This window comes from Pinus tabuliformis, chromosome 6 (genome assembly GCF_031772625.1).
Source record: "Pinus tabuliformis cultivar Carrire ecotype Pingquan chromosome 6, CPIR1, whole genome shotgun sequence".
Taxonomy (NCBI): domain Eukaryota; kingdom Viridiplantae; phylum Streptophyta; class Pinopsida; order Pinales; family Pinaceae; genus Pinus; species Pinus tabuliformis.
The window spans coordinates 405,835,225-405,907,313 of NC_142292.1; the positions used below are offsets into that span (position 1 = coordinate 405,835,225).

The 72,089-nt window shown below is 40.2% G+C and overlaps 3 pseudogenes; all 3 read left to right on the top strand.

Annotated features, from left to right (window-relative positions):
• Positions 1-13,314: 13,314 nt before the first annotated feature.
• LOC149259025 (protein PPLZ12 pseudogene) lies at positions 13,315-18,801 on the top strand (annotated as a pseudogene).
• A 3,582-nt stretch (positions 18,802-22,383) lies between these two features.
• On the top strand, positions 22,384-23,090 carry LOC149259026 (hypersensitive-induced response protein 4 pseudogene; annotated as a pseudogene).
• Positions 23,091-25,524: 2,434 nt separating this feature from the next.
• Positions 25,525-27,374, top strand: LOC149259027 (hypersensitive-induced response protein 4-like; annotated as a pseudogene).
• The last annotated feature ends 44,715 nt before the right edge of the window (positions 27,375-72,089 follow it).

The following is a 72,089-nucleotide window of genomic DNA, read 5'->3' on the forward strand; positions in this document are numbered from 1 at the left end:
TGATGTGAGCATGTTCGAATTTTTAGTCCGTAGATGGCTTCACTGGAAGCATGCTTTTACTTAGAAAATAAAACATCTTTTAAGTTAATGTAGAATAGATTAGAAAAATAAAAATGAGATCTCATTAGAAGTCATTAGAAGTCGTTATCATTAGAAGTTTTTAGTTTTGTTTTCAAAAAAATAAATCATCATGAATAAATTCAGTGGCACATCTTTGCATTTCTATGTCTTGTTTCTGTATCACGGGTGAGCCAGGAGCCTGATTATTGGAAAGATTTGCCTTTCGGGAGTATAAATGCCCCCGTGACATTACAGAAAGAGTGTAGATAATGCAAGGTTTTGTCGTAGATCTTAATTGTGTTTTATCCATCCATGCTAACCTGCATAAATAAAAATAAATCAAGAGATTAGTATGCTCTCTTCCCGCGCTTCGTGCGATCTGGAAGATCAGAAAATCTATTGATTTATTCCAATAAAAATACTCTTGCTGGAGAACTAATCTGCAATGCGACAATAAAGAATTTTGTGAATGAGAAAAAGATCATCTTCAAAACGCAACCCCTTAAAAATGTCAGTTTTGAAAAGCAATTTGTGATCTAACCAGGGCAAATCTAGACAAATGAAGACATGGGTTTTTTCCATAATAGAATGAATTATATAACCCAGAATCGTTTGCTTAAATTCCTAACGGTCTAAGAGGAAATCGTGGTTCTTCGGGACCCTATTTTGGTAACTACATGAAGAAAAAACGATTTTTACAATTAATATGCAGAGGAATTCAAAGTTACATAAAAGCCTGATTTTTCATTGATTCTAGAGGATTTTGTGTGTTTTTTAGGATATTGAAAAAAAAAAAAAAAATCCATTTGTGTTAATTTATTTTTAGAAATTTTCTATATTAGTTTTTAATTAATTTCTTTATTTTTAAAAAATGAATTTTTTTAATTTTGTTATTAAAAAAAAAAAATCATTCTTTTGTTTTTTTTATTTAAAAAAATAAATAAATAAAAATTCACAAAATTCATGCAGGTCTGAAAATAAAAAAATGGAACACTTGGAAACAAATTTTGAGGATCGATTTATCAAACATTTGGAGGATTCTATAAATGATGATTATCTTGTTTCAATAGCTTCAAGTTGGCATAACATATTTCTGTTGAATGCTTTTATATCACATACTAATATGCAGACCACAACAGATCTTTCTAATGCCAATCTTTTTGCCGAGCATATTTCATCTGACCCAAACAGGGAGTATTACTTTTCATGGTTATTTTAAGAATGGATTGATTTTAATATCATGATTAAGTCAATTTCAACACTTTGATTGTCCTTAATATGTTTTATTTGGTATGAAATTTTTGTGTAAGAATCATGAAGGAAATGGCCATTTCTTCTTGAACACACTTATGTTTTCTTTCTGCCAAGTTTTTTTTACAGGTTATAGGATAATCAAGTGATCATAAGGAGATTACATTGTGACGACAATTGGTCTTCCAAAGACTACGATTCATGAAAAATTCTAAAGACAAATCCAACTCCACGACCACCACCTTTCACCTCCCTTTTTGAAGCAGATTTTGAATTCCACCAATTGTAAATCATAAAGCATGACATTTCCATATCCATTTTTCACAGCAACTGTTCATCTTCATACACCATGCATTTCCTTACATCCATTTTTGGACGCTCGAAGGAGCTAATTCTTCACTGCACATATCATGACATTTTCCACTACACAACGATCCTTTTGTGTCATGATTACTTCCTTTTGAATAAAACTCATTCCCTTTCCATGATTACATTGCCTTGTTTTCCTCGCCACGCTGATCCACATTGCTTGTCCATGAGTTCTTTCCATTTATAGTCCTACCAAATCTTTTTGTACAAACTCGCGTTGACTGATGTGGGATTCCTTAAGGCCCACCTTTCAACAAGTCTTGCCCCATCGACATCAGCACCTTATCTGGGAAATAGACTAGAGTTCCTTTTGAGTACCTAGAGGCTTGCATGCCTTAATGGCAAGTTCTCTCACTGACGATCATGGGAATACATCAATGTCCCTTGATCTTCAGATCTTGCAAGTGGCTCGACCTCAACACATCCATTCGCACTTCGCAAGATGTACTCGGGTACCTTGGCACTCATTGACATCAATGGTGAGTTGCCTCGCATTGGTTAATGGCATACATCAATGGCCGGTAATCCAATGATTTCTATTCATGCTCGACATCGACACATTCTTTCGCATGATTAGAATTGTACCAAGAAGTTTAGTAGCAGGTGAAGACTATACACTTTTTCACAACCCCCTCAGCAGTTACAGCAGCATGAATTCTGATCTATGAGAGTACCACAGTTCCAGTTTCAGCATTTATCTTTTCCATGATTCAGCATCAACAATTCAGATTCCTTCATTTCCCAGGATCTAGTAACAACAACATCAGTCACATTTTCCTGATCCAGCAACAGCAATAGCAGCTACATTCCTCCTGCATAGCTCATCATTCTTGGGTAAGTAGAGGTATGTTGTTTTCTAATCTTTAATCATGCAATTCCTTATATGCTAACTTGAATATTTTGGAAAATTCCCTCACCATGTTACATTTCCTTTCATGAGCCATGTCAAGTTGCATGAGGACATGCAACCAATTCAGTTGGGGGGGGGGAGAACTATATTCACTTCCATGATTCCATTTATTCACCACACTACATATTCACTTCCATGATTCCATTTCTTCACCACTATCACTCCATTTTTTCTCATTTACCATTAACCAACATTTATTTTCCAATGATACTTTGTTGCACTTTGCTTCATACGTAATATTGGCATGCTTCATTAATATTACAAAAGGGCTTTCTTATGCACATTGATAGCTTATGATTTCCAGTGAGTGTTTACATTATTATTGAAGAAAAGAGAACAGAAGACAAAATGAATGTTGTTAACACAAGAACCAACATTCTTTGTATTCATGGTTGTCACACAAGAACCAACCATAAGAAAATGTAAGTTGTTACTCATGTCTTTCACATATCCTGGAAACATTCATTATTAAAGACATCATCATGTAAAGCCAATGTTGTTCAAGATGCCAAACGTTCTTAAAGAGACCCATGCATGGTTGCATGAGGAAATGCAACAAGTTCAGTTGGGGAGGATGTTGGGACTCATAAATGTCATATTTTCATCCACCTTTTTCTTCATTATTCCTTACATTTCATCATCCCATTAACCTTTTATCATATCATTTTCATAAATACAATTGGGTTTCACCTTCTTATTTTCCATTTTATTCATTTTTGTATTACAAGTGAATTTATGATTAAATATTAGAAAATATACATATTTTTTATATATCTCAAGAATATGTGAGTTTTGTGATGTGTAGGAAATATGTGAAGAATTAATTCCAAGAGACTTATCCATATCTCCTCCACTATATTAAGGAGATAATTATGCAAGCTTATTCCTAAGGAGAAAATCATGGAGAATTTGGTTGGCATATCTTATCCTATTCCTAAGGAGAAAATCATGGAGGATTTGGTTGGCATAGCTTATCCAATTCCTAAGGAGAAGATCATGGAGGATTTGGTTGGCATATCTTATCCAAGATATGTGAGAGATTTATGGAGGATTCGAAGGGATCATATTTTGTAATAATGGGAAAGTAGTTAAAAATGGTTGCGAGATTTGTGGGATCATATTTTGTAATAATGGGAAAGTAGTTAAAAATGGTTGCGAGATTTATGGAACTAAAGAGAGATTAGTGGATGATCATTATGAGTTTGTTACTCATCCCATTGTATAAATAAGAGTACAATATCCTCCATTTGTAATCTTATAATTTTGGAGTATGTAATCTTAGAAGCTTAGAGTTGTAATCTTAGAGTTGGTTTGTAATGAAGATTTTGAAATAAAGGATCATACTTCAATTTTGCTTCTACATCTGAGTCTCCATTGAAGTGGTGTGTTGGTGGAGTTATGGAGGGCCCCCATGGCCTCACTTGCATGCTTATTTGTTTATAATTTATTTTATGTTTTTGTTTGACTTTAGCTTTCAAGTTTTGTTAAATGTTCTAATATTGGAAGAATCTTATTTGAAGGTGTTCTTGTAAGAGGACCGTAAGATTTCAAACAATTATTAGATCTAGGTTTATTTTATTTCAGCTTTTAATTTCTTATTAGATGTTCTAATGTTGGAAGAGATCTTGTAGAATATGTTCTTGTAAGAGAATCATAGATCTCAAACAATTGTTAGATCTAAGTTTGATTAGTTATTGAAAGAGATCTTAATGAATATGTTCTTGTAAGGGGACTTTAAGATCTTGGACAAATTAGGAATCTTTCTAGATCTATATATTTTAGATAAGCACTTCTAAGTTTACCTTCCCGTGTTGACATTAAATTAAACTCTAATTTTCATATGCATTTCAGACCACACAAGGACACATATCTCAAAAATTGGAACAAAATCGAAAAAAAAAATCAGGACCCTCCCACTATACATTATGTGGTCCATCTGGCGTAGTAGAAATGCACTTATTTTTTATCAGAAAAGAGCAGTGGTTCGAAATGAAGTTAACAAGACACTAGAATATTACAATGAAATTGGTCTGATGAAGAAGAACAAAGGATATAGAATAGGTAATTACATAAACTTATGGAGCAATTATCCGGTGGGCTTCTTTGATGGAGCATGCAATAGGAGGGAGTGTGGACGTGGAGCAGTCATAGTCATTGATCCAGGTAAGTTCTATCATTTCTAGTGGGAAGGTGGGCAAGGTACAAACAACAAGGTATATACCATTGCATTATGGGGTGTTCTTATAGCGACAAAATGGCTGAGGCTGGAGAGTATACAAGTTTTTGGAGATGCTAAAGGCATCATAGAATGGATCAGTGTTAAAATTGGCAACTAGGGCCAAATTCCACCTTGGGACAACTCATTTGATGGAGATGATGATTGCATTAGATTCTTATTTTTGAAAGGTCCAAGATTGATATAAATATAATCTCATTCAGACAAGCAGAAGTGTGATTTTGAATTTATGCCCACACATGTGCAAATTGTTCAGGTCGACTTCATCATTATGTAGGCTCAGGAAGCCCAATGGATGTATCTCTTCACCCACAATGAATTGTATAAATGCAAGAGACCTCACACCTCATTTGGCACATTCATCACTCACACATTCTTCTCTCTCTTCATCAGATTGGTTCATACATCTATTGGGCAGCCTCACACGTGTGGTAAGGAGGACAAATTTTCTGGGCAGAATTACAGGCAGAAATTTCGGACTTCAGAGACAAGTTTGACCAATGTTGACAGAGGAGTTGCTGACCAAGTTTGACTATGTTTTGAGGGTCAAAAGTTTGATTTTTCTAGGCCACATTTTTGGGCACAAAAACCGAGAAATTATGGGTTGTTTGACTTGCGTTGACTTCAGGGTTGGCTGTTGTTTGACTGTAGAAAATTACAACAATTTTATCTCTCCTTTGATTGAGTTTTACCGAGTTGTTTTGGGCTGAATTCTTCCTCCTGATTAGGTCGGTTTGACCGAGGAAGACTTAGTTGCTTTGGGGATGATTTTTTGTTGTTTTGACCAACGTTAACTTTATGGTTAGGGATGAAGTTTGGCTGCAGTTGACTGTAGAAATTTAGAAGGTTGTTTTGAATTTGTATTGGGCAAGTCAATTTGACCTTTGTACTCTCTCTCTTTTCTGGAATTTTGATTTAATAATAAGAAGAATTGATCAAAGGGTTTTCCCCACATTGGGGTTTTTCCCTAGCATCTGCCAAATCTGGTGTCCTCTTGTCTTGGCTTGTCTTCTACACTTTGTTTCATGTTCTATCGACTTTTACTGTCAATGTGATTTTGTGATTTCTATTGGATTGTTAAGGAACATTGAAGTAAATTGTGCTAAGCATAGAACATATCTTTGTTAATTAAAATTAACATGGTATTAGAGCCCAGGTGAACACAAAGCCCAAACAGGAGTGAGAAAAGCAATCACTAAGGAAAGATGTTGAAAAAGAATATTGGTCTAGCTGTAATGACGACTATATCATACTTCAAATTCAAGGACAAGCTCAAGGACAAATCCGACTATCATGCATGGAATATGACTTTGGATTTGACTTCGGAAGAGAATGATGATATGGACTATGTAAAGGGAAGAGTGATGGAGCCTCCTTCAAATGCACCTTGTGCTGCAAAAACAAAATACAAGAAAGGTGAGGTCAAAGCTAAGAAAATCATTTTAGACTCCATTCAAAAGCATTTGGTTGCCCATATTTTTGATTTGGAAACATCTAAGGAGATGTATGATAATCTGGTTGGGATGTTCAAAGTAAACAATGCAATCAAGTTCTCTTTCTCAAGAACACGTTGAAAGACATCAAGATGGATAGAGGAGAGTCCATTCAATCCTACTTCATGAGGATTACCGAAATCAAGAATTATCTTCTATCTAGTGGAGAAGTTGTTTGTGACAATGAGCTCACTCTTATTGCACTTAGAGGTCATACAAGAGCATGGGATGTGTTTAACACCACCATCCTCGAAAATGACAGGATTCCGGGTTTTGATGAATTATTGGCTAGATGCACTTAAGAAGAAATAAGGATGATGGAAAGAGATAAGCCCTCAAATGGAAATGATACTACTGCTTTCTCCGCTCATGCTAAAAGGAAGAACAATTTTGGACCAAGGAGACAAGGCCAAGGAGACAAGTCGGGATTGAAAGAAGGAAAAAAAGGAAGATACTACAATTGCAACTAGTTTGGCCATTGTGCTAGAGACTGTCCTCAAAAGAAGGATACTCTAAAGGATGATGACAAAAACAACCACAACAACTACAAATGCAATGGAAATCAAAGAAACAACAAGTTCAACAATAAAGGAAAGAGGAATGCTCCCGTTGCTCGATATGGAAGTGGTTGTCGTCCCAAAAGATCAAGAAATTCCAGGTATGAGGAAAGTAATGTTGTAGAAAAACAAAACAAACTTTATCTTATTTCTGCTTTATCTACTGCGTCTCCTCCAGATACATTGGATCATCGATTGATTAATAGTGGAGCCTCAAGGCACTTAACTGGGTACAAAGAGGCCCTCTCAAATTTGATTGAAAATAAGACTAACTTGCAAATCATACTTGGAGATAATGCCACCTATGTAGGTTTTAACCCTGTACAAAAATTACCTGCATACAAATTCTAAAACACAGAAAATAAACAATGTGAGAGCATAACACATAAAACACATATACACAGAGATTTCCCCTGGATCCCAAAACCAGGACTACTAGCTTGATTTTTCATAATGTTCCTTTCAATGTTACAATACACATTTATACATGTCGAAGCATCCAATACCATGGACTGAAAACCATTACATCCAAAACCATGGACTGAAAACCATCACATCCAAAACCATGTGCGAAAATCATGCACAAAAGCATAGGTAGGTCCGCCCAAACTAATATAGGGTCCAAAAACCAAAATTTTCTGGGGCGCTGCCCTAGACCCCATAGAGGGTGGTTACCTGCACCCCTCAAACCCCCTCTAACCCCCCCGCTATGCAATCGACGCAACGAAGGGGGGGCTCTGCCCCCCCTCTAACCCCCCGGTTAACTACATGGGCTAGTTGTGGAAAGAATATAACACAAGCCAACATTCTCCCACTTGTTGTTTTCTTTCCACAGGGATCCACAAGAGAGCTTAGTCATTTATCTAGCCCTGCAACACCCATTGTTTCTCTACACCAAGAGGACTTCTCAGAGCTCACAGATTTTGTCAATGCATCTGCAGTATTCTTCAAAGTGTCCACCTTTACCAGCAACACCTTTTTGTCTTCTATCATATCCCTCACAAAGTGATATTGAACATCAATGTGCTTTGTCTTTGAATGATATGCAAGGTTCTTTGCCAAGAAAATTGCACTTTGGTTGTCACAGTCTATCCTTATAGCTCCCTGTACTAACCCCATACTTGAACACAATATTTGCAACCAAACTGCTTCCTTGCTTGCATGAGTGGCTGCCATGTATTTTGCCTTTGTATTTGATAATGCCACTACAGATTGTTTCTTACTCATCCAACTCGCTGCACATCCAAATAGGTTAAACACATACCCACTTGTAGATCTTCTCTGATCTAGATCTATATCCCAGTCTGCATCAACAAAGCCATGAATATCCAACACTCTGTCCAATCCTGGTCTTCCTTGGTAGCACAAACCATAATCACTAGTGCCATGCAAATACCGAAAAACTCGCTTCACTACTGTCTAGTGCTCCTTCCCTGGTTTTGACATAAACCTGCTCAATACTCCCACTACATGTGCAATGTCTGGTCTAGTATAGACCATTGCATACATCAGGCTACCGGCTACACTTGCATATGGAACATGAGACATGTCCTCTTCCTCTTCTTATGTCTTTGGACATTGTTCAGCAGATAACCTCACACCTACAAGAATAGGAACCTTCACCAGTTTGTTATCCTGCATATTAAACCTTTGCATTATTGTCTCGACATACTTCCTCTGGTTTAACCAGAGCTTCCTCTTTTCCTGATCTCTTTTAATTTCCATGCCCAAAATATAGTTTACAGCACCAAGATCTTTCATGTAGAATTTGGAGGACAATTGGGTCTTCAAATCCTGGATAATTTCTTTGTCATTTCCAACTAGCAACATATCATCCACATACAAGACCAGATAAATAACACGGTCACCAATTAATTTAAAATACACACAGTGATCTTCTTTGCTTCTAGTGAAGCCAAGTCCCCATATAAATGTATCAAATTTTTGATACCACATCCTTGGTGACTGTTTTAACCCATACAGAGACTTCTTTAACTAGAATACCATTTATTCCTTACCCTTCACCACAAAACCTTCAGGTTGCTTCATGTAGATCTCCTCTTCCAGATCCACGTGAAGAAATGTTGTCTTCACATCCATCTATTCTACCTCAAAATCAGAAGCAACAACAACAGATAAAAGTACTCTAATAGAAGCTACCTTGGCAACAGGAGAAAAAATATCACCAAAATCAATTCGTGGCCCCTGGGAATAACTTTTTGCTACCAATTGAGCTTTGTATTTCTCCACCTTTCCTTCTACATTTGACTTCTTATTGAACACTCATTTGTTGCCAATGGGTTTCCTTTCACAGGCAACTCCACCAGATTCCAAGCCTCATTTTTGTGCAAAGATGCCATTTCATCAACCATGGCCTCTTTCCAGAGTTTGCAATCCTCTGAATCTACTGCTTCCTTCACATTTTTTGGATCATCATCAGTAACAGATAAAGCAAAATTTGAACAGAAAGCAGATGGACTATACCTTTCCGGCTGCCTTATTTCTCAAACTAATCTTCTCACACCTGGAGTTTGTGGCTCTTCATCTTTTGATTCCTCCTCTGCTATAGAGTTTGATTCTTCCTCCTTAAGCTCAAACCCTATCTTCTCAGGTTCCTTTGGTTGGACTTCATGTTTAATAACATATCTCACCTCTTTGAACACCACATCTCGGTTGTACATAACCTTCCTTGTTACTGGGTAACAAAGCTTATAACCCTTTAAACCATCCTTATACCCAATAAAAATTCACTTTTCAGATTTATTATCCAACTTGGTTCTTTTCTCCTTTGGAACATGTACATATGCATCACATCCAAATACCCTCAGATGTGAAAGAGAGGGTTTCTTACCAGTCCATACCTCTTGTGGAGTCTTATCCTCCAACTCTGATGAAGGTGATCTGTTGACCAGGTAACATGTTGTCTCCACCGCCTCTGCCCAGAATTTTTGTCCTAACTCGGCACCACTGAGCATGCTTCTTGCCCTTTCCATAAACGTCTTGTTCATTCTTTCTGCAACTCCATTTTTCTCAGGTGTGTAGTCTTTTGTCATGCTATACCACACTTCTCATAGAATTCTTCAAATTCCTTACTGTGAAACTCTCCATTGTTATCTGTCCTCAACACCTATATCTTCTTCTCTGTCTGGTTTTCCACTAGAGCCTTAAATTCTTTAAACCTGTCAAAGACTTCAAATTTTTTCTTAAGGAAATATATCCATGTATTCCTTGAGAAGTCATCTATAAATGATACAGTACACAGACTTACCCAGTGATGGAACCTTCACAGGTCCAAACACATCACTGTGCACAAGCTCTAATATTTGTTTCACCCTCTTACCACCAGAGGGGAAACTCACCCGATTCTGCTTCCCATATACAAAATTTTCACAGAAATCAAAATCCAAAGAGTTATTACTCATACCTTCTACCATACCTTTACAATGAAGTATTCGAAGGCCCTTCTCTCCAATATGTCCAAGCCTTTTATGCCATAGCATGGTCTTCTCTCCAGAGACCACTAGATTTTCTGCTCTACTTTCAGGAACCACAGAACTGTTGCACCCATCAACAACAGTGCTACCTTGCAGCTTGTACAGAGTTCCAATCTGAACTCCCCACATCAATACCAGTGCTCCCCAAAACATTTTGCAGGTATCCTTCTCGAACATTGTTTTTACACCTGCATCATCCAGCTTGCTTACAGAAATCATATTTCTTGCTAATGTAGGAATATGCAGAACACTCGGAAGTGTTCTAACCCTTCCACCTTGCAACTTCAACTTTACTTTTCCGCAACCAATGATTTTAGCCTTCCTGTCATCCCCCAAGAAGACATCACCACCATCATATTTCTCATACTCGCAGAACCACTCTCTATGGGGAGTGAAGTGAAAGGATGCACCTAAGTCAATCAACCATGCTTCATGATCTACATGTGTACTTGAAGAAGCCAAGTACACATCCCCACCTTCATCTGAGGTGGTTTTCGCCCTTGCAGAAGGAGCATCATCAGATCCCTTTCCTTTATCAGGAGCTTTAGATTTTGTACTGCCCTTCCTTTCCGCATTTCCAGCACACCACCTTTATAGGTTTTCCTAGAGATTTAGATCTCCCTCTAGATTTAGACCTCCCACTTGATGACTTATTTTTGTTTCTGTTTTGGGACCGTCCTCGTATAGACAAGGCATCACCATTCTGGCTCTCCATATTTTTCCATCTCATTTCCTCCGTCAGCAAGGATGAGACTATTTCATCAAACTGCAAGGCAGCTGCATTGCTACCTATTGCAATAAGTAGAGTATCCCACAAATCTGGTAGAGAACACAACAAACTAATGCACTTATATTCATTTGAAATTTTAATATCAACAGATAAAAACTAACTTACCACAGTATTAAATGTGTTCAGATGCTCTGTCACTAAGTCTCCATCTTTCATCCTCAGGTTATATAGCTTTTTCCATATGAACAATTTATTCACCGAAGACTTAGATTGGTACAAAGTCCCTAAATTGTCCCACAAAGCCTTCGTTGTAGCTTCCCTTGATACATTCAGCAATACTGAATCTGAGACACACAATTGTATTGTGCTCTTTGCCTTCCAATCCAACTTCTTCCATTCTTCATCGGACACTCCCGTTGGTTTACTACCCAGATCTACCGCGATCCGCTAATCTTTATCCACCAACAGATCCTCCATCTTGAGTTTCCACAACTCAAAACTCTAACCATTAAATTTCTCGATCTCTATCTTTCCACTACTTGCCATCTTCTTTCACCACCAGAATCGATCTTGCAGATCTCCCACTGGACAAGGTCTACCACAGGCCCAAGCGAAACCCCTCAGCAACAAAGGCATTCCCTTGAAGCCAAAACAGCTCTGATACCAAATGTAGGTTTTAACCCTATACAAAAATTACCTGCATACAAATTCTAAAACACAAAAAATAAATAATGCGAGAGCATAACACATAAAATACATATACACAGAGATTTTCCCCTGGATCCCAAAACTGGGACTACCAGCTTTATTTTTCATTATGTTCCTTTCGATGTTACAATACATATTTATACATGCCAAAGCATCCAATACCATGGAGCGAAAACCATCACATCCAAAACCATGGACTGAAAACCATCGGGTCCAAAACCATGTGTGAAAATCATGCACAAAACCATGGGTAGGTCCGCCCAAACTAATATAGGGTCCAAAAAACAAAATTATCCAGGGCGCTACCCTAGACCCCATAGAGGGGGGTTACCTGCACCCCTCAAACCCCCTGTGACCCCCTCGCTACGCAATCGGTGCAACGAAGGGGGGGCTCTGCCCCCCCTCTAACCACCCGGTTAACTACGTGGGCTAGTCGTGGAAAGAATATAACACAACCCAACAACCTATCTTCTGAAAGGAATCGACATTGTCACTTGTCACTTGAATGAAGGTCAAAACATTCATCTATAAGAGGTATTGTATGTGCCTGATTTAAAGAAGAACTTGGTATCTATTTGTGCGATGGAAGATAAAGGCTTCAAGGTAGCATTCATTGATGGAAAGATACGTCTTTGGCAAAGAAACCCTAAAAATGCATTTACACTTGGATTTAGGGTTGATGGTCTTTATCAAGTTAGAGGAAGTCCTTTGGGAGCCATGTCTTGTGACACTTCTCTTCAATCCGAATTGTGGCACCAAATATTTGCCCACCTTCGTTACAAATCCTTGCCTGGGGTAAGGAAGATGGTCACAGGTATGCCCAATTTTAACATGAATCATGAAGGTGTTTGTTAGGGTTGTGCAGCTGGGAAACTTACAAGGGAGCATTCCCCTCAAGCGAAAGTCAAACTTCTGATATTATTCAACTGGTCCATTTTGACCTATTTGGTATGTTTCCCGTAACATCATTAGGAAGATACTTATATTATGCTATTTTTTGGCTAACTTCTCTCGCAAAACATGGATCTATTTCTTGAAGAAGAAGGATGAAGTATTCAAATGGTTTTGTTCTTTCAAAGCCTTGGTGGAGAATCAAACATGGAAGAAGATCAAAATATTGAGGGTCGACAATGGGACCGAATATGAATCAAATGAATTCAATTACTTTTGTAGAGAAGTTGGGATTAAGAAGGAGACAACCATTGCATACACTCCTGAGCAAATGGAGTTGCTGAAAGAAAGAATCGAACGATCATGGAAGCCACCCGTGCCATGCTTCATGACCTAGATCTACCATAATTCTTATGGGGAGAAGTTGCAAATATTGTGGTATATGTTCAAAACACATGTCCACATCAAGCATTGAATTTCAAGACACCAGAATAAGTTTTCACTGGTAAGAAACCTGATGCTTCTCATTTTAGAATATTTGGTTGTCCTATGTATTTTCATGTGCCTAAAGAAAAGAGAAACAAGTTGGGAGAATGCAGGAAGAAAGGAACTTCTATGGGCTACAGTGAAAACTCAAAGGCATATAAAATCTACATGCCTGGTCAACCAAATGTGGAAGTAAGCCATGATGTTACATTCGACGAAGACATTGCTCTTGGGAAATCCAGAGATCTCCCCATTCCAGGAAAAGAAAATTATGATGCTATAGGAAAGCAGGAAGAAGCTTCGTTCGATGAGCCTATGCCCGATGTTGAAGGTCCGATGGGTCCCATTGATCCACCTCCTAGTGATCCCTCTACCTCAAGGAAAAGACCGTTGTGGCTCAAAGACACACTCGAAAATGCTAAAAAACGTATTGCTCCAAGAGGGACATTTCATGAAAGTAAGAAGCCCACCAAGTATCGAGGGTACCTCACTTATATGAGTATTATTGTTCAATATAATCCTTATACGTTCGAAGAAGTTGTGAAACACCAAGTATGGAAGGATGTGATGAATGACGAGTATAAATCAATCTTGAAGAATGATGTATGGGATGTGGTTCCTAGAACCAAGGACAAGTCTGTGGTCACCTTGAAATGGCTTTACAAAATCAAACTTGGAGCTAATGGGAGTGCTAAAAAATACAAACCCAAGTTCGTTGCTCAAGGATTCTCTCAAAAGGAAGGGGTGGACTATGATGAAATATTTGCACCAATCGCTTGATATACTACTATCCGTTCAATTATTGTTCTTGCTACCTCTCAAGGATGTAGCCTACACCAAATGGATGTTAAGACTGCTTTCTTGTATGACTCGCTTAAGGAGGAAGTCTACTTGGAACAACTTGAGGGGTTCGAATTACAAGATCGAACGACTCACGTATATGGGTTGAAGAAGGCCCTCTATGGGTTGAAGCAAGCTCCCAAGGCTTGGTATGAGAGGATTGATAGCTATCTTATGAAGTTGGGATTTACCAAGAGTTAAGTTGACCCTAACATATATTTCAAGGTTGAAAATGGAAGGCCTCTCATCCTAGTCCTTTATGTGGATGATCTCTTTTTGATAGGTGCAGAACCTCTCATTTATCAATGCAAGAGGGAGTTGGCTTTTGAGTTCAAGATGAAGGGCCTAGGACTGATGCACTAATTACCAGGCCTAGATGTCTGGCAAAATCCAGGTGATATTTTCCTTTCTCAACGAAAATACATTGTGAAGATGCTCGAGAGATGTGGGATGGTGGATTGCAAGTCTGTGTCTACTCCGATGGAACTCAACTTCAAGAAGCTACGTGGAGGTGTTACTGGGCCTGAATTGGAAAATCCTTCTGAATATAGACAACTTGTGGGGGCCCTGATGTTCGTGGTAAAATCTCATCCTGACATATGCTTCGTTGTGAACACGTTGAGTCAATTCATGGTAAAGATTCATCACATACATTGGATTGTTGTTAAGAATCTCTTGAGATATCTCTAGGGAAAAATCTATTATGCACTGAGATAAGCTACCAGGAATTTGAAGCTGCATGGAGATACAGACGCTGACTTGGCTGGCAGTGTGGTGGATCATAAGAGCACGTATGGATGTTGCTTGTCATTGTTAATCAAAGTTGTCATTGATGTCAATATGGCATTATTGGGATGGAAAATATTCTTGTGATGTATAATATGATGACGTCCTTGCTCATGATGACAAGTCCCTCTTGTTTGATAAGGATGCTATTAATGAAGATGTCAATCTATTAATGATGCATGATCTAATGAAGCCCTAGATGCTCGTGATCTATCTTGGATGATCTAATGATGAATCCCTTACCATAAAACCCTTCTACTCATTAATGATGCATGAATAAATGTTGATTGGAAAATAGGATGCCTGAAGCCTTAAATATCTCGTTAAATGATGATTCCCTAAAGATGCCCTTATCCTAAAAGCTTGAAGGCCTAAGTCCATGAAGAAGGAGCTCTAGACATAAAATACTAAGAGTTGCCATGAATAAAAATAGAATTACAGTTTCACAAATTTAAGTTTCTTGATGGTAAAATGAGCCTCTCTAAGAATGAAATTGACACCAACTTGTAGAGGATATTTTTCCCTTTCTAACGATTTATTATACGCCTCCTAATTCCTTCTAGATTGTGAGAAAATGATTTTTCAAGTTTAAATATTATATTTTTTATGCAAGCCGACCTAAGCCAACATGTGCAAGTTGGCTCCTTCACCCAACAGATGTGTCTCTTCACACACACGAATTAGTTTAAATACTAAACTCGGACTGCTCATTTTAACAACGATTTCAGAGAAGATGATGCGAATAAATCTGAGATTAAGAGAAGAATTGGGCTACTATTACAGAGAAGAATTCAAATCATTTCTTATGAAGATTTATGCAGCATTTTGCTTTGTTTCTATGGTTGGGTTTTCTGGATATATCTTTGTTATTGGTGCAAATTTTTTGAAGTGATGCACCTTCTATTATTTGAGTTTCCATAAGTAATAAATCCATCACAAATACGATCTTGCTGAAGCAATACATTTAGTTTGATGTGAAGTCTCTGAAAAGGAAAAATTCTCCTCAATCTATGGAATAGGACTGCAAAAAATGTGAAGTTTCATACCTGTGACCTTTTCTCCTGAGGCAGATCTATTGCAGCTCGGACCTGTAGCTTGAAGAATCTAAACATGCTCCTAATTTTCACCTGTAGCAAACACCAAAAAGAACTTGGTCTGTGGAGGCTTGTGTGATCTTTGTTCAGGTTACAAAAGGCATATTTTTTGGACTGTACAGGCACCCAAATATGGATTGTTGGCACTTGAACTTTGTGACACATCATTGATTATCTTTGACATTATTGAGAGCAGTTTATTGAGGATTGCTTGAAGCAGATTTTAAGAGTATTTCGAAGTACACTTGAGGAGATCTTAAAAACTGATTGGAATTGATCTATTGTATATTTTCTGAAGCGGTTGTACTATTGAAGGCAACCATAAAGTATCTAAAACAACCCTTGGAGATCACCTTGAATCATCCTTTTGAAGCAGTGTTTTTAAAGCAGCCCTTGGAGACAATTTGACCAGACATTGGAGGAATTCTTGAATCACTTCCTTGATGTATTTAAAGCAGCCCTTGAAAGAACTTTGAAGCAGTATTTTGTAGATATTTTGAAAGTCTTAGAAGTAGATTTTGGCCTAACCTTGGAGTTGTTTTTAAAGGCAAATCTAGATACCTCCTTGAAGTAGATTTCATCCAGACCTTGGTTGAAAGATTGAAAGACAATTGAAGGAAGCGCTAAGAGACCACTTGAAGCATCATTTGAGGAAAAAATTATAAAGCTACCTTGAGCATATTTTTGGGCTTATTCACTAGGAGCAGACATTGAAAAATATTGAAGGACCCTTGAAGTATTATTGAAGCAAATTGTTAAAGGATATTGTAAGAGTGGTGTACATGACCTATTGAAGATAGCTTAAGAATTGAAAACTTGTTTGAGAAGACTTTGTTGAGAAAATCATTGAAGACCTAGAAGCATTCCTATTGAAGACACCTTGAAGCTCTTAGAGATATCATTGGAGACCATGATGTGTTGAAGCAATCATGAGGTGGCTTTGGAGATCTTTACTTGGGTAATATGAAGAGTAGTGGTGACACCTTCTAAGAAGACAAGGTTGTCATTGATGAAGTCATTTGGAGAAGGCATTGCTGAATATTGATAGGGCTCGGTGAAGAAGTCACTAGGAGCCGTGAAGTACAACTAAACACATCTTGATGAGGTGAAGCTATAGGGTTGGAACCCTTGGGGTTGGTGCCTCAGAACTGACAAGGTTGGTGCCTTGGAAAGTCCAAGTTGGTGCTTGGCAAATATAAGATTGGTGTCTTTGGAGTTGGTTCTCCTAAACTCAAGGTTGGTGCCTTGGATAAGATAGGGTTGGATCCCTAGAGGATAGGAGTCCTCAAGAGACCAAGTTGGTGTCTATACCAGAGATAGGGTTGGAGCCCTAGAGGTTGGTGCCTCAGAGTGACAAGGTTGGAGCCTTGGGAATTCCAAGTCGGTGCTTGGAAAAATACAGGTTGGAGCCTGGGAGATTGAAGATTCGTGTCTTCATCTAGGGTTGGAGCCCTACACAAATATTGTACTTGATTTATTGATATTAATAAAAGTATTTATTCTTATTGTTCATTTTCTGTTCTAATTATAAGTGATCTAATTGGTAAAAGTAACAATTGAAAAGGAATATTGATTCACCCCCCCTCTCAGTATTTCCAAGAATTGGTATCAGAGCCAGTACCTTCACTCAACGCCTAACTGCTTGAAGGTTGATCATTAAAACACAAATGGAAAAGCCAAGGAAGAAAGTCTCCAATCCTCCTAAAGATGTGTCTCCCTCAACCAACGAAATTGAAGTCAATCAAATTGTGAAGGCTCCATTGTTCAATGGAAACTTTGATATATGGGATGCAAGAATGAGGAATTTCTTTAAGACTCAAGGCATTGAAGTATGGAAATCGGTGATTGCTGATAGCATGATGGATGGAGAATCCAAGGTGTTAGACTCCGTCTCATGTCAGAGATTGATTCTTCTTCAAAACCCTGTTTTGAAGAAGAAATCATTAATGTGTTGTTTTAGATTATGTAATTTATCTTCAGCTCTTCAACTGGCAGCGACTTCAAGCTCCTACCTCTGTAAAAGCACAAAGAAAACAAAGCATACATCAGACTCTACTGTTGATGAATTTGGTCAAGTTTTATCTTCATATGGTTTCAACTATCATGGCACAGAGGTCCTCTACAGTGGCACCCTTTGTACAGAGCTTACTTGTGAAATATTCATTGGTCCAGTTTACTATCAACGACTTCGTCATATGGCTTCAGATAAATTTCAGGACAATGTCTTTGTGCAATTATTTTGCTCCATCCAGTATCATGTTGTGAAACAGAATGCTGACGATGCATTTTATGAGCTGCAAAATCCTCAAGAACAAATTCAAGCTTATGTGTTTGATGTGGTTCGAGCAAATGTTCCAAAGATGAATTTGGATGAATTATTTGAGCAAAAGGGCGATGTTGCCAAAGTTGTGTTAGAAAAGCTTGAAAAAGCAATGGGATCATATGGGTATAACATACAACAGATACTTGTGGTTGACATAGTTCCGGATCCTTCAGTACAGAAGGCAATGAATGAGATCAATGCAGCCCAACGACTTCAACTTGCAAGTGTGTTTAGAGGTGAAGCAGACAAAATACTACAAGTTAAAGGGCGGAAGCTGATGCAGAGGCAAGATATCTTGCTGGTGTTGAGGTTGCACGACAGAGACAAGCTATCACAGATGGGCTACGAGAAAATGTGTTAGAATTTTCCCATAAGGTCCCCGGCACTTCTTCGAAGAATGTCATGGATTTAGTCATGATAACTCAGTACTTTGACACAATAAAAGATGTTGGGGCATCATCCAAGAACACGATTGTCTTCATTCCGCATGGTCTAGGGCATGTGAGAGACGTCAGTGAGCAAATAAGGAATGGACTTATGGAAGCATCAAGTGTCTCTCAGGATTTGCTTTAGAAAATTGCGAAGGATTTGATACTGTTAATGGTGCATGAAATATGCTTGGTTCCTTTACTTTCTGTGTGAATCCGGTGTCAAATTTCCTTGCTGAAGATGGTTCTTTTGAGAAAAATTTTCCTCTTTTAAGCTATGGTCAAATGGTCCATGACATTACATTTTCATCAGTTGACATCTCAGCTAGTTGCCATGTGCAGAATACGCACCAGACAGCATTAAAGACATCGCCCTATTCCAGCATGTTATATTATTTTAGTGTTAAAACATGAGCGTTGTTATGGCTTTACGGGTGCAAACCCATGGAATAGAAGTAGCCTTGAAGGCGTATTCCATGGTTACTATTTTATTTACAGTGGGAAATATATTGCAGCACCGAGTATGGACCACCAATTACATATACGCAGAGGTAATAGGTTTATTATGCAACGCAATAATAGTGTTAATCTTACAATTGTAGCCGAAATAAAATTACAATTTGGGCAGGAGCCAGCCCAGCCTTCAATTCTATTAATTTCCTGCCATAACCAGTCACGTTGTCATTCGGCAAGCGTAGTTTTTCACGGCATATGTGCTATCTTAAGTGTCGTGTTAAAATGCAAGGGACACAGTCAAGCTTTTACGCAACCATGCAAGCTTGGCACTATGGGTTGGGGGTAATGAGCAACACCCACCAGATGACATCAATGCAGCTCTAAAGAATGACTTGCAGCTTCGTCCTTATTCGAAGTCCCCTGTCAAATGTTACAGAGGAGGTCTCAGTATGGGATTTGGAAGGGACCTATCCATACCACAAAATCAACAAAAATATATCAGTGCCATCAAAAATAACACTTCCAGTTTTTGAAATGCAGTATCAAAAATCACATAATGCAAAGCCGGTTTATTTTCTTCTCCTCATGCTTCTTGATACATCAGCAAAACCTTTATCGAGGAACTTTTATTGGCTCAATTTGCCAAGTCATTCTCTCCCTAATGTTGAAGATCATGACAACCAACATGAGCCCATTAGCATTAAGAATAATTGTGAATATGGAAGTATGAATGTAGAAGAACCTGCAACTGAGACAACAGAGGGATTGCTTTCAGGGGTGTCAAGACTTTTTTCAGGAAGAACAAAAACATTCAAGTGACAGGGGTGTCTCTGCCGTTTCTCATTCAACAAAAGCCGCAAATGCCTGGACGCGTAGATATGCCCATTATTATCGGATAAGAAAGATTGTAGGGGGGTCGATTTCCATCCGATATATGCGGTGGATTTATTCCATATTTTCAAAATCTTCTCCTAATTGCGGTAAAATGGCCAACGCATTTCCGGACATTTGGGGAGCAGTTGCAAACTGGCATACAAGATTCGATTGCCTATATTTCCAGTAAATGGGATTGACACCTGTGAATGCTACTTCATCAGTTATCAAGTAAAAGGATGCGCTATTCTGTCTTCAGCAGCGCCGATTGTTTTTGTTTTTAGGTTTATTTATTAATAATGATAAAACAAATCGCCGCTTTTGGGGTCGATTTGTTTTTCCTTAGCAGCATGTATTTATTATAATAAAAATTCATTTGTAAAAAAAAAAAAAGGAGAAGAGAGGGAGAAGAAAATCCTGAGTGCTGGAGGAGAACTGAGCTCCATTGTACAGTCTTTGACAGAGGGATTTTTAATGAACTTTCACAGCTCTAACTTCTGAGATTCCTGTGGTATGATAATTTAGCATATGTTTTTCTCTTGTTTCATATGTAATCTGTTATGTTTCATTTCACTACATGATCATTTCTAACTGAACAAATGAAGTGTTTAGGTAAGAATTCATGCCTGCCATGCTCTGCCTATAAGTTTGTTCATGTTTAATGTTTTCCTCTGTTTGACAAGGATTCATCTCCTATTCCCTTTTCAGCTCCTCACCAATCTTGCCATCCCATTTAAATCTAGATTTGATGCTAAATTTCTTGCCTACCTTGCCTCAGTCGATAACCTGTGTTGTTCATTATATTTCTCTGTTTCAAGCTGTGATTTTGCCCATGTAGCCCAGAAAAACCCTGTTATTTAATTAAAAACCCCAAATCAATCTTTCTAATCAGTTTACTAGCCTAATATCAGTGTTACCCGTTTGGTCATCTCATCAATTGAAGATCTACCGAGATTGACCGGAGAGAGCCTTCTCCTGCCCCGTAGGGCTAGCTACGAGGCTGAATGGTTTGATGTAGCCTTGAGGTTTACCTTTCTCAGCCTGAGGTGAAATTTCAAGCGCTAACATACTGGCGACCATACTGGGGAGAACATTCAATTTGTTGATTGTCTTGTCCCAGTACATGCGATCAAGGTGCAGATCTGATGCTGATGGTGGACAGCAGTCAGATACATATGCAGGCTGAACCATTCACCTGGCGACTCCAACTCGATCCAGACATTCTAACGCTTGCTGATCTATTCATGCAATGGAAGGGTATGTGGCAAACCCTACCCTGTGTGAAGCTGTAGAAGAAATAAGAAAGAAGTTAGCAGATACTGAATTTGATGAAGATGTTTTCAGTGCCTTGCTTCAATGCTTGAAATCTCTTAAGGTCTTCAAAACTAGTGGCTATGAGTTAATTGTTGAAAGAATCGAGAAGGAGATTAAATGGTTAGATGAGCAAATTCAGTCATACGATTTCCAAGACCCTAAAAAGTTCTTGGAAATCCTTCCTCATTCGAAACAAGATATCATAGAATTGCCTACAGTCGTTTACATGGACAGTGTGCAGCTGGAAGTATGTGTTGCAGAGTTGGGACAGCCAACAGAGTCTGGCTTCCGTGATCCTATTGCGGCATACATGGACATGTTTTTCAGTTTGATTAACAGATCAGGCTGTCTTTTCTGTGACCGGGGTCAGTACGTGCATGAAGGGTTGCCAGCAATTGCATCTGTGTTCTGGCGGAAGCATTCTCGAGCTACAACATTCTCAGGTTTACTTGAATGGTTAATTTGGCATTTTAGTATTACCTGATCTAGTGTTTGTACAGCAAAGTAGGGTAGCTTTGTAAATAGATAAGCAGCCATAAGGGCAGCATCTTGTTTTAGTTTGCTTGAAGATTGTTAAGTCATTTTCTCAGTCATTTCAATCTTGAGATCAGATCAGTTTGAGTTCAGTTTCAGTTTGAAAAATAAGTCAAGAGTTGTGTTGATGATGACTCCATTGCCCAATGGGTGGAGGCACTGTCTGCTTTCCCAAATTTCTGCGGTTCTTGGCACCTCCACGGAGCGGCAGTTGCCATCCCAAGTGGAGCCGATGTTAGACTCCGTCTCATGTCAGAGATTGATTCTTCTTCAAAACCCTGTTTTGAAGAAGAAATCATTAATGTGTTGTTTTAGATTATGTAATTTATCTTCAGCTCTTCAACTGGAAACGACTTCAAGCTCCTACCTCTGTAAAAGCACAAAGAAAACAAAGCATACATCAGACTCTACTGTTGATGAATTTGGTCAAGTTTTATCTTCATATGGTTTCAACTATCATGGCACAGAGGTTCTCTACAGTGGCACCCTTGGTACAGAGCTTACTTGTGAAATATTCATTGGTCCAGTTTACTATCAACGACTTCGTCATATGGCTTCAGATAAATTTCAGGACAATGTCTTTGTGCAATTATTTTGCTCCATCCAGTATCGTGTTGTGAAAGAGAATGTTGACGATGCATTTTATGAGCTGCAAAATCCTCAAGAACAAATTCAAGCTTATGTGTTTGATGTGGTTCGAGCAAATGTTCCAAAGATGAATTTGGATGAATTATTTGAGCAAAAGGGCGATGTTGCCAAAGTTGTGTTAGAAAAGCTTGAAAAAGCAATGCGGTCATATGGGTATAACATACAACAGATACTTGTGGTTGATATAGTTCCGGATCCTTCAGTACATAAGGCAATGAATGAGATCAATGCAGCCCAACGACTTCAACTTGCAAGTGTGTTTAGAGGTGAAGCAGACAAAATACTACAAGTTAAAGGGCGGAAGCTGATGCAGAGGCAAGATATCTTGCTGGTGTTGAGGTTGCACGACAGAGACAAGCTATCATAGATGGGCTACGAGAAAATGTGTTAGAATTTTCCCATAAGGTCCCCGGCACTTCTTCGAAGAATGTCATGGATTTAGTCATGATAACTCAGTACTTTGACACAATAAAAGATGTTGGGGCATCATCCAAGAACACGACTGTCTTCATTCCGCATGGTCCAGGGCATGTGAGAGACGTCAGTGAGCAAATAAGGAATGGACTTATGGAAGCATCAAGTGTCTCTCAGGATCTGCTTTAGAAAATTGCGAAGGATTTGATACTGTTTATGGTGCATGAAATATGCTTGGTTCCTTTACTTTTTGTGTGAATCCGGTGTCAAATTTCCTTGCTGAAGATGGTTCTTTTGAGAAAAAATTTCCTCTTTTAAGCTATGGTCAAATGGTCCACGACATTACATTTTCATCAGATGACAAGCCAAAACATCTCAGCTAGTTGCCATGTGCAGAATACGCACCAGACAGCATTAAAGACATCGCCCTGTTCCAGCATGTTATATTATTTTAGTGTTAAAACATGAGCGTTGTTATGGCTTTACGGGTGCAAACCCATGGAATAGAAGTAGCCTTGAAGGCGTATTCCATGGTTACTATTTTATTTACAGTGGGAAATATATTGCGGCACCGAGTATGGACCACCACTTACATATACGCAGAGGTAATAGGTTTATTATGCAACGCAATAACAGTGTTAATCTTACAATTGTAGCCGAAATAAAATTACAATTTGGGCAGGAGCCAGCCCAGCCTTCAATTCTATTAATTTCCTGCCATAACCAGTCACGTTGTCATTCGGCAAGCGTAATTTTTCACGGCATATGTGCTATCTTAAGTGTCGTGTTAAAATGCAAGGGACACAGTCAAGCTTTTACGCAACCATGCAAGCTTGGCACTATGGGTTGGAGGTACTGAGCAACACCCACCAGATGACATCAATGCAGCTCTAAAGAATCACTTGCAGTTTCATCCTTATTCGAAGTCCCCTGTCAAATGTTACAGAGGAGGTCTCAGTATGGGATTTGGAAGGGACCTGTCCATACCACAAAATCAACAAAAATATATCAGTGCCATCAAAAATAACACTTCCAGTTTTTGAAATGCAGTATCAAAAATCACATAATGCAAAGCCGGTTTATTTTCTTCTCCTCATGCTTCTTGATACATCAGCAAAACCTTTATCGAGGAACTTTTATTGGCTCAATTTGCCAAGTCATTCTCTCCCTAATGTTGAAGATCATGACAACCAACATGAGCCCATTAGCATTAAGAATAATTGTGTATATGGAAGTATGAATGTAGAAGAACCTGCAACTGAGACAATAGAGGGATTGCTTTCAGGGGTGTCAAGCCTTTTTTCAGGAAGAACAAAAACATTCAAGTGACAGGGGTGTCTTTTCCGTTTCTCATTCAACAAAAGCCGCAAATGCCTAGACGCGTAGATATGCCCATTATTATCGGATAAGAAAGATTGTAGGGGGGTCGATTTCCATCCGATATATGCGGTGGATTTATTCCAGATTTTCAAAATCTTCTCCTAATTGCGGTAAAATGGCCAACGCATTTCCAGACATTTGGGGAGCAGTTGCAAACTGGCATACAAGATTCGATTGCCTATATTTCCAGTAAATGGGATTGACACCTGTGAATGCTACTTCATCAGTTATCAAGTAAAAGGATGCGCTATTCTGTCTTCAGCAGCGCCGATTGTTTTTGTTTTTAGGTTTATTTATTAATAATGATAAAACAAATCGCCGCTTTTGGGGTTGATTTGTTTTTCCTTAGCAGCATGTATTTATTATAATAAAAATTCATTTGTAAAAAAAAAAGGAGAAGAGAGGGAGAAGAAAATCCTGAGTGTTGGAGGAGAACTGAGCTCCATTGTACAGTCTTTAACAGAGGGATTTTTAATGAACTTTCACAGCTCTGACTTCTGAGATTCCTGTGGTATGATAATTTAGCATATGTTTTTCTCTTGTTTCATATGTAATCTGTTATGTTTCATTTCACTACATGATCATTTCTAACTGAACAAATGAAGTGTTTAGGTAAGAATTCATGCCTGCCATGCTCTGCCTATAAGTTTGTTCATGTTTAATGTTTTCCTCTGTTTGACAAGGATTCATCTCCTATGCCCTTGTCAGCTCCTCACCAGTCTTGCCATCCCATTTAAATCTAGATTTGATGCTAAATTTCTTGCCTACCTTGCCTCAGTCGATAACCTGTGTTGTTCATTATATTTCTCTGTTTCAAGCTGTGATTTTTCCCATGCAGCCCAGAAAATCCCTGTTATTTAATTAAAAACCCCAAATCAATCTTTCTAATCAGTTTACTAGCCTAATATCAGTGTTACCCGTTTGGTTATCTCATCAATTGAAGATCTACCGAGATTGACTGGAGAGAGCCTTCTCCTGCCCCGTAGGGCTAGCTACGAGGCTGAATGGTTTGATGTAGCCTTGAGGTTTACCTTTCTCAGCCTGAGGTGAAATTTCAAGCGCTAACATACTGGCAACCATACTGGGGAGAACATTCAATTTGTTGATTGTCTTGTCCCAGTACATGCGATCAAGGTGCAGATCTGATGCTGATGGTGGACAGCAGTCAGATACATATGCAGGCTGAACCATTCACATGGCGACTCCAACTCGATCCAGACATTCTAACGCTTTCTGATCTATTCATGCAATGGAAGGGTATGTGGCAAACCCTACCCTGTGTGAAGCTGTAGAAGAAATAAGAAAGAAGTTAGCAGATACTAAATTAGATGAAGATGTTTTCAGTGCCTTGCTTCAACGCTTGAAATCTCTTAAGGTCTTCAAAACTAGTGGCTATGAGTTAATTGTTGAAAGAATCGAGAAGGAGATTAAATGGTTAGATGAGCAAATTCAGTCATACGATTTCCAAGACCCTAAAAAGTTCTTGGAAATCCTTCCTCATTCGAAACAAGATATCATAGAATTGCCTACAGTTGTTTACATGGACAGTGTGCAGCTGGAAGTATGTGTTGCAAAGTTGGGGCAGCCAACAGAGTCTGGCTTCCGTGATCCTATTGCGGCATACATGGATATGTTTTTCAGTTTGATTGACAGATCAGGCTGTCTTTTCTGTGACCAGGGTCAGTACGTGCATGAAGGGCTGCCAGCAATTGCATCTGTGTTCTGGTGGAAGCATTCTCGAGCTACAACATTCTCAGGTTTACTTGAATGGTTAATTTGGCATTTTAGTATTACCTGATCTAGTGTTTGTACAGCAAAGTAGGGTAGCTTTGTAAATAAATAAGCAGCCATAAGGGCAGCATCTTGTTTTAGTTTGCTTGAAGATTGTTAAGTCATTTTCTCAGTCATTTCAATCTTGAGATCAGATCAGTTTGAGTTCAGTTTCAGTTTGAAAAATAAGTCAAGAGTTGTGTTAATGATGACTCCATTGCCCAATGGGTGGAGGCACTGTCTGCTTTCCCAAAGTTCTGCGGTTCTTGGCACCTCCACGGAGCGGCAGCTGCCATCCCAAGTGGAGCCGATGTTAGACTCCGTCTCATGTCAGAGATTGATTCTTCTTCAAAACCCTGTTTTGAAGAAGAAATCATTAATGTGTTGTTTTAGATTATGTAATTTATCTTCAGCTCTTCAACTGGCAACGACTTCAAGCTCCTACCTTTGTAAAAGCACAAAGAAAACAAAGCATACATCAGACTCTAATGTTGATGAATTTGGTCAAGTTTTATCTTCATATGGTTTCAACTATCATGGCACAGAGGTCCTCTACAGTGGCACCCTTGGTACAGAGCTTACTTGTGAAATATTCATTGGTCCAGTTTACTATCAACGACTTCGTCATATGGCTTCAGATAAATTTCAGGACAATGTCTTTGTGCAATTATTTTGCTCCATCCAGTATCGTGTTGTGAAACAGAATGCTGACGATGCATTTTATGAGCTGCAAAATCCTCAAGAACAAATTCAAGCTTATGTGTTTGATGTGGTTCGAGCAAATGTTCCAAAGATGAATTTGGATGAATTATTTGAGCAAAAGGGCGATGTTGCCAAAGTTGTGTTAGAAAAGCTTGAAAAAGAAATGGGGTCATATGGGTATAACATACAACAGATACTTGTGGTTGATATAGTTCCGGATCCTTCAGTACAGAAGGCAATGAATGAGATCAATGCAGCCCAACGACTTCAACTTGCAAGTGTGTTTAGAGGTGAAGCAGACAAAATACTACAAGTTAAAGGGCGGAAGCTGATGCAGAGGCAAGATATCTTGTTGGTGTTGAGGTTGCACGACAGAGACAAGCTATCACAGATGGGCTACGAGAAAATGTGTTAGAATTTTCCCATAAGGTCCCCAGCACTTCTTCGAAGAATGTCATGGATTTAGTCATGATAACTCAGTACTTTGACACAATAAAAGATGTTGGGGCATCATCCAAGAACACGACTGTCTTCATTCCACATGGTCCAGGGCATGTGAGAGACGTCAGTGAGCAAATAAGGAATGGACTTATGGAAGCATCAAGTGTCTCTCAGGATTTGCTTTAGAAAATTGCGAAGGATTTGATACTGTTTATGGTGCATGAAATATGCTTGGTTCCTTTACTTTCTGTGTGAATCCGGTGTCAAATTTCCTTGCTAAAGATGGTTCTTTTGAGAAAAATTTTCCTCTTTTAAGCTATGGTCAAATGGTCCATGACATTACATTTTCATCAGATGACATCTTAGCTAGTTGCCATGTGCAGAATATGCACCAGACAGCATTAAAGACATCGCCATGTTCCAGCATGTTATATTATTTTAGTGTTAAAACATGAGCGTTGTTATGGCTTTACGGGTGCAAACCCATGGAATAGAAGTAGCCTTGAAGGCGTATTCCATGGTTTCTATTTTATTTACAGTGGGAAATATATTGCGGCACCGAGTATGGACCACCACTTACATATACGCAGAGGTAATAGGTTTATTATGCAACGCAATAATAGTGTTAATCTTACAATTGTAGCCGAAATAAAATTACAATTTGGGCAGGAGCCAGCCCAGCCTTCAATTCTATTAATTTCCTGCCATAACCAGTCACGTTGTCATTCGGCAAGCGTAATTTTTCACGGCATATGTGCTATCTTAAGTGTCGTGTTAAAATGCAAGGGACACAGTCAAGCTTTTACGCAACCATGCAAGCTTGGCACTATGGGTTGGAGGTAATGAGCAACACCCACCAGATGACATCAATGCAGCTCTAAAGAATGACTTGCAGCTTCATCCTTATTCGAAGTCCCCTGTCAAATGTTACAGAGGAGGTCTCAGTATGGGATTTGGAAGGGACCTATCCATACCACAAAATCAACAAAAATATATCAGTGCCATCAAAAATAACACTTCCAGTTTTTGAAATGCAGTATCAAAAATCACATAATGCAAAGCCGGTTTATTTTCTTCTCCTCATGCTTCTTGATACATCAGCAAAACCTTTATCGAGGAGCTTTTATTGGCTCAATTTGCCAAGTCATGCTCTCCCTAATGTTGAAGATCATGACAACCAACATGAGCCCATTAGCATTAAGAATAATTGTGAATATGGAAGTATGAATGTAGAAGAACCTGCAACTGAGACAACAGAGGGATTGCTTTCAGGGGTGTCAAGCCTTTTTTCAGGAAGAACAAAAACATTCAAGTGACAGGGGTGTCTTTTCCGTTTCTCATTCAACAAAAGCCGCAAATGCCTGGACGCGTAGATATGCCCATTATTATCGGATAAGAAAGATTGTAGGGGGGTCGATTTCCATCCGATATATGCGGTGGATTTATTCCAGATTTTCAAAATCTTCTCCTAATTGCGGTAAAATGGCCAACGCATTTCCGGACATTTGGGGAGCAGTTGCAAACTGGCATACAAGATTCGATTGCCTATATTTCCAGTAAATGGGATTGACACCTGTGAATGCTACTTCATCAATTATCAAGTAAAAGGATGCGCTATTCTGTCTTCAGCAGCGCCGATTGTTTTTGTTTTTAGGTTTATTTATTAATAATGATAAAACAAATCGCCGCTTTTGGGGTCGATTTGTTTTTCCTTAGCAGCATGTATTTATTATAATAAAAATTCATTTGTAAAAAAAAAAAAAAAGGAGAAGAGAGGGAGAAGAAAATCCTGAGTGCTGAAGGAGAACTGAGCTCCATTGTACAGTCTTTGACAGAGGGATTTTTAATGAACTTTCACAGCTCTTACTTCTGAGATTCCTGTGGTATGATAATTTAGCATATGTTTTTCTCCTGTTTCATATGTAATCTGTTATGTTTCATTTCACTACATGATCATTTCTAACTGAACAAATGAAGTGTTTAGGTAAGAATTCATGCCTGCCATGCTCTGCCTATAAGTTTGTTCATGTTTAATGTTTTCCTCTGTTTGACAAGGATTCATCTCCTATGCCCTTGTCAGCTCCTCACCAGTCTTGCCATCCCATTTAAATCTAGATTTGATGCTAAATTTCTTGCCTACCTTGCCTCAGTCGATAACCTGTGTTGTTCATTATATTTCTCTGTTTCAAGCTGTGATTTTGCCCATGCAGCCCAGAAAAACCCCGTTATTTAATTAAAAACCCCAAATCAATCTTTCTAATCAGTTTACTAGCCTAATATCAGTGTTACCCGTTTGGTCATCTCATCAATTGAAGATCTACCGAGATTGACCGGAGAGAGCCTTCTCCTGCCCCGTAGGGCTAGCTACGAGGCTGAATGGTTTGATGTAGCCTTGATGTTTACCTTTCTCAGCCTGAGGTGAAATTTCAAGCGCTAACACAAGGAACATAATACAAGAGCAATGAAAGCAATCTTGAATGGGCTACCTGATTCTATGAAGTCCAATTTTGAAAAATGCTTGTCAGCAAAAGCCATATGGGATAAACTTCATGATATTCACTCAAAAGGAGCATTGACAATGATCTCTAGTCAAGAAAATGATGGAAAACAAGAAGGAAATCCAGAACCCATCAAGGAAGATAAGAGTGATGACATCAAGGCTAAAGAAGGCCTAGAATATGAAGAGAATTAAAAATATTTTGAAGAAGATATCCTCACTAAACTTATGGCTACGATGGAAGAGATTAACAATTTGAAAAAGGAAAATGAGGAACTTAAGAAGAAAGCGCAAGTTGGTGACCAGGACAAGTCAAGGAAGGAAGTTGACCTTGTCAAGCTTCAAGTACAAGAAAGAGATGAGGAGCTCGCCAAGATTAAGGAATAATTTCATCAAAACAAGAGAAAGCAACATGAAAAAGTCATATCCATGACAAATCAATTGGATAAGGCAAAGAAACAGGAAGATACCTTGTCAAGCCGCCTTGAACAAAGGCACAAAACCTTGAACAAACTTGAGCAGAGATTGGTCAATACAAGGAAGAGGTCTCCTCCATTAGATCTCAACTAGAAGAAGCAAGAAAACAAGAACAAGGAGCTGAGAAGGTGATGGAAGCTTTGACATTCATAGAAGGACAAGTTGATGAAGCAGAAAAGGAGAGAAACTCCATGATATGCCAACTAGAAGAAAAGGATGATGACGTCACCAAGTTAAAATCATAAATCACTTCTCTTAAGGCCCAATCGTGTGAAGCAACCAAGATGATGGAAGAAATGAAGAAACAACTAGTTATGAAAGATGAAGACTGTGAAAAGTTGAAAGGAAAATTTGTCTTTCTTAAGAAGGAAGTTGACTTGCTGAATAAGAACTTGAAAAGCTCTCAAACCCTAGATAACACCTTAAGTCATCAAAGGTATCCCCTTGATAAATCAAGTCTTGGCTATGTAGGTGAATCCTCAAGCAAGAATGATGCAAACCCTAATACTTCAAACAACAAGGATGTGAGGAAGCCTGGAAGAAATGTTGATGCTCCCAGTTCCAGCAAAGGCAAGGAGAAGAGTCAAGACAACTATGGAAGAAATCCTACTCCAAGGAGACTTGCAGATGGTGTCAAGAATACAAAAGGCAATGAATATCATCAAAGAATCCCAAGGCAAAAAGACTTCAGAAGTACATCAAGGAAATCTTCATCTCCCAAGTACCAAAGTATATTTCTTGGTTATTGCTATTCTTGTACAAACTTTGGTCACATGGCAAAAGATTGTAGGGCATATCACAAAGATAAATATAATGGTCCCTGTCAATCTCCTAGAAGAAATTTTGCAAGAAGAAGTCATGATTACTCATTCATAAACAAGATGGAGTGCTTCAATTGCCATAACATTGCACATATGGCATGTGATTGTAACTTGACTTGGGTCCCTACACATGCTAGAACCATGACAACCAAGCCAGAAAAGAAAGTTACACAAATATGGAGAAAGAAGCAAATTGGATCTGAAAGTCTCTTGGACACTCCATACAACAACACATGTTTTTGATCTGATGAATTCATCCTTGATACTCCAAGTGTTTGATAATGAGACTCTGCCAAAGGATACCATGCATACTATTACGGGGAGCTTATGATTCTTAATCATTCTTGTAGAAGCTATCCGTGAATGGGCCCTATGAAATTATTGATGAGTCACACATGGACAATCATCTTTTGATAGATCATCTCTTGGGAGCAACTCCATTGAAGAACATGATTCCTTACTTATCCGATGGACTATTGTTGAAGATTTCTTCCACTTGATCACAAGGAAGAAATCTTTCTTGTCTAAAGAAGCTAGAGGAGTTTATGCAGGCAGGGGGAGTTGGTTCATCACATGAATAAATGTAAACACATCTATCATGGACCACATTGCCAGAAGGAAGAGCACCATGACAGGGGGAGTAACATAACTATGAATAACTACTATTGATGAAGAAAATAAGCAGCTTGACAGGGGGAGTAACATAACTATGAATAACTACTATTGATGAAGAAAATAAGCAGCTTGATAGGGGGAGTACTTGGGCACCCCGTTTGCCATTGATGTCAAAGGGGGAGAGAATGTTGGAAGGGCAAGAATATTGCCATCAATGACAAAGGGGGAGATTGTTAATCAAAGTTGTCATTGATGTCAATATGGCATTATTGGGATGACAAATATCCTTGTGATGCATAATATAATGATGTCCTTGCTCATGATGACAAGTCCCTCTTGTTTGATAAGGATGCTATTAATGAAGATGTCAATCTATTAATGATGCATGATCTAATGAAGCCCTAGATGCCCGTGATCTATCTTGGATGATATAATGATGCATGATGATGAATCCCTTACCATAAAACCCTTCTACTTAGTAATGATGCATGAATAAATGTTGATTGGCAAATAGGATGCCTTAAGCCTTAAATATCTTGTTAAATGATGATTCCCTAAAGATGCCCTTATCTTAACAGCTTGAAGGCCTAAGTCCATGAAGAAGGAGCCCTAGACATAAAATACTAAGAGCTGCCATGAATAAAATTAGAATGATAGTTTCACAAATTTAAGTTTCTTGATGGTAAAATGAGCCTCTCTAAGAATGAAATTGACACCAACTTGTAGAGGATATTTTTCCCTTTCTAACGAGCTATTATACGCCTCCTAACTCCTTCTAGATGGTAAGAAAATGATTTTTCAAGATTAAATATTATATTTTTTATGCAAGTCGACCTAAGCCAACATGTGCAAGTTAGCTCCTTCACCCAACAGAAGTGTCCCTTCACACACATGAATTGGAATAAAAACTAAACTCGGACTGCTCATTTTAACAATGATTTCAGAGAAGATCATGCGAATAAGTCTGAGATTAAGAGAAGAATTGGGCTACTATTACAAAGAAGAATTCAGATCATTTCTTGTGAAGATTTATGTAACATTTTGCTTTGTTTCTATGGTTGGGTTGTCTGGATATATCTCTGTTATTGGTGAAATTTTTTTGAAGTGATACACCTGCTCTTATCTAAGTTTCCAGAAATAATAAATCCATTAAAAATACGATCTTGCTGAAGCAATACATTTAGTTTGATGTGAAGTCTTTGAAAAGGAAGAATTCTCCTAAGATCTTTGGAATAGGACTGCAAAAATGTGAAGTTTCAGACCTATGACCTTTGCTCCTAAGGCATATCTACTGCAGCTCGAACCTGTAGCTTGAAGAATCTGAACCTGCTCCTAATTTGCACATGTAGCAGACACCAAAAAGAACTTGGTCTGTGGAGTCTTGTGTGATCTTTGTTCGGACTACAAAAGGCATATTTTTTGGACTATAGAGGCATCCAAATCTGGAATGTTGACACTTAAACGTTGTGACACATCATTGATTGTCTTTGACATTATTGAGAGAAGTTTATTGAGGATTGCTTGAAGCAGATTTTAAGAGTATTTTGAAGGACACTTGAGGGGATCTTAAAAACTAATTGGAATTGATCTATTTTATATTTTTTGACGCAACTACACTATTGAAGGGAGCCATAAAGTATCTGAAACAACCCTTGGAGATCACCTTGAATCAGCCTTTTGAAGCAGTGTTTTTAAATCAGCCCTTGGAGACAGTTTGACCAGACATTGGAGGAATTCTTGAAGCACTTCCTTGATGTATTTAAAGCAGCCCTTGAAAGAATTTTAAAGCAGTATTTTGTAGATATTTTGAAAGTCCTAGAAGCAGATTTTGGCCTAACCTTGGAGTTGTTTTTAAAGGCAAATCTAGATACCTCCTTAAAGCAGATTTCAACTAGACCTTGGACGAAAGATTGAAAGACAATTGAAGGAAGCGCTAAGAGACCACTTGAAGCATCATTTGAGGAAAAAATTATAAAGCTACCTTGAGCAGATTTTTGGGCTTATTCACTTGGACCAGACATTGAAGAAATATTGAAGGACCCTTGAAGTATTATCGAAGCAACTTGTTAAAGGATATTGTAAGAGTGGTGTACAAGACCTATTGAAGATAGCTTAAGAATTGAAAACTTGTTTGAGAATACTTTGTTGAGAAAACCATTGAAGACCTGGAAGCATTCCTATTGAAGATACCTTGAAGCTCTTGGAGATATCATTGGATACCATGATGCGTTGAAGCAATCATGAGGTGACTTTGGAGATCTTTACTTGGGTAATATGAAGAGTAGTGGTGACACCTTCTAAGAAGACAAGGTTGTTATTGATGAAGTGATTTGGAGAAGGCAATGTTGAAGATTTATAGGGCTCAGTGAAGAAGTCATTGGGAGCCGTGAAGTACAACTAAACACATCTTGATGAAGTGAAGCTATAGGGTTGGAACCCTTGGGGTTGGTGCCTCAGAATTGACAAGGTTGGTGCCTTGGAAAGTCCAATTTGGTGCTTGGAAAATATAAGATTGGTGTCCTTGGAGTTGGTGCCTCTAAACTCAAGGTTGGTGCCTTGGATAAGATAGGGTTGGAGCCCTAGAGGATAGGAGTCCTCAAGAGACCAAGTTGGTGTATGTTCCAGAGATAGGGTTGGAGCCCTAGAGGTTGGTGCCTCAAAGTGACAAGGTTGGAACCTTGGGAAGTCCAAGTCGGTGCTTGGAAAAATATAGGTTGGAGCCTGGGAGATTGAATTTTGGTGTCTTCATCTAGGGTTGGAGCCCTACACAAATATTGTACTTGACTTATTGATATTAATAAAAGTATTTATTCTTATTGTTCATTTTGAGTTCTAATTAAAAGTGATCTAACTGGTAAAAGTAACAATTGAAAAGGTATATTGATTCACCCCTCGTCTTAGTATTTCCAACACTGGTTGCACCGCCGAGGCTGAATACATTGCAACTAATATGGCTTGTTGTGAAGTTGTTTGGTTGAGGAAGCTCTTTAGTGAGCCATTTGAGCACATGCTTGATACCACCATGATCTTCTGCAACAACTAGAGTGGGATTCACCTTTTAGAGAATCTCGTGTTCCATGACCTCTCCAAGCACATTGATATCAAGTACCACTTGATCCAGGAGATGGTACAACGAGGAGCAATAAGGCTTCAACACATCATAATTAATGAGCAGGTCGCAAATATTGATGTGCAGGCAATGCTTTCTGCGAACAGAAACACCCCCTCTAGTCCTATGGGAGGATCTAGCAACTACAGAAAACAACTACATGCAATCTTTCCTATTTCACACTAGAAAATACAAAGGAGGATAGATCTCCTACCTATCTATGATGTTGATACCCTTGATGTCGACCTTGACTCTCTGGCTTCCAAGCTCACGATCTCATCTTCGTTGGTGTAGATGAGTGCCTATAAGAAAGATCAAGTGGAGACAACAAAACCATACAAACATAATATTTTCTAATACAAATTATGTAACATACTAATGAGGATTACAATAAATGGACAATAATTGACAAATTTATGGAAAGAAAACACATATTGTATTATTAATAAATGAAATGAGGCCTTGATGTTGGAAGCCTCCTTCAAGTAAGATTACAAGTCCAAGCCTTAACCTTCAAACACCTTTCTCCTTTGCAAATGGGCAACAATTGGGCATAATTCAACAGTAGGATGGAAACCAACCATTAGTGGAAGGTGGGCAATTCATTTATAGGGAACAAGAGGGAGTTGAGGATACATGAAAAGAGGGAGGAGTTCCACATCTCAAGGGAGAGATCCATGGAAGTAGGATCTAGGGCCAAGAATGGGAGGTCTCGTTCCAATCTTCATTCACTTAAAACCACATCGTCATTCTTGAGCTTTCTAGTAAGAGAAGCTTCTCCTCCATTTTGGGAAAAACTAACTGAAGAGGACCAGCGCGGATTTTCCGTATAAAAGTAGCGTTGACAACATTAGTCACTAGTTATGAAAAATGTTACCAGCGTGTATTTTCCTAATAAAAGTAGCATTGGGCTTGTAAAACAAGGTTTTTGACAAGCTCTTCAGAATGCTTTCAAGGCAAGTTTTCTTCCTTTTCTTCATGGATGTTCCAAACATGTTTCATGGTGAATACATTGTTCGCGACAAATTTTATCACTTTGCAACACTTTTGACATTGACGACACAAAGTGTGACACTTAAGGATATGAGACTGGGTGTGCGATAAAATATTGTATAGCAGATACCCCTTAAAGCATGAAGTCAGAACAGGAAGTGATGGCTAAAATGCTTTACAAGCAAAGGCAAGGACTTAGAGAACCACCGTCAAGAGACTTGCAAATCAAACATAATACAATATATCTGACATCTCTGATGTAAGTATGCTTAAAGTGTAAGCATCTAACAATACATGGATCCACGACATGGACGCAACCATCCGTATAGAAAGGATCATGTTTACAATCATGAATACTTAATAACTCCACGCAACCTGGATTTATCAAATGAAACCCAGGGTCTTCATCTTTGTCTCGATCCAACCAAAGTATGAATCTCACCATGCGAATAAATGGGTTGTAGTCGAACATGGTAGAAACCACCTAATTATCGACCAATGATGTAAACCGTTAACAGGCACAAGAGAAACCACCAATGATGATGATGGCTCTCAAGGTACAACAACATAATCCACGAGTGTGAACAATGAAGCTAAAGTCGAACACTCGTAGAATCATTCGATCGAAGGCTAGTGATGTGAACCTATCATCGAATGCGAAGAACCTGCCATTGAGGCATGCAAGCTCCAAGGTACTGAAAGGGAGTTTCTAGATCATATTCCCGGATAATGAGTTGGAGTCGACAGGAAGTGATCCGTCGAAGGAGGGCCATAATGTTTCCCACATCATTGACACGAAAATAAGATTTTACAGAGCTGGCAAGACTGATTCAGGATTGTTGCAAAAAAATTCAAACAAGGTATAAGTGGTTTGAATTTGCAGATGGGACTTCTCTTGAACATATCGACGACACGACTCTGAAATTTGGCAGCATTTGACTCAAAATAGGATCAGAGGTCATGGTGACAATATGATATAATCAAATGAGAGGCAAATGGATTTCCCAAACCCGGTAAGCCAAGTGACAAAGTGAGGATACCCCAAACCCGACACGAGATACAAATAAGTGTCATGTTCAAGAGCGACATACTGCCTTTCATACAAAATACATGATATATGTTTCTTTCCATTTTCCCCCACTATTTCTAGCGAGTACCTCTTTATTTTTAATCTCAAGCTTGAAGAGGATACCATATGCTTGTCGTATAAGTTCATCCTTTGGATGAATCCATCCTAGTATTTTTAACGAGCCCTAGGAAGGAGTAGCTCGGTCTTGTCATGGTGACAAGTCCTTCGTCATTTCAGTTTTACGAGTCCGACAGAGGGGTAACTTGACATATTTTTCATGTTTAGAGAGTTTGAAAAAGAGGCAAAAAGAAAACTCCAGATGTCCCTTTTTATAGATAGTCTCTTAAGTCTGAAAAGGTAGAAAACAATACTCAAGAGAACCTCTTAGCCATGTTCGAATAAGGTATTCCTTTTTCATAGCTAGTCTATCTCATTCCAGAAAAGGGTTAAACTTACCCTGAGTAGATGACTTTTCATTTACTTTTACGAGTTCTAAAATACAAGTCTCGATAATCTTTTCATATTTTGAGAGTCTAAAAAGAGCTAAAAGAGGACTCCTCCTTGAGGAATGAGTGGTATAAAAGGATAACAACTAGTTCCGGTGATGATGGAACTACTCAAAACATGTAAAAGTCAAGAGGCTAGCTAATAAGACCACTCATCGCACATGTTCCCCAAGCAAGGGTAGAACAATCAAGTGAAAGCGTATGATCGACAAAAGAGATGGTGACGACGAAATAGAAAAACCAAGGTTTATCTAGAAAAACAGGCTAATAAAAATGACAATCACGAGAGGTAAAGTAGCAATGGTTTCATTTTTACACAAGCTTGAAACATGGCAAACCATGCTTGAGGATACTTGAAGATGGTTTCATTTTTTCACAAGCTTGAAACATGAGAAAATACTATGCTTGGATTTCGTTTCATTTTTACACAAGCTTGAAACAAAGAAAAACTATGCTTGAGATAAGTTTGTATGCCCCCAACATAATGACTCAATTCAAGATACATGCCCCCCAAACTTCATTTCGTTCATCTAAGTAGACTATTGGTTACTAAAAAGTGGATGGAATGAAGGTTCATTTATGAGATCAAGTGAAAGACTTGACTAAGAATTTACGATATCTAATCAAAGACTCGAATTGGAAGGGGATGTGTTTCATTTTTTAACGAGCTTAAAACAGGAAAAGAACCATGCTCATGACACCTTGTTTCATTTCTTAACGAGCTTGACACATGTAAAGGAACTCTGCTTTGACACCTTGTTTTCATTTTTTAAAGAGCTTGACACAAGACAAGGAACTCTGCTCTGACACCTTGTTTCATTTTTTAAGGAGTTTGACACAAGACGAGGAACTCTACTCCAAGAACCTTGATTCATTTTTTAAGGGGCTTGACACAAGACAAATAACTGTTCTCTGAGAACCTTGATTCATTTTTTAAGGAGCTTGACATAAGACAAATAACTCTTCTCCTAGAACCTTGATTCGTTTTTTAAGGAGCTTAACACCAAAAAAGGAACAATGCTCTATACACCTTGATCATGGCCCATAAGAGGCCATGGATTCCAAGAGGTTCTCATCAGATGGGAGCACAACAATCTGGAAGGGATACATATCAAGGGATCCAATGAAAAGATCAGGACCCAATGTCCCCAGTACATGATGCACTATATCACTGACTAGATCATCAACAGACGAGGGCATGGAACAAGTGGCCACATAATTAACCTATGGCGAGGGTGATACCACTTGCATAATGGACCATTTAGGGAAGACGGTTGATTGGGAGCCAAATTAGGACCAGCAAATGAAAGTTGATCAGTGGTCACAATTCTTCCTTCATGCGAGAAACATATTACTTGAAAGAGGTAAGAGACAAGAGCCCCCATGACATAAACATAGTGATGACCAAGGAGTAAATTAAAATCCAAAGGGCCTTGGATAACCATCACACTGATATAAACGATCTTTCCTCCCAAAGTAATAGGCAACTTAGGAAGAATCCTTAACGGTTGATTGGTTCCTCTGTTAAAAGCCAACATATTTTGGGTACGGGCACAAGTTGTGGAGAACCAAAATCTTTCCAAGTAGTTGAGGACAAATACTAACCGATGGGCCTTCATCTATGATTGTGCCAAGTACAACCACATTATAAGCTTGTATGATGATATGGAAGGGCACATAAGGAGGAAGTCGATATCCTGTAAGTCAACTCTAATCAAAGGAAGTGACACATACTACTTGGAGGGGGTGCCATGGGAATGGGAGAACTACCCCCTTGTGTTATGGGAACAGGAGGATCGCCCCCCTGTATCATGGGAACGAGTGGATTGCTCCCCAATTCATTGGAAACTGAAGAAAAAAGAAAAACATGAGCGATATGAAGTTCACTCTCTATAAGAAAGGTACGATCAACTGAAGGTGAAGTCGAGTCAACCATTTTCTCAACCAAGGGTTGGTCGGGAATGGGCTCATAGGATTCACATTCAAAGAGAGTGGGATTTACTAGAGATGAATTCTTATCAATCACTTGATCAACTAGTGGAGGATCGGGGGAAAGCTTTCAATAACCAGTTGGAAGATGAGGCTGATAAGATGTAAGGTTGTCCAACACTTTTCAGGCTTCATCCATACAAGGATAAAGGTGAATAGGATGATTCCCTTCACATAACCTACAGGGAAATTTGACTTTACCCTTTTTCCCATGGACCTTACTAGCACCAGTTTTGTCACCAACATGATCTCCAAAGGTTGATGACGAATGTCGATGTGAGCTTGCAGACCACACTTCTAATATATTGGGAATACCAAGACAACTCCAAGATGGTGGTCACCCTTACATAACCTGCAAGGGAACTTCACTTTGTGGGGCTGATTGGAAGGTTTCTCCACACTAGTTGCATTCGTAGCAATAGTTGCTTGGTTGCCCCCTTGCTTATTTTTCTTCTTTTTAATATTCCTTTTCTTCTTCTTCTTATCCACCTGGTTACTACCTTGCAGGATTTCACTAGAGGAAGAGGAAGAAGACCAAATGGGCGAAAAAAGAAAAGAGTCAACTTTAGAACCAACTAGAGGTTTATGTTGTTTAGGTGGAGGAGAACTCAGTTGAGAAGTAGTTTGGACATTCGAGACCATAGGGGTCGAAAATAACCAAATTGGGAAACCAATGGTAAATCTGGGAAGGGACAACGTTGCCATATAGGAAGCACCAATATTTCCAAAAGAAGGAAACGGACCAGGATTCCTGTCAGAGGGGTTTCCTTGATTGGTGGACTCAAGAAATGTTCCCACTAGTCTCAACCTAAGATCAACTAAGGAGTATTTCCATAAGAAGGATGTTGTTCTGCAGTCAATTAATTTTAGAAATTAACAACAAATAAATAAAAAAAGGGGTAACTAGGCATAAAGGTTTACCAAGCAACCGTGAACTGCAATATACACCTTGGCGAACCAAGGACTTAACGTACGATAACCAATCTCCCTGAATGTTGTGTTTGGTGTATCATGGTATACAAGGTGGCAAACTCGATTTCCTATGGATGGATAACAACGTATAGGGGACTCCAAAAATAGACTCGACGATACATGGGAGTGTATTCCATAGTAGTGTTGTATAATGCGTAACTGTTTGATGAGAGTGTTCCCATATACTTTTAATGCATGGAGCGTCGTCCGATATACCCGAAGGTAAGTGGAGAATGATTATATACACTTACGAACATGGAACGAGATTTCACCCCCCCGAATGCAATGCTAGCAAACAACAAAAACTCTTATGTTTAACGACGCCGAAACACGTCTCTAGCCTAGGCCTCTAGATGTTTATGTTAATGTTCCAAATGCTCCTTAGGTTAATTAAGATAAATTTAAAAGTTGATCTCGAATTATGTTTCAGTTTTGAGGCTCAAAAATCAATGTCACTTGAACACACCTACGATGCAACTAATATGAAAAAATGATTCTTTTCATTTCAATTAAAGCTATCTAGTGTAGGGAAGTGTCAGGCGGAAAGAGTCGATTGTGCGGACACAACCAACCTCCCTAGGAGCCTAAGACTCTCTAGTGACAAACAAGACAAACAAGAGCAATCCTTCTCTAAACATGCATTTACTATATGGGAAATCAAGTGTTTAGATCCTACCTGTAATCCAACGCTGTTGTAGCAGTCCAGCTCCGCTGATCCGGATGAGCTCCTCCTTCACTTTGAAACCTGCATACACTAACAATCAAACGATTAAATAGCACTTGACAATCTCACAGAATAAAACATATTTAACACATAGACCAAGGAGTACATGAAACAACTCATAAATAACAAGTTATTGAGAAGAATGGACTCATTTGCATTAATAGGTAACAAAAGGAACAAATACAACCTGACCCTTGGTGTTGTGCAAGTCCCCCCCAGGGTCCATCAAGAGTTCTCCTTTACTTTGACAAAGCTCACCCACTTCCAAATAGAACAAGCAAAGATGGCAATCTCTCCTCACAAGCTTCTAAATGGGAGTCCTAATTCCTGCAGCATTTACCCTTAGAAATGTATAGCTTTCAACCTCTCCTCCTTCTGGCCCAATGCCTGTATTTATAGTGCTCAAGAGGAAGTTAATCAGGTCCACCATCAATGGGATAATCCCCTCTTTGGATGGGATAGCTCCCTTATTGATGGGATAAGTTCCTCTTTGGTAGGAGTGCATGAACCATCTGGAGGCGCTCAATACACGTCGAACAACCTTCTAGAATGCTCTAGAAATGACCACAAGTGACTTTTTAAAGATGAAACTTGCGCATTTTAACCTTTACAGCGGGACGCACCTGCCCCTTTACATACAGAGCGTCCAAAGACGCAGCTTTTGTGAACATTGGGTGCGTCCCCGCAGGTAAGGTTGAGAGAACCTGCGTCCCCAGAGATAAATACATTTATAAAGACTTTTCTCTCTTTTTGGAGTTTGACATGGAGAGCAGAGGCATAAGACTTGCCTAAGAGGGTAGCATGACTGTTGATAGGGCCATACTAACTGTAAATAGTCATGGTGACATTTTTTAGTGTAACAGATTGCCCCCTAAAGTGCGAAGCCTGTAGTAGATTAGGGTTTTGTATTATCTAGGAAGGGTGAAGCGCTTTATCATTTCAAGGATTATCTCGTGGAGAGCCTGGTCAGAACCTACAATTTTCAACACAAAATACATGTATAAGATTATATCATCACTGAGGTAGGCATTCCCATACTCAGATTAAAACTTTAACTAACAGACTAACTACTTTGATACAGGAATGATCTTGCAGTACATCATAATCATAGACTTTTGTAAACACAGTATGGGCGCAGCCATCTGTTTATGATTAGTCTACTTAGATAATGAATACAAAACTCCTCGCAGCCTGGATGGTGGAAACTAGATCCAGGGTCTTCATTTCTATTTCCCGAATTGGTACGATTCTAGCCATGCGAATAAATGAGTCGATGTCGAACATGGTAGAAACCACTTGATTACCAGTCGATGATGTAAACTGTTAACAAGTGTGAGAGAGACCACCAGTAATGTCAATGGTTCCCAAAGTACCCAGTACAATCCATGAGATGTGAATGAATGAGTTGATGTCAAACATTTCACGGAATCCTTCGATCGAAAGTCATTGATGTAAACTGACGTCAAAGGCGAGAAACTTGCCATTGATGCATGCAGACTTCAAGGTAATGACGATTTCTAAGTCATCTCTCTAGATAATGTGTTGATGTCGATAGAAAGCGACCCGTTGCAGGAAAGCCCGCAACACGAAATCATTGTTCAAGTTGAAGAAATGTTGCTGTAAGGACTGACTCAGGGATGGTCAAATGGATGACAAGTATTTTGCAGATGAAAGTTTTGCTTGCAGACCTCTTGAACACATAACGACACGACAGATGGCTTGGTGCTGAACGACTCAAAGTTAATTCCCGGAACCCTGCTGAAGACTTTCAAAGTGGTTTGATCAACTGTGAGGTAAAGGATTTCCCAACCCAGGTGAATGAAAAGTGTCGTGTTCAAGAGTGGTAATAAAGTTTCTTCTGAGACAAAAGGTAACAAATAGGCTCATTCTTCTCTCTTTTCCCCCACCATTTCTGGCAAGTACCTATTTATTTTTAACAAGCTTGAGGAGGATAACATATGCTTGATTATAAGCTCATCCTTCGGATGAGTCCAACCTAGTTTTGATTCGAACCCTAGGAAGGAGTGGTTCGTTCCTGTTTGTAATTGAACAGGTCCTTTACTGTGAAATGTTTAACGAGCCCAGTATAGGAGAAACTCGGCGTTTTTCAATTTTAGAGAGTCTGAAAAACTTAAGAAGACTCCAAGTTGAACTTTTTCGTAGATTTGTGTCCCTCAAGCCCGAAAAAGTATAAAATAATACCTGGGGGAACCGCTTGATCTTGCGACCAAGGAGTACTTTCATAATTAGTGCCACTGACCTGAAAAGTAAAAAGCGATCAAGGACACGTCGTTTTATTTCCGTATCGAGTTTGAAACGAAAAAAACCCGGCAATCTTTTCCTGATTTTACGGTCAGAAAAGAGCTATAAGGGGACCGTCTTTTAATTCTGTTTTAACGAGTGTAAAAGAAACGCTCGGCAATCTTTTCATTTTTTAGGAGTCAGAAAAGGGCTTAAAAGATGACTCTGATATTTTGGTTCGTGAAAAATGACAATTTTCCCTCTAAATCCCTTTGTCCTGCACAAAAACAACACATTACTCATACCTGTTTAAGATAGGCAAAAATACATCGAAAAACATCCTTCCATGGTGAAAAATGAACAAATTCATCCAAAAAACCTATAAAAAGACTTTTTACCATGTCATTTTTACCATTTTACTGTTGAGGTTGAAAAAAGGGCTTTTGGCAAGAAACTTCCACTGGTCGCTGCGGAAAATCCGACCGTCAGAATCGAACGCCGTCTCTTCCAGGTATTTTACAACATCCTACTCTTCAATTTCATCCGATTAAAATTGTATTTTAGGTTTTAGTTTTGTTTTTTGGGGGGTTTTGGGTTTCAAAATGCGCTCTGCGGTGGACGCAGGTGCCCTTCGAGTGACCTGCGTCCCCCGACTTTTTCCTACACAGGAAAAAGGTCGGGGGACGCAGCCCACCTTCAGGCCAGCTGCGTCCCGACGCCCTGTGTTCTAAACGCGGGGTGCATCCTCCGTGAAAGGCGGAATTTGAAACCCCAATCCTCACAAATAACCATTCAAATTTCCCCAAATCAATTCTAATCATTATTTCTTGGTGTGTAGGGCACTCACCATGTTGGATTGGAGAGAAAGAGAGCACGAGGACGTTGATTTAGCTGCAATTGAACATCAACCTTCCATTGATGCCCTAAAAGCATGCGGGCTATATAAATACTGGGCCATACCTGGCATGAGGGCTCAGGTAAGATTCTTAGAATGGCTGGTTGAGAGATGGAACGTTCAAGAGCAATGTTTTTACATAGGAGGGCACCAGCTCGAGATAGAGCCCTCTGATGTATACTTTCTCACTGGCTTGCCAAATAGAGGCGAGCAACTCAATCTAGCCGGGACTAGGCCGGGTGGCCAATCCCTTGCTAGTCTCCGGGCAGATTGGTGCACGCCCAATGCACACCATGCGAAAGGCGTGCAAATCAAACACATCTCTTTGCGTGAACTCAAAGTTATAGCTTTCACGGTTACCAGAATTTGCGGCGCAGCCGCTTTACATATTGCTTCCGGGTCCCAAATGCGGATGGCGATTGACTGTTACCAAGGCACCATTTTCAACTGGTGTGATGCTGTGTCGGCTAATATGAAGAGCCAACTGACTAAGGCAAAGAACGGACGACTGAATACCTTTGGATATGGGCCTCTAGTCGTGAGCTTTGCCTTAGAGAGAGTTCCGATGCTGATCCCTCAGCAACTCACTGTTGATATCTTGGGTCCTCGGGAGCCAAAGCTGGTACGATGGGTTGCGGTGATGGCCCGGCATCCTGACGAGGGTGCGGCGGTTGTTCGATTCACTGATAGTTATTTTCACTGGTTAGAGGACCAGGTTTTTTCGATCCAGGACTTTCCGTATGCCGGAGTAGATTTTCGAGGTGATCCGGACACGGTTCTTCCACAGGGAGAACAATGGGACGACAGAGGTACTTTATTTTTCACAAGTTTTCAAATTATGTATTTTTTTTGTTTTTTATATATATCGTCTCAAAACTGACAGTAAAAATTTTCAAAATGCAGATGTTGGTCCACAGCGCCCAGCCAACCTCCGACCTTTTGAGAGGAGACATCCAGTTGCACCGGTACCGGCCCCACAGGACGCAGCTGCAGAGTCACTAGCTGAGTTGGAGCAGGATCTAGAGCGTCTGACGGCGGATATGCCTGAGACTACCATAGATGATATTCCTATCAGACTTCAGCGCTATGTAGTTGCAGTCCCTGGACCGTTTAGGAGATTTTTGTGTAAGGTAGCCCGTGCAGTGGTGTCGTATAGGGAGCACCACCAGTGATTGGCTAGTCACTTTGTAGACACATGTGACTTTTTTGACTTTTTGTACTTTATCATTTTTGTCGATCATAAGGTGTTTTTCAACCTATGATCGAAGACGATGTATATTTTTTGACACACTCCTATCTATATATATATCACTATTACCGGCTTATCTTGTTTAACATATGTGATGAAATGTTTTTAAATTTACTTGCATGATTATCGTAAATGTCTGTCCAACACTCGAGAAGCAATTGCATCTGCTAATGTATTTAAAGACCTTGGAATATGCTGATATTCAATGTAATCAAATTCACGTTCCAAGAGACGCACTCTCAAAAACAACCTTAATAACACAGGATTTCTAATGGCATAAACTTTATTAAGCTGTAATACAACAAGTTCAGAATCTAACCTCACTATCAAACGTCGAATTCCAAATGAAATAGATTCGGATAATAATTCAACCACTGCACTGTATTCTGCAATGTTATTCGTTGTTTGACCGAGGCTTACCCCATGCATAGAAACTAACTCGTCAGAGGGTGAATAGATAACCCAAGCTGCGGAAGAGATATTCTGTGTACTACGACAAGCACCATCAGCAAATCCAATGTATGTTTGGAGAGGCGTCGACATCTGCAATATCAAGAGTAAAACCAAGATAAGCCAGAATAACGACGAAAAACACACTCTCTAAGCTAAGCACACTGACTAACTAACAAACATACTAGCTAGAAAGAAAACCTATCCAAACTAAAAATTCTCCATACCCACCATTTAAGCATAATACCTCTTTAGGTAAAGTCCATTTCTGGGTTTACCCAAAGAGTCCCCATCAAAATCTACCAGCTCATAAGCCCCTTTTGCTAGCTTTCGCTTTACAATGTAGGGTCCATGCCACATAGGAACGAATTTTCCAGCACCTAGCTTATCGTTAGCTTGATCATATAATAGCACTAGGTCTCCCTCCGAAAAACTTCGAGGGGTCACATTTCTATCATACTGAGCTTTCATTCGCTTTGCGTGAGTCTCGATTGCCAATGCAGCGTCACGTCGAGTCTCGTCTAATTTAGCTAAGTACAATAAACGTTTCTCCTCTTCGGAAGTAGTTGGAAGTAATTCGACAGCCATTTGAAGTGATGGGATTTCGCATTCAATGGGTAACACAGCTTCCAAGCCATAAACTAGCTGGAAAGGAGTGAACCCTGTTGAAGTTTTTACTGAGGTTCGGTATGCCCATAGCGCCGAAAATAACATGTTGTGCCAATTCGACCGATGAATACCAATGGTTCGTCGGATCATGATAACCAGAACTTTGTTGATAGACTCAACCAAACCGTTGGCTTGCGGATAATAAGGAGTAGAGCTATCGTGGCGCAAACCAAGCTGGCTTGTAAGCTCAGTCATCATGATGTTTCGAAAATGGCTCCCATGGTCAGTAATGATTGCTTGTGGGACACCAAACCTAGTTATGATATGATTGAATACGAAAACTGCAGCTGTTTTGCCGCTTGCGTCGAATGTAGGCATCGCCTCAGCCCATTTAGTAAAATAATCAACCGCGAGGATGATATACGCATGCCCCCCGGCCGAGTGAGGGTTACAAGTAATAAAGTCGATACCCCATTTGGCGAATGGACCAACGGCAATTATAGGGTGGAGAGGAGCAGGTGGTGCGCGCATCTTTCGATCAAACACTTGGCAGTTGTGGCACTTCCGGACTGCAATGATACAATCTTTAAACATAGATGGCCAGAAGTAACCAGCGCGCATCTTTCGATCAAACACTTGGCAGTTGTGGCACTTCCGGACTGCAATGATACAATCTTTAAACATAGATGGCCAGAAGTAACCAGCGCGCAACACCTTCTGAGCTGTGGCATACCCAGACATATGACCGCCACATGCTCCAGAGTGACAATCATTCAAAACCCTCTCAGCCTCTTCGTGAGTTAAACAACGTCGAAAAACTAAGTCTGCCCCCCGGCGATAAAGTGTATCTCCAATAATTTTGTATTGCTGGGATTGAAACCGAATTTTTCGACGTTCTGCCTTTGAAGCTTCAGGCCGAAAGGTTTGGGTTTGGAGATAGATGATTATATCCCCGTACCACGGATCTAAAGTACTGATAAGAAACAAAGATTCGTCCGCAATGGACTCCTCTGCCACAGTCTCTGTGTCAGCACGCGGGAAATCACACATCAATTCCGCAAAAACTAAGGATTTCTTAGACTTGGACTTCTCGAACTCCAAGTCGAACTCTTGCAGGATAACGATCCATTTAGAGTACTTGCCCCCTAGCAATTGTTTTGTCAAAATGTAAATCATAGGGTTGCAATCCGAAATAACTGTAGTTTTACGGAGAAGAATGTAGTGACGAAAACGCTGGACAGCTTGAACGGCTGCCAGGGCCAATTTCTCCACATGCGAATATTTTAGTTCAGTGGGATTTAAGGTCCTACTGAGATAATATATCACATGTTCCGCTCCGAATTCATCTTCTTGAACTAACACCATTCCAATGGTGGAATGCGAAGCTGCGAGGTATAATAAGTAGTCCTGGTTGTAGTTGGGAGGATGCAACAACGGTGCATGGGTCAACGCATGTTTAAGTGCATCAAAAGATTGTTGGGCAATCTCGTCCCAAAAGAATTGAGCGTTCTGTTTCAACAACCGTGTAAAACCTTTAGTGACCTCGGCGTAGTTTGGGATGAATCGGCGTAAAAAGTTCGCTTTCCCTTGCAAACTTTGGAGTTGGCGCAAACTCGAAGGAGGAGGCAATTTGATGATAGCTTCGACCTTCGAGGGATCGACGCGAATGCCGGCTTTTGAAACAACAAATCCCAGCAATCGACCTGTTTCTATACAGAAAACACACTTGTGGGGATTCAACCGAATTCGATAATGCCTACACCTCATAAAGATTGCTCGTAAGTGCACAAGGTGATCAGCTCAATGTAATGAATGAGTAGGCAAATCATCGAGATACGGTTGCACAATGTGCTTGATATCATGAAATGCGTAAGACATCGCCCGTTGAAAAGTGGCCCCGGCATTCTTAAGCCCAAAAGGTAATTTGCAATAAGCAAATGTCCCCCATGGACAAATGAATGCCGTTTTTGGTTGGTCGGCAAGTAGAATATTGATTTGATTATAGCCTGAAAAACCATCCATGAAGGAAAACATTTCACTTCTGGCACAATCATCAATAATTTGATCGATATAAGGCGTAGGATAGTTGTCTTTTGGACAAGCTCGATTGATATCCCTATAATCGATACAGATTCTTATTGTTCCTTGTTTCTTGTTGACCGGAACAATATTCGATACCAATCTGTTAACGGGATCGGATAAATGAAACCTGCTTTCAACAGCTTTTTGACTTTTGCTTTAATCGCAGCCGCTTTTCGAGGGTGAATCTGACGCAACCATTGCCGGACGGGTTTAGCATCCGGGTAGGTCTTTATTTCATGAACAACAATGGCAGGATCGATTCCTGGCATTTCCTCGTAAGACCAGGCAAACACATCGCGGAATTCTTGGAATAGGGCCTTGTAAGTTTGGATTTCAGTTTCTGTACATGCGGCACCTATATGAATGTTCTCCTCAATTCCGGGCTTCACTGAAATATCAACGGGAATAGTACGAGAAATACTCCCTAAATTCAACTCTGAATCAGATTGTTTCATTGGATCGTGAGCGTCTTTGACATATTCAGCGGTAAAGATAGATGAAAAATCATTTTCAAATGCATCATCCTTAGGTAAAAATGAAGATATGTGATGAAGATCTTCCCATGGTAGATCGTCTACACTTAGGATTTCGCGAAGTTGTTCGTCAGATGACACGACTTCAGGAAATGCTATCCGTTCTAAGGTTGAGGTGAAAAGTGATTCTTCACTGACCACATTCATTTGGTTGATTTCGGTTGAACGCGAGTCGGTAAAAGACATGACAGCTTCATAAGAAATTTCATATGGACTCAAAGGCATAGCATCACCGAATGAGTCTATCTCAGATTCAGATGGGACAATCCAAGGATCATCATAAATAATGTTTTCTGATGTAATCATATGAATTGATGCAAATGAAGGATCTACGTTGAGTGGAGGGAGAGGAAAAGTTCCCAGTAAACCGGAATCTTTAACTAAACCTACACCAACGTCCCTATAAGGGATTGTCGTCTTACCGACATGCTGGATAGTTTCTGAAGAGGCTGGGTCGGATGAAAAGTATGTCAGCTGATCAATAGTCACGATCTTACCGTTATGTGGAAACTTAATTACTCTGAAGACCGATGAAACGACCGCCGTCATAGCATATGACCAACTTCGACCCAAAAGAAGGTTGTAGTCTAGAGGGGCATCAACCACTTCCACATCCAGACTAACGGTTTTACCTTCTACCCCTATAGGCAATTCCTGTAGAATACCAAACGGACGGAACCCACGGCCATCAAAGGCCTTAAGGATGGTGGGGGATTGGTTCAACGAAGGAGAACCAAGAGATCTCCAACATTGAATCGACATAATACACGTAGAGGCTCCCTCATCAATCACAGTCCGATGAATAGGCCTGTTTTTTACTATCACTGGGATTTGGAAAGCCATTTGATGGGGGAGTCGTGGTGTACTATTTTCTAGATCAAAGATTATTAGATTCGGGTCCTGAACATCAACAGCTCCGATAGCCGACAAAAGTAATTTTCGTTGTGTTGGGCATGATTGCAGCACTTCTAACGCCGACATTGCTGAGGGTGAAACAGCTAAGTCCTCAACAATGTTGTAATTCTGGGCTGCTCTTGCATGTGGATTGAAAGCAGACCTTCGAAGTACACCCTTGGCGGGCGGTTTGATTACTAAGTCCGGGTTAGGTTTCTCGATCTGTAGTGGATCGGAACCAAGAGCTGAGGTTGATGGGTTAGAGTGAGAAGATTCTGCTTCCTTACCATCAACAGGATTCTTACTACCATAATCTTGCGATCGAGTCGCAATCCTCACATGAGACATCATCAAAATGGGTTCTTCACTGGCATTCGAGGAAGAACCTATCATCTTATTCTCCTGCTCCGGAAATGGATTTTTTAACACAGCAGGAGTGGGAGAACCTTTGACTATTTTCACAACCTCGGCCCGATGAGGGCAATCTCTCGTAAAATGATCCTCTTCACAAATAAGACAAGATATCGAGGTTTGCGCTTTTCGTCATTGGTTTCCGACTTTTCTGTTTTCTCCTTCGAAGCCTTGTCTGCTTTAGCCTTCTTCTTTCCTTTCTTCTTTCCGCCGTTTTTTGATTTGGCCGTAGATGACTCTACAGCGTGAATATCGGCGGTAAGTTCAGGAGAAGACTCTCCTGTCGGGGAATCAGGCAAAGTGATAATAGGAGTAGTTGAAGCCTTGGAAGACTTCTTCTTGCTCTTTGTATTCACGATACCAATCATACCATCAGCGGCATGAGATCCCGAAAGAGCAGCAGCGATTTGATTCGACTTTGGAAGATCCGGAATCTTCTCGTGTAACGTACCCGACTGAGTGTAAACTAAGTCCAGGTATTGCGCCTGAGCAATGACTTGCTCCTCAGTAACTACTCCGGCCTTAGCTACATCTTCAGTAATCTTCGGTAATAATGATTTAACAAACCATTCAGCTAAGATTTGGTCCGGGATAAAAACTTTCACTAGCCTTCTTCGACGTCTCCACTCATGAATGTGATCAGAAATATACGTGGACGTTGATTGTTTTAGTGAAGTTAATAATTCCGTGCCGTTATCGTATCTGACCGGCAACTGAAAGTGAGTTAAGAATGAGGTAGCTAACTGGCTAAAATTGTAAAAAGAGGCCCGTGGTAACTCAATGTACCACTTGGCCGCGAGACCAATGAGTGTACGCTGGAAAAGACGTAAGCGGATCGAATCATCCGAGATAGAATTTGAAGCACACCAGAGGTGGTAAGTCATCACGTGATTGGACGGATCCTCTCCAGACTTACCTTCGAACTTGGGTATATCTCTGGGCAACTTATTTGGCATTGGCGGCCAGAACGGAAGATATTGAATTGGATCGTTTGTTAGGCGCGTCAAGTCTGGTAAATCCAAAGTTGCGATAAACGGTAACTGCCGGTTAGGATCTCTAAAGCTCTGGGTCACAAGACCAGTCCCAGGAGGAGGATATCCAGGATAACTAGGAACAGGAGTCGCATTTGGGATATTATATCCTCCTGGAAAACCAGGATTAACCGGACCGTACTGGGGTTGTTGAGGTTGTTGATAAGTGTACCCAGGATACGGTTGGTACTGGTAAACCGGTTGTTGGACAGCTTGCCCAGGTTGGTACTGTCCCTGGTACGGTTGGTGAACAAATTGAGGTTGAGTAGTGACAACCGTACTTATACCAGGCTGACTTGCAGGCATCTGGACCGTGGTTTGAATCGTAGATCCAGACAACGGTAAAGATGCCTGAGGAGTGGTTACAGAGACAATAGAAACCGGAGCCGTCGATACTCCAGAAGTAAGTATGGTAGATGTGGCGGTAGTTGCAGCAGCCGTTTGAGATGGAGTACTAGGTGCAATTGGCGGCTGAGTAACTACCGAAGTTACAGAAGTTTGAACATTTGACTGGACAGGTTGTGGTCGCTGGGGTGGACCAGAAACTACGGGTTGTCCAGCTTGAGGTAGCAACTGTATACTTGGCTGCAACACCTGTTGACCCTGTGACGGATCCCACACTAACATTCCAGGGTATTGACCCGTAACAGGTTGAGGATACTGAGATCCATAACCGGATTGAGGATAGGATTGATAATTGTAAGGTGCAGTTCCCACACTTGGAACATATGACTGACCTTGGGGCGGTTGATAACCTTGACTCGAGTATTGACCTTGAGGTTGATAACCTTGAGGTAAATACAAATACTGGGGTTGACCTTGACCTTGAGGTTGGTACCCTTAAGGTTGATACCCTTGGGGTTGATACCCTTGGGGTTGCCATCCTTGAGGTTCCATCCTTGAGGTTGATATTGATACTGAGGTTGACCCTGGGGTACATATTGAGGCTGAGGTTGACCTTGAGGCATGTATTGCACCATGGGTACATACTGACCTTGAGGTGGCCCCCCAGACACGAATGGTGTACCTTGAGGTTGCCCCCCAGGCGTTAACTGAGGCTGCCCCCCAGGCGGTAATTGGCCACCTTGAGGTTGGGACGCGGGAACTGAACCTGACATCATGTAAATGTCACCTACACCCAATGGTACATTACCACTGTTTCCAGCTAATAACCCATGATCAATGGGTTGAGGAGATGCCCCCGCAAAAGTACCAGAAAGAGATTGATACCCAGTGGGAACAGAAGGACCGCCATGTAAGAAAGATTCAGGACTTTGAGTAAACACGGACGACGGACCAGGCATATTGACAGGAGTATGAATACCTCCAGGCGGAAAAGGAGTACGAGGTGTAGAAAAACCTAGCCCAAAGTTGTCTAAATAATTGGTTAACGAAAGGTACCAAGTAGTACTTCTAGGAGGACTGTAAAAGATAGATTCACGCTCCCTTAGATCAATAGTAAGTTGATCTTCAAGGTTAGAGACGCCTATTTCTTCCTCTGGAGCAAGTTCTTCAATAGCAATCAAACCAGTAGGAAGATTTTCGGTGATAATTCTTTCTATTTTCGGTGAATCAGGAACACTAGAAGTCGGAGTAACAGGTTCATATATTTCTAGTTCTTCGCCTATATCACTAGCAGACAAAAAACTACCAACAAGCTCAGAAACTGTAACAGCTTCGGGATTATAACCTGTCGCTAAGCCTTGGTAATCTGAATGGACTACCAAGGAAGATTTTCCTTCTTCAGGTGAACCTACTCTACTGCCACTAGGAGGAGTTACAAGGACCTTTAAACCTTCTATATTACCCAGGTCGTCTCGAGGAGGTGATCCCCTAAGTCTACGGGATCTTCTCAACAATTCGGCCACAGAAACAACTTCAGGAGACTGGCCCCGAAGTCTACGGGACTGTCTCGGTAATTCCGCCACAGCTAAAAACTTTTAACTACTACACACGAAAACAAAATAAAATTTCAAATCAAACCACCTAAAGTCTCTAAAGAACCAAACAAATTTGAATCACACGCCTAAAGAATCTAGGGCGTCAAACCAAGCACAAACAGTAGCCTTCCAGACCGAAAGTGCTAGTTGGTGATGAATCCCAACATCGCTGGATTCAGTACAGAAGTGGCGGGTGGAACAGTTACCCCGGCAACCTGCTTAATGAATAGACTGGACCAAGTTCCTCCACTTTAACCGTCTCGAGTGAAGTGAACCCCCCAGAAAATCCAAGTGAGTCTAGTCGACGTCTGCTCCAGGTACAGTGGGATCTTCCCTCCACCGTCACCTCAGTAGAATCCTAAAGATAATGGTCACTAAGGTTACCAACCGCAACAAATGCACCTGGGGGAACAGTCTAAACTCCGACAGCACGCAAGGGCAGAGTAGCAAGCTCAATCCCCTTGCCGGCTTCTTGACAATAATCCAAGGTTTACCGACAAGTGACCCCTGGCTCCTCGACAATGGTTAATCCGAGGTTTACCGTTTGTAATACGTGCGTGTCTGGCGTCGTTCCCAACGAGGGGGGATTGATCCCCTCACTAGTTCGGACACGAGCTCGTGCTTCTCCTTTAAGAGGAGCTTTCCCAGAGTACAAATGAGACAATTGGATTTATTCTATCACAAGATAAGCTACTTGTTTGGTTTTGTTGTCTTGGAGAGTTAATTACTCACCTACTCCAAGACACTAGCCTGATCTAAATTGGTGTTTCAGAGCCCTGGTAAATAAAAGTTACTACGTCGATTTTACTTTAAGCGTTAATTTTATGGTTTTTTCTTAAAGACAAAAGGTAGCGGAAGTGAAAGCAATGGTGTGTAGACTCGACTCAAACCACTACAAAGATGCACCTAAGATGATTTACGCTACTTTCCTTTTTCAATGAAATTCTTAACTAAGAGAGTTGAGAGATGCAAATTTTATAGAAAACCACTTTCTTAGAAAAGACAATTAAAGAAACAATTCTCTTTATCTTTTCAAGCATACAAACATGACCACTCCTTACGTGCACGAAAAACTCTTTTTCTTTCAAAACTTTTCAAAGCTACTTGAAACAAAACTTTTCAAAGGAGATGTTTTTGTATTTTCTCTTTTTAATAAAGCATATAAACGTATCTTAACAAAAAACAATCTCAAAAGTTATAAAATCTATGAAAACTTGACTCACAAGCAAATCAAAAGGGAAATTACTCTAAGCAAACCTAACAAGGCAAAAGCTCACAAAGATGATTATAGGTTGTTTTACTTGACCAAAATCAAATCAAGGACCAGCTAATGCAGAATCAAAAGACTAGTCAAAACAAAACTCAATCAACAAGCACTTGGAAACTTGCCCAAAGAAACAACTCAATGGTAAGTTGCTCTCACAGGTAGACTTTATGACAGGTCTAACTTCTAAGAATGCTGAAAAAACCAGAGAGATCTAAGGCTTGACAACTTCTACCGCCAAAGTCACTACAAGATCTACTCAAAAATCAAACCCTAGGGCTTAAACTTCCATGAAATCCACTAAAACACTCAATGTTATCGAAACAAGTTCGGGTGAAGATCTTTGACGAGTGACTCATGAATCTGGGCAGTAAAAACTAAGAAAAAGCAAAATCTAAGAACAAAGATGCAAAAAATAGAATTTTCTCAAATTTTAGCAGGGGACGCAGGCAACCCGTTAGAACAGGTGCGGGCCCGCTCTATGCGCACAGCGACAGTGCGTCCAGGGACGCACTGTGCAATACTCAGAGGGTGCGTCCTACTGGAAAACTCAAGAAAAACCAAAATGAATCTAACCCTAAGCTAACCCACCCAAAGACAAAGTCACAGAGCCAAAAACCAGAAAAATAAACTAATTTTCTCAGAGCAAAGTTCATACAAAGGAAAAGACTTTTCACATCAATGGAGTCCCCAGTGGAGTCGCCAATTTGTCAGGCGGAAAGAGTCGATTGTGCGGACACAACCAACCTCCCTAGGAGCCTAAGACTCTCTAGTGACAAACAAGACAAACAAGAGCAATCCTTCTCTAAACATGCATTTACTATATGGGAAATCAAGTGTTTAGATCCTACCTGTAATCTAACGCTGTTGTAGCAGTCCAGCTCCGCTGATCCGGATGAGCTCCTCCTTCACTTTGAAACCTGCATACATTAACAATCAAACGATTAAATAGCACTTGACAATCTCACGGAATAAAACATATTTAACACATAGACCAAGGAGTACATGAAACAACTCATAAATAACAAGTTATTGAGAAGAATGGACTCATTTGCATTAATAGGTAACAAAAGGAACAAATACAACCTGAGCCTTGGTGTTGTGCAAGTCCCTCCCAGGGTCCATCAAGAGTTCTCCTTTACTTTGACAAAGCTCACCCACTTCCAAATAGAACAAGCAAAGATGGCAATCTCTCCTCACAAGCTTCTAAATGGGAGTCCTAATTCCTGCAACATTTACCCTTAGAAATGTATAGCTTTCAACCTCTCCTCCTTCTGGCCCAATGCCTGTATTTATAGTGCTCAAGAGGAAGTTAATCAGGTCCACCATCAATGGGATAATCCCCTCTTTGGATGGTATAGCTCCCTTATTGATGGGATAAGTTCCTCTTTGGTAGGAGTGCATGAACCATCTGGAGGCGCTGAATACACGTCGAACAACCTTCTAGAATGCTCTAGAAATGACCACAAGTGACTTTTTAAAGATGAAACTTGCGCATTTTAACCTTTACAGGGGGACGCACCTGCCCCTTTACATACAGAGCATCCAAAGACGCAGCTTTTGTGAACATTGGGTACGTCCCCGCAGGTAAGGTTGAGAGAACCTGCGTCCCCAGAGATAAATACATTTATAAAGACTTTTCTCTCTTTTTGGAGTTTGACATGGAGAGCAGAGGCATAAGACTTGCCTAAGAGGGTAGCATGACTGTTGATAGGGCCATACTAACTGTAAATAGTCATGGTGACATTTTTTAGTGTAACAGGAAGAAGTGAAAACATTGATGCAACAATCAAATATGCAACCAACAATAGCTTCCTAACTAGATCTTTCAATTCCACAATTCCAATGCAACAATCAAAAAGTAAATGAATTTTAATTCACTAAAGTTCACCTACATGAATTTTTTCTTTTAAAATGAATGAAGATGCACTTATCAGCTTTCAACACCAAGCAATGTAATCTATGCTCAATGACAATCTCAAAAACAACTTTCCAATGCAATGTAATCTAATGCAATTTCTAGAAGTAATGATTAATTTTGAGATGAAGGCTTAACAAATGCAAATGAAATTTCTCTTGGGTTTTCAAAAGCTTATTAGACAACAAATCAATAACACATGCAAGCAGCAAAATAGTAAATTCAATTACCCAAAGAACTAAAGATTCAACCAAAGTTCGTTTTCACTACTTAAACATGGAACAGAATTTTGCAAACCACAAAGAATCTAACAACAATAAGTCAAAATTCTATGCACACAGAGTAGGAGAAAGACTTTAGAGATCAAGACATTCTAGGTCTTCTATCAGAAACTCTAAAAAAATCTCATTTTTTGGACCAACACTACTGTAATGGTCAAAATCCGCACTGACAGGGTCTTCAGCGCTACTATAACCAGCAAAATTTGTGCTGGCAACGCTCTGTTTTGCATAAAAAAGCGCTCTGGGTGAGAAAAGGTTAGGGAAAAACAAAGTTGAACAAAGACCTAGATTTGACACTCTAAACGACACACCACTCAGAATGTGGATCCACAATCAATCAAAGTTATGGATCACTAAGAGGTTGGCCAAAATTACCAAAAGAGACCGAAAACAAAAGGAAGTTTGAAGGGTTATGTACTCCTCAGTGGAGTCGTCACTTTGTTGTGCAACCAATCCTTTCTACGGACAGAAATGATCCCTCTAGTCCTATGGGAGGATCTAGTAACTACAGAAAACAATTACATGCAAACTTTCCTAATTCATGCTATAAAATACAAAGGATGATAAATCTCCTACCTATCTCTGATGCTAATACCCTTGATGTCGACCTTGACTCTTTGGCTTCCAAGCTCACGATCTCCTCTTCGTTGGTGTAGATGAGTGCCTGCAAGAAAGATCAAGTGGAGACAAAAAAAATATACAAAGCATAACATTTTCTAATACAAATTATGTAACAGATCAAGGAGCATTACAATAAATGGATAATAATTGACACATTTATGGAAAGAAAACACATATTGTATTATTAATAGATGAAAAAGGGAGCATTACAACCAATGAAGCCTTGATGTTGGAAACCTCCTTCAAGTGAGATTCCAAGTTTAAGCCTTGGCCTTCAAACACCTTTCTCCTTTGCAAGTGGGCAACAATTGGGCATAACTCAGCAGTAGGATGGCAAATAACCATTAATGGAAGGTGGGCAATTCATTTATAGGGAAGGAGAGGGAGTTGAGGATCTATGAAAAGAGGGAGGAGTTCCACATCTCAAGGGAGATATCCATGAAAGTAGGATCTAGGTCAAGAATGGGAGGTCTCGTTCTAATCTTCATTCACTTGAAACCACATCGTTGTTCTCAAGCTTTCTAGTAAGAGAAGCTTCTCCTCCAATTTGGGAAAAACTACCTGAAGAGGACCGGTGCAAATTTTATTGATAAAAGTAGCGTTGGCATCACTAGTCACTAGTTATGCAAAAGGTTACTAGCACAAATTTGCCTAATAAAAGTAGCATTGAGCTTGCAAAACAAGGTTTTTGACAAGCTCTTCAGAATGCTTTCAAGGCAAGTTTTCTTCCTTTTCTTCAGGGATGTTCCAAACATGTTTCATGGTGAATACATTGTTTGCGACGAAATTTATCGCTTTGCGACATTGACGACATGAAGTGTGACACTTCAGGATACGAGATTAGGAGTGCGACAAAATAGTTTATAACAAATTTCCTCACAAATCCTTTGGGGAAGGTCAAATTCTTAGCCTTTCGAGAGATACTTGGAGTCATTGAAAGACCCTCCTACAAGGGTCCCACTGGAGTTGGACACTAAGCTCTGGGAGCTCCTAGGGGCTTGCGTTACTTCTTGGAGCTATGAGTAACCATAGGGTGAGTGATTCACCTTCCCCTATAAGACACATGTGTGTAGGGTGAGTGGTTCACCTTCTCCTATGGCATATGAGCAGGATGAGTGGTTCACCTTCTCTTGTTGATGCACTAGCATACATCCTACCCATGTAGTCCAGGACTCATGGGAAGTACCTCTGATCTGGAAAATGAGTTGGGAAACATGTATAGGGACCATAGTGCTACTAATGGAAGCATTGTGTACTATCGTACTCCCTATGTCTAAGATGCATGGTGTTCAACAACTTGATCTAGGATCATTTGAGGTTATACCTCTAGATTGACTTTTGTTAGTGGAGAGTGGTAAGGTCTTGTGACTCACTCTTGATCGATTCTTCTTTATTATTACTTCATGGTTAAGCAAAGTAGAGATGAGATGATATAGTTGGTTCATGACAACAGGGTAACATGATGACGACAAATGGATTGGTAAGTGGAATTCTCCCTAGTTGAGAGGGTGTGTTAAAATTGGCAACTAGGGCCAAATTCCACCTTGGGAAAGCTCATTTGATGGATATGATGATTGCATTGGATTCCTCTTTTCAACAGGTCCAAGATTGATATAAATATCATCTCATTCAGACAACCGTGTGATTTTGAATTTATGCCCACACATGTGCAAATTGTTCAGGTAAGCTTCATCATTGTGTAGGCTCAAGAAGCCCAATGGATGTGTCTCTTCACCCACAACGAATTGTATAAATACAAGAGACCTCACACCTCATTTGGCACATTCATCACTCACTTTTCTTCTCTCTCTTCATCAGATTGGTTCATACAACTATTGGGTAGCCTCACATGTGTGGCAAGGAGGACGTATTTTTTGGGCAAAATTATAGGCCGAAATTTCAGACTTCGGAGACAGGTTTGACCAGCATTAACTGAGGGGTTGTTGAGCAAGTTTCACTACGTTTTGAGGGTTGAATGTTCAATTTTTCTAGGCCACAATGCTAGGCACAAAAATCAATAAATTATGGGTTGTTTGATCTACATTAACTTCAGGGTTGACTGTTGTTTGACCATAGAAAATTACAACAATTTTCTCTCTCCTTTGACTGAGTTTGATAGAGTTGTTTTGGGATGAATTCATCCTCCTGATCAGGCCGAGTTTGACTGAGGAAGTCCGAGTTGCTTTGGGGATGATTTGTTGTTGTTTTTACCAATGTTGACTTTCTGGTTAGGGCTGAAGTTTGACTGCAGTTGACTGTAGAAATTTACAGGGCTATTTTGACTTTGTATTGGGCAATTCAATTTGCCTTTTGTACTATCTCTCTGCTAAACTTTTGATTTAATAATAAGAATAATTGATCAAAGGGTCTTCCCCATATTGTGGTTTCTCCCTGACATCCGCCAAACTGGTGTCCTCTTGTCTTGGCTTGTCTTATGCACTTTATTTCATGTTCTATCTAATTTTACTTTCAACGTGATTACTGTGATTGTTATTTTTATTGGAAATTGTTATTAGACTACTAAGGAACATTGAAGTAAATTGTGCTAAGCATAGAACATACCATTGTTAACTAAAATTAATAGTAAGGGACAACACAAGATTCAACCCTCCCATCCTTAAGAATTGGACGAGACATATTCAGAATCTGGTAAGAACCTTCCAACATGTACAATTGCCTCACATATACAAGGATCAAAACTGGATTGTTGATATTCAATCCAAGAGAGGGGTTGCTAAGGAAACATGTACGTTCTTCTTTACAACTTATGAATAGGGGATAATGGTTAATGTTGGAAGCATAAACTATTCATAGATGAAAATGTATCAATCTTGGGGGAACTATTTGCAAGGTTTATGCAATACTTTTGGGATATATGTAAAGTTATAATAGAATAGATGACAAAAAATATGAGAAGGATCCATTAATGATTTATATGTATGAACATTAATGAAACAATAGGTAGGTAGGCAGTACTACAGGGGATTGTTATCAAAACTATTATGATACAGTATAAATAGAAGAAACATAAAGGAAGAAGAGATTCTAAGTGCATGTACTATCTTTTATATACATTAATATGAAGAAGTAGTGTTTTTTCCTCTAAAAAAAAGATCGTTCTTTGTATGAATGGTAAAGATAGGTGTGTTACGATGAGCCTAAACCACAATGTCAACATCCTTATCCAATTCATTAGTTTTCTCATCTCTGATGACTTCATTACGCATAAGTGGTTGCCTTTCAACACCATATATTGTTTTTGGTGAAAGAGAGGTTTCATTATTTTGTGCCAATGCAAGGAAATCCTTTTGAGCCTCCCAATGTGTCTCAGATATAGAAGCAATGTCACTTGCTCTAATGGATTGACCATGGCACCATCCCATCTTAACCAGTAGCTTCAACTGGAACAATTATTTCATTCATATGGGTTCAGGGATCTATTGTCGTTGCTACAACACCCTCCAAAATTTTGGCCTGCACCTAAACTTTGGAGCCTACTTTGACTTTGTAAGTGTCACTTCTTATAGTAGGGGTCACTCAATGTCGCGAGTTGCAAAAGCAGAGTTATGATTCATTTCAAGGGGTAACTTTGGTGTTAATGAGCCATATTTAACATATAGACATGTATTAGACTCATTTCCAAAGTTTCATGCACTGTCACAGTAGTGTCGCCACTGTCGTCACAAAGTACATCCTAAGTGTCGCACTTGGAGGACATTGTTGTATTGCCATCACATTGAGGGTATCATGTTGTTCTTCTATACTAAGTGTTCAATGTTGTGTCATCAATTGTTTTGAGTGTGTGTGATCATCCATACGTCCAATCCTAGTTTCACTTCTACCTCACTGATCCCACACCTAGTCAAATTCCGGAAATCTTCCTGCCCAATGAACTTGACCTCACTTAGCCTCCTGGAACTTCGCATTATGAAAAAGCAAGCCTCAATTGATCCCTTGCCTCTTGAAACTACGTAATGCACAGTTCCTGCCTCCAACGACTACACATTGCACAACCACAATGCTCAACCTTGGCCTCTTGACCTCCACAATTGCGCAGTTCACCCTCCCAGTCAGTCTCATTTTGCGCATTGCGTAGTGACAAGCATTAAGATGTCCCCCTGCCTCCTTGAGCTTCATAATACCTTGACCTCTTTCCCTCCTGTACTGTGCATTAGGAAACCTCGAGGCTCAAGACTGCCTCACTGAGCTGCTCAATTGTGCAGCCATCTTGGCCAAGCCTCTAGAACTGCACATTATGCAGTCTCAAGTTTCAGTCCATCACTGTTGGACCCTGGAACTACACACTGCATAATCCCTAAGTCTGCCTTTCAGTCCAACACCTAGTTCCAGTTCAATCGACATTGTTCATGAAGCAAGCTAAACTAGGAGTTTTTAGGATTGATGTTTTATTGTCATAAGTGATTTTCAGTTGCAGGTACTATACTTTGTCATGACGGGATGATCACTGAGAAAAAGAAGTAGTCCATGCTATAAGACACTTATGAAGCTGTAAAGACAAACATATCATTAAGCAAGGAGATAAAGGGACATCAGATTGAGACAGGAATTGGAAGATCAAGATCATAGGGGAGACTCTCTATCTTCAAGCCTTATGAAGGAGGAGGAGAAAGAGCATGTACCAGCTCTGGAGAAGACAAAAGGATAGTAGCAAGAAGAGTGGCTTGGCATTACCACATCACCATCAAGTCCATGACATCAGTGTCAAGTCATGACTTGTCAAGGTGTCAAATGAGTCATCACATGCCACATCATTTGTGGATGTAATTATGTAATTTTCAGTATTATGAGAAATGCAATGTAAAGTGGAAGTCCAAGAGTCATCTATAGAATGTGAAAAGTCATGTAGAAGTCAAAGAGCCACATGGAAATTCAAAAATTTAGTTGGAAGCTCAAGAGTCATGAGAGTAGTCCAAGAGTCACAAGGGAGGTGAAGAGTCGTCTCATTTGTTATATCTACACCCTCATAACTCAAGCAAAGGACTTTTCACCTTAGCTTCTTTAAATAGGCACTAGAGAGGAAGATAGTTCTTTTCGAGAGCAAGTGGTAGCTCTAATGCTCCACTATTGGAGCTAGTGATGTTCATTGTATTTATGTATCTTGGAACTTTCACTTAATATATGAAGCTTGTTGAGCTAACACGATTTAATGCATATATCATAAATGTTGTAAGACTATTCTTTGAATGTTTGTGGTGTACACTGTTATAATTTTGTACTAAAGAAATTGAACTATATCGGTGGCTTTGGTGCATATCTTGTTGAATGTGTGTTGTAATTGTTTCAACAATCGTTGCTTCTATTTGAACTATTTCACTAGTTGTTTAACAATTCTTTCCTACACATGCTTGTGCCTTTATTAGATTAGTACTACTACTCTTCTCTTAAAGGCTCACTTTCTTTTCCCTTTCGATGGAAGAACCTTGATACATCTTACAATTGAACATTTCAATGGGCTTTCTCACTTGCTCATTTAAAAGTATTTGTGCATTTCTTTCTTGTGCTAACCATTGAAGCCAAGGCAAATGTTTAAGAATAATGGAAGTCGGGCCTTAATTCTGGAAGGGTTCCTATTCCAAATGGTGCAAAGTCTAATTGGGACTTTTCATCGGGGAGCCCCCTTGCATTTTGGAGGGTTCCAACATTCTTAACATTATAACACTATAAGGAGTGAAACCACCCTTTTATGGCTGATAACTCATCTCATCCCAACCATTCATCTTCCTTGCACGAAAAGAATATTATGAGTTCCACCGCGACTCCTATTTCTAAAGTAGGAGGGTCTTCTCAACTTGGTCCTCTTGAAATATGTAACTAGGCTCGATCTTCGTAATGACATGTGTAATCATGATTTGATGTAATAAGAAAAATAAATTTATTATTGTTGACCTTGAGGCATAGGTTTCATGCTCAAGAGAATTTATTTTTTATGTTAAGCTCCCATTGAGAGCTTATATGGCTTATCACTGAGTCTACAAGTCTAGGAAGTCATTTTCATGTATGAAGGACCCTTCTTGGGCATGTTACATATTGTAAGAATTTTCTTTTTAGTCATTGTAAGAGTCAAAAAGACCCTCCAAAGACCTTGTCACAAGTGCACATCAAGTCAGCCTTTAAAAGGAGCTATAGACCTATCTAGAATGAGATGTCAGCCTAAACATGATGACAAGTCGGCTTAAAGGGATGGACAAGAAGACTATATAAAGGAGGACTCGACCTCACTTGAAAAAGGCATCATTCTAGCATCCAAAAGGAAGAAAGAAGCGTGAATAAAGGAAGGAAGGAAGCCTCTTATCGAAAGAAGAGAAGGAGAAGGAGATCAAAGGATTTTAGCACTGTTTTTTGGTCCCTCTACTCACACGTGTGACTACAACTAGGGTTTTTACAGTTGGTTTACATCAATGTTCTAAGGAGCCAACATAAAGATCAAGCAAAGGATATCATTACTAGCCAAAATCACAAAGAAAAGTGTGCAAGCATAGCGAAGGACAAAATCTACACAAATCTACCTAATCAAGCTCACACGTGTGACATCATGATAGTTGCAGGTAGGCCGAAAACTTCAAGTTTGAAAAAAGAGGTCGAAATTCTAGAGAAGCTGAGAATAGAAGTGCAACAATCAGTTTGACTAGCGTTGACTTACAGAGGAAAAGGAGTTGTTCAAGGAAGTATTGTGACTTGGTCTTGGAGAGGTTCTTAGGCCAAGAGTCTTGTTCTTGGAATTCATCGATTGAAGATTATATAAGAAGAAGAATTCATTGGGTTTTCCTCTCAAGCTTGGAGACGTTTTGGCCCTAACTAGTAGCCTATATCTTGTGTCCTTTTCTCATTGTTCATTATGTTTTGATAATTGTTCGATGAAAAGAACTCAATTATAATTAATCTAAAGAACTATACAATCAAGAAAAGTAAAAAAAGTCTTCACAAGCAATTATCATTGAAAGAGAAATCACTTACACTTGTTTCCCATGGATTTCTCGACATGGTATCAGAGTTAAGGTGACAAGTAAAGTAAGGGCAACTCATCAAAGGACCGAAATTCTAGAATATCACCAAAGGCATCAAATCATCAAGAAGATCCTATCATCTCCAAGGCATCTTCAAGGTTAAGGATTACATCATCATCTTGAAGGAATAATACCTACAAAACCCTAGTTTGTTCAAAGAAGGATTCTAGAAAGCACTCTTGGGAACCTCGCTCAAGAAAGGAGACCTCAATAGACCATACCTCCTTTCAAAATTCAAGAAGAAAATCAAAAAGTGAAGCATCTTGAAGTCTACTCATCTAAGGAAGTCAAGATCAAAGGCACTGTCTTCGTCATGATGGATTCAAAGTGATCTCCCTCTCCTTGGATCAAAGATCACTTTTCAAGAAAGGCATCCTCATCAAGAAGTCCTCTATTATCAATAACATCATTAAAATCAAGAAGGCAGTAGGTTGAAGAGAAGTATCTTCTCAAGTAAGTATATTTATGTTTACATCTGAATCGATCAAAATGTCTTTTCGTAAGGAAAGCAACAAGTTGGTTGGGGCTTCAAACTTTCTTGCATGGAAGAAAAGAATAGACATGAACCTCATAGAAAATGAGTTATGGAACATGTTAAGGGATCAATCACTAAACCTCCAAAGGAAGAAGCTCAAGCTCATGCAAAATTAATTAAAGAGGAAGCAAGGGCTCAAAGGATTCTCATAGAATCCATTAAGGATCCCCTCATTCCCTATGTATCAAAATTAGAAACATCAAAAGAAATATATGACAAACTTATAGAATTTTTCTCCGTAAGCACTGTAGGAGAAGCGATATCGTTAAGACAAGAACTCTACAAGATGAAAATATCAAAAGAAGAAGGAATAACCTCATACTTTATGAGGGTATCTAAAATAAGGGACCAACTACAAGAGTTGGGAGAGATAATGTCTAACAAGGAAATTACTACTATAGTACTCAATGCACTACCAAAGGAATGGGGTAACTTTACATCAAACATTTATGGGAAGAAGGAAGCTACTCCATTCAAAGATCTATAGTCACTACGAAAAATTTAAGAAACTAGGTTAAATGCAAAAACTGATGTAGGACCAAATGAGCAAACTCAAGCATATGTTGCCATGGTGAAGAGGAAAGGAAAGTTTGGGAAATTTGGTCCTCAGAAAAGGAAGAAGAATATGGCGAAGGTTCAATGCTATGGGTGTCAAGAATATGGGCACCACAAGAGAGATTATCCTAAGCTCAAGAAGGACAACAAAAAAAGAGGAAGGGAAGAAGCCCATATCACTGAATAAGTAGAAGAAGTTGAAAAGAAGAAATCCAAGAAGGAAGAAGTAAAAGATCTCTACTATGATTTAGATAAGTCTTCTCCACTTATTTCTTTTTAGTTCTTGTAAAATATGGCTATCATGGTAGGAATCATTAGAAGCATGATAGGATGCATCATTTTAGGAGATGGCATCATAGGAGCATACGACTGAAGCAAGAGCTCAAGACATCATCATAAGAAGCTTGAAATATAGCTGAAGTTGGATTCTATGATAGTCATCATTAGAAGAAAGTAGCTCTTGGTAACATCAATAGAATCATAAGTAACACTTATGGGTAGAAGTAAGTCATCTATTATAGAAATCATTATACATCATTGGGAAGGAGCATCTGCAAAATGAGGACGATCAGGATCCTCTGTTGGAATCTTCATTATAAGGTTCATCTCTTGAAAAAAGCTTAGCTTAGAATTCCACTTGGGATGGGATTCATTGGAAGAATGATGGTCTGATGACAAAGCAATGCAACAGGTTAAAGATGATTGAAGCACTCTCAATCAAGGATAGGAAGTTGTTGAAGGAAGTCTAAATGACCAAGGAAGAAAATATGTATGTATGCATATGATCAATAAGCCAAGTCATGTCATTATATAGTTGCAAATAGTAAAGATGCATGCTCTACCTCATGAGCATGATCGAGGGAAAATGATCTCTTTCATTAAAAGGATGCAGAAAGGCATGGGTCACATATTAACTATAAGAAATCAACATAATATGTCCTCATATGGAATATGAGGTGGTTGACAAAATGAATGGACCTATGATTGGGAGTTGTTGGGAAGTAATATGTGAATAAAGAGAAATGAAGAGATCATGAAATAATGTAATTATGGAGAAGGCAATCAACATCCTATGATTAGAAGAATTGACTATGATATCTCCATGAGAAAGATATGAAGACCCTAGAAAATTATGAAAAGAGAGAAGACCCTTAACAAAGGAATATCTTGGAGATGTGTCAATATGAATGCAGGATGTCAATGTTGCAGCAAGTAGATGTCGTGTTGAAGGGCCATCACAAAAGGCAATTTTTTATTTGATGTTCATTTCTGATTTTTGAACAATATCTAGATGGGCTAATACAGGGCTACCGAAAGAAAGGTGTGGATGTCATCTACAACTGGTACTCATGTGATGGGATGGAAGATCCTGAAGGATACATGATGTATAGAAGGTATCTATATGAGGAAAATCCAGATATGGTCTAATGGATCACTCTCCAATAAAAGGAAGAAAGACATGACTACCCTGAATTGAGAAGGAAAGTGATGAATGGTTGATGCCCTACGAAGAAGTCCCAAAGATGAAGACTCCATAATGTTAAAAATAAATTTCATGACATTGAATGGAGGAGAAATACAAGCAGTTGAAGGTCCCATGATCTTCAACAATGAAGAAAGAGTTGCTACTAGAAATAAGTCCCTAATTAAGAGGGAGCCTGGAAGCAAGTTTCTAATTAAGAAGAAACTTGGAGACAAGTCCCTAAATAAGAGGGAGCTTGGGTACATTCCTTCATTGGATTGGATAAATCCTTCCTAGTTGAGAGGGAGAGATAGACACGTCATTCTTGTCTTCACTTGGGAAGAAAGAATGGAGGATTGGGTAAGCATCTAGAATCCAATACTCTTTGATGATGTGGTAGGACATCCAAGATAAGAGTAGTCATAGAGGACCGATATTCTTTGAAGACTGGGAATCCAAGATAAGAATAATCCTGGAAGGACATACCCTGTGAACACCCAGGTGGGGTATGCTCCTCGAGAGACAATGATGAAGGTGTCTATAAGTCATTGGTCTTGCCAGCATTGTGCTCTAATCTTGTAGAGAGAGAGTTATTAGTCAAGGTCGCGCTATGTGACAATGTTGGATGATATGATGTTATATAGATGGGTTACTAATCTGACTCTTCTTATGAAAATTCTTCAGATTGAGAATGTCCAAGTACCTTGTATGGATTATGAATACCTCCCTAATTAGGAGGGAGTGTTGAAATATGTAACTAGGTTTGGTGAGTCGCTTCACTGTGATATATGAACATGTCATCAAAACCGCGAGGGTTTCGGTTAGGGCTGATCGAAACCCTATTCCGTCGTTTTCCTGCAGACACCTACGATTATTCCAGATCCGGGCCCGACTTTTCAGGGCCATCTGTCGCGGTCACTGTCAGCTATGGAGGCCGTTAATGAAGTCATGGATACAGAGGAGGCTCTCGACTACTCTGAGGACCCTCAACCGTCACAGATTTTCCCTGAACACCCCGTTTTCGCTCCGCGGTCTGAGGCTCCGGTTACCTCCTTCTCTGGGTCGCTTTCCTTCCCTTCGGTTTCCATCCCGGTTCCACCCCCTGTTGGTACCCCCGAAGGCACCGTCAACACTGCCTCATCAGATCTCGACCTCCCCCCACTATCGCCAGGTACTCTCCGTTTTTTATCTTCCGTGATTCCCCCATCACCGCCTTTCGATTCGCGCCCTCCCTCCACTTCGATCCCGGTACCGCCCCCCTCTTCTCAGGCTCAGCCATCCGCTGCGGGTATATCTGCCCTCCTGAGCTCTCCATCTGGGTGCTTTGAAACCCCAGCGGTGAAAGTCGGCGCCTCTAGGGATCCGCCGGATAGCCTCCCGGATCCTTTGCTTAATCACCCTTCTGCGCCTAGATCGGGGAAAAAGAGAACCAAATGTGTTAAATCTACATCGAAGGACATTGCTATTTGGTTTAGTGAAGCTACTACTATCTCGGAGACCGCAGCCATGGCAAATACTATTTTGGTGGGACATGTTCGGGGCCGTGCCTACTCTGCTACTAGGTTAACCCAATGGGTCAAAGAAATTTGGGGTGGGATCTTAATGGAACTCCCGGAAGTTCAGGTGCTCTCTCGTGGCTGGTTCTCGCTACATTTTGCAAAGGAAAATTACACGGACCTGGTTCTTGCAAAGTTTTGGCATATTGAGATGGCGCCTGTATTGCTAAAGCGCTGGAGCCCTCTGTTTGACCCAGAGAGAGAACAATTGGGTGCGGGTCCTCTTTGGGTTCGGCTGCCAGGCTTGCCCCTGCAGTACTGGAATGAAGAGACCTTTATCCGCATAGGCAACGCTCTGGGAACCTATCTCGATCACGACCGCACATTCGTGGAATCCAGGAACCGAGCCCTAGCTCGGATCCTTGTACATTTGGACACCAGGGATGGCCTGGAAGAAAAGATCACTCTACATTGGGGGAGATATACTCGCATCCAGATCCTTGATTATGAAGGTGTGCCCTTCAGATGCCGCCGTTGTCACAGGGTTGGGCACGTATTCAAGGACTGCCCGCTAAATCAGAGATGTGCTGGTACAGCTGAGGCCAACATTCCCACTCCGAGGACTGCTTCACCGGCTGCTCAACCATTTCCTCCGGCGAACACCACTAGTGTATCTGCTGCACCGACTCAGGGTATCTCATCTGGGCGTCCTTCTGCTCCTGTCACCAGATCAAAGTCGGCAATTTCCACCGCTCCAGAGGGACTCCCGGGTAACTCTCTATCTCCTCCATTGTCTTTATTCTCATCATCGACATTATCTGCACCATCTTTATCTGCTGTTGTTTGTTCGATGCCACAATCCTCTGCTGTTGCCCCTGTCATCACTTCCACGCTCCCCCCCTCATCTCCTTCATCATCCCTCTCATCGCCCAGGGGCGCAAACCACCCTTACTTCCTGCGGTCTCGACAACATTCTCAGGGTACACACACCTCACATACGGGTTTGGGGATTATCACTCCCGGGTCATCCTCTCTACCCACCCGAGGGAGAAAATCTGATCTTACCAAGGCTATTCGGAGAGCTGGGGCAGAGGTTGCCACTGGAAGGCAATCCACCATTGATGGGGTACTTAGAGCGAAGAACACCCCGGGGATTTTTCCCCCATGAAGTGTCTTTCTTTTAACTGTCGAGGCTTGGCTAGTGCCTCTAAGAAACTAGCCCTCAAGAGGATGGTTGAGTCCTCTCCTGTAGACATCATGCTGCTTCAAGAAACCCTCGGGCCTGCAGATTCCATCACAGCAGCACTATCTTCTATCCTTCCTGGTTGGCAGTTTACTGCTCTGGACGCCTCTGGTAGATCTGGTGGTTTAGCCATTGGCTTCAATCCGGCCACCATCAAAGCACAAGGTACCTGGGGTGGACCTGGTTTTTTGGGGGTTGATCTTTTCTCAGCAGATTTGGGGATCCCCCTTAGGATCATCAATATATATGGGCCTTGCCAGCAGCGTGAATCTTTCTGGAATAACCTCATGAGGTTATCTATCCTCTCTGTTGACCATCTGATTATTGGGGGGGATCTAAATTTCTCCCTGGGATATGGGGAATCTTGGGGAGCCTCGGCTCAAATTGATCCCATAACTGCATTCATGACAGACCTATTGGACAGGCATGATCTAAGTGATGTGTCCATGATCAAGCCTCTGCCCACCTGGAGGAACAGAAGGATTGGAGATGCTGCCCTAGCTCGCAGACTTGATCGCTTCCTGATGAAGGGGCCATTACTTCAAAGACTACACCACTTCAGGCAATGGGTTGGGCATGGGGGTATATCTGATCACCTACCCATCTATTTAGAAATAAATGGTCCAAATCAAAAGCCAAAGGCACCTTTTAAATTCAATCATGGGTGGCTACAGGACCCTGCGTATATCAAACTTGTATCAGATTTCTGGCCCTCACATCCGATAGATCGAGCTGACTCTCTGGCTAGGGGATTTTGTGCGAACCTTTTACAGCTCAAGGAGCTGTCTATCGAATGGGCTAGGAACAAACACAAGCAGGAGACCTCGGATCTTATCCGTATAGAAGAGGAACTCTCCACTCTCACTGATGAAAGAGGGCTTGGATTTATATCGGCGACTGACAAGGCACATTTGGTGGAGCTTGAAAACCAGAAACAAAAAATCCTTAAGGAGAGGGAAGAATCTATTCGTCTTCGCAGTAGAGCCATATGGCTTAAGGCTGGGGATGACAATTCTCGCTTCTTTCATAATTATGCAAAAGGCAGGAGAGTCAGTAACACCATATGGAATCTACCTATGCCAGAGGGAGGTGTAGCAGACACATTCAATAAACTATCACAGTTGGGTACTGCTCATTTCAGGAATCTCTACAAACAGCCACCGGGCTCCAACCTTGCAGATATCATAAACATTGCTGGACATTTTCCCCGGTTTGTCAATGCTGAGGAAGCTGAAAGTCTTTTTGATCCTGTATCCCCGGAGGAGCTCGAAGCCACCATCAAGTGGTTCAAAAAGGAGCGCAGTCCTGGTCCGGATGGATGGACCATTGAGTTCTACATAGCTTTCTATGAGATGATCAAGATGGATCTCCTTCGGGTGGTAGAGGAGTGCAGAGTGACGGGCTCTATGTATAATGCCATCAACTCCACCTTCATAGCCCTGATTCCTAAAACAGACACTCCCTCCTCATTTGATGAGTACCGCCCCATCTCCCTCTGCAATGTCCTATATAAGATCATATCTAAGATCATTGCAAACCGCATGCGCCCCATCCTTTCCCGGCACATTGCCCCCCAACAATTTGCCTTCTTGGAGAATCGCCAGATTCATGAAGCCATTGGGGTAGCACAGGAAGCTTTCCATTCCATCTGGACAAAACAGCAAAAAGCTATCATCCTAAAAATTGATCTGGCAAAAGCTTTCGATAGGGTCAGCTGGTTATACATCAAAATGCTCCTCATTCACTTGGGTTTTCCTCATCCGTTCATTACTTGGATTATGGCTTGTATCTCCACCCCATCCTTCAGTGTGCTGATTAATGGGTCGGCTACTCCCTTCTTCCACTCTGAACGAGGCCTTCGGCAGGGATGTCCCCTATCTCCTCTCCTTTTCCTTATTGTCATGGACAGTCTCAGCCGCCTCATAGCATCAGCCAAGCGGAATGGAGACTTCGGTGGCCTCAAAGTATCCGATGATTGGTTCCTCACACATTTACTTTTCGTGGATGATGTCATGATCTTTTTAAATGGTAGTATCCGGGACTCGCATACATTCTCAAAGATCATCACACTCTTTTCCTCTGCCACTGGGATGCTGGCAAACCACTCAAAATCATCTATCATCCTTGCCAGAACTTCTGTAAATGAATCTCATCTGGCTCGTCAGCTTTTTCCATATGGCATTCATCCCCTTGATCAGGGTCTAAAGTATCTGGGTTTTTGGATCAAACCTATCAGTCCCAAAATAGCGGATTGGATTTGGCTGGTTGCAAAGCTGGAAAAGAGGCTTAGCATTTGGAGTCACCGCTATCTCTCCCGAGCAGGAAGGCTGGTCCTTATAAAGGCAGTTTTAGAAGCTACTCCGGTCTTCTGGATGGCCTTGGCATGGATCCCTC